Raw genomic sequence first — 72,089 nt, 5'->3', positions numbered from 1 at the left:
GTTCGCCGGAGCACTCAAGGATCCAGCAGGGAGCGCCACATCCCCAGCGTCCGTTGACTCCTGGTTCGGACAGGATCAAATTGGCGCCGTCTGTGGGAACGCGCCTGTATCCTAGCGGAATAGATGGACGAAGTTGGACGACCTCACCGTGACGCTATCCCAGGAGAAACTCGACGCTCTAATTGAGGCAAGAGCAGCTAAGCTCGTGGAGCAACAGAAACAGAAGGATCAAGCTGAGCAGATATCTGAGCGGCCCAGGAGGAACGACCGGAGAAGCATTAGAAATGGGGGCAAAATAAGGGTCCGACCAGCACTCAAGTGGGAGTAACTCCTGCCCCGATATCGGTCCGACGAGGAAGCCTTGATGAGTTTTGACAAGTATATATATTCTTCATCACTCCACGGGTATTCGGGAATCGAGAAATTGGGTCAGAACCCTCGCTGGTCGGCAGGTCAGTTCTTCAGTTATCCTTTTTCCGTTGTAAGATTTATTATAGTTCCTCGAGTATCGAAGGCCCCGGACCGTTCGGCCGGAGGTAAATTATCCGAACCAAACGCTCGAGTATCGAAGGCCCCGGACCATTCGGACGGAGGTAAATTATCTGAGCCAAACGCTCGAGGATCGAAGGCCCCGGACCGTTCGGCCGGAGGTAAATTATCCGAGCCAAACGCTCGAGTATCGAAGGCCCCGGACCATTCGGACGGAGGTATATTAGCCGAGCCAAACGCTCGAGTATCGAGGAGTATGTTAGCCGAGCCCCGAGCTCGAAAGCGAAGACCCCGAGCCGTTCGGCCGGAGGTAAATTATTCGAGCAAAATGCTCAAGGACGAAGGCCCAAGCCGTTCGGCCGGGCGTGCGATATCCTTACATCGGCATAAAAAACCGAAGGCCCCGTATCGTTCGGACAGAGGAAGAAAAAATGAGAGTACAAATTAGCCTCAAAGGCCGACGAGCCCCGTCGTTAAAGATCGAGAGCCGCGCCGACCGGCTATAAATAACCACGCGGTCGAGCACCGACGTTAAATATCGAGAGACGAGCCGGCGTCTATAAACGTCCGAGCGGAAAGCCGACGAGCCCCGTCGTTAAAGATTGAGAGCCGCGCCGACCGGCTATAAATAACCGCGCCGTCGAGCACCGACGTTAAATATCGAGAGACGAGCCGGTGTCTATAAACGTCCGAGCGGAAAGCCGACGAGCCCCGTCGTTAAAGATCGAGAGCCGCGCCGACCGGCTATAAATAACCGCGCCGACGAGCCCCGTCGTTAAAGATCGAGAGCCGCGCCGACCGGCTATAAATAACCGCGCCGTCGAGCACCGACGTTAAATATCGAGAGACGAGTCGGCGTCTATAAACGTCCGCGCGGAAGGATAAGGCAATGTACGGCCGTTCAACTCGCTTATCAAAAATACTTCGACAGAAATCCCCTTTCGAGCACAAGAAAGGAGGGACGATGGCGTTGACGGAGGCCGTAATTACCGCCTCATCGGTCGAGCGGATAATGATTTCCTGGAAGAGCCGTTCGGCGAAACAATAGTCCAGTCAGTCGGACTAATCGCCTCCTTCAACTAGACTTGAAGGGGAGGCAAGTGATCCGGCAGTAAGAATGGGAGTCCCCATTTAGCAGAGTCAACACCACGTGGAGGTCGAAAGGTAAAAGGCCAACCAGAAGCTTGGCCGAGCTGATAATGATGGTAACGACCGGCTGAAGCTTCCGAGCGGAAGCAATACACCCCGGCGGGAAGTCGGGGTTCCGACGCTCATGATGAACAGTATAGTAGTGCCGAGCGGATGGCCCGCTCGGCCGAAGGAATAAAGTATTAACACTGCGAACAGTCTAGAGCACATGACCAGAAATACCCTGAACGGACGTATACCTTAGTCCGGTCGGACGTGAGGGGACTGCCGAGCGGCATGCCGCTCGGTGCGGAAACAAAAGAGCTAGAATGACAAGACAGAAGATTATGCTGTCTCATCAGAAACGTGCGCGGACTGTAACAGTAAGGGGTCAGGCAAGCTCCTCTGACAAGCCCATACTGGGTATGGGCTGAGGACACGTGTGTGCCTCGGTGTATGTGCATCAGCCTCCTCAGAGCTCTATATAAGAGCCCGCAGACTTCGCCAGAGGTATAAAAAAAACTCTGATCTTCGGAGCTATTTCATCGTCTTCTTCTTGCCTGACTTGAGCGTCGGAGGGTCGTCGCCGGGGACCCCTCCCCGGCCCGACTTCTGTGCAGGTTCGCCGGAGCACTCAAGGATCCAGCAGGGAGCGCCACATCCCCAGCGTCCGTTGACTCCTGGTTCGGACAGGATCAAATTGGCGCCGTCTGTGGGAACGCGCCTGTATCCGAGCGGAATAGATGGACGAAGCTGGACGACCTCACCGTGACGCTCTCCCAGGAGAAACTCGACGCTCTAATTGAGGCAAGAGCAGCTAAGCTCGTGGAGCAACAGAAACAGAAGGATCAAGCTGAGCGGATATCTGAGCGGCCCAGGAGGAACGACCAGAGAAGCATTAGAAATGGGGGCAAAATAAGGGTCCGACCAGCACTCAAGTGGGAGTAACTCCTGCCCCGATATCGGTCCGACGAGGAAGCCTTGATGAGTTTCGACAAGTATATATATTCTTCATCACTCCACGGGTATTCGGGAGTCGAGAAATTGGGTCAGAACCCTCGCTGGTCGGCAGGTCAGTTCTTCAGTTATCCTCTTTCCGTTGTAAGATTTATTATAGTACCTCGAGTATCGAAGGCCCCGGACCGTTCGGCCGGAGGTAAATTATCCGAACCAAACGCTCGAGTATCGAAGGCCCTGGACCATTCGGACGGAGGTAAATTATCCGAGCCAAACGCTCGAGGATCGAAGGCCTCGGACCGTTCGGCCGGAGGTAAATTATCCGAGCCAAACGCTCGAGTATCGAAGGCCCCGGACCATTCGGACGGAGGTATATTAGCCGAGCCAAACGCTCGAGTATCGAGGAGTATGTTAGCCGAGCCCCGAGCTCGAAAGCGAAGGCCCCGAGCCGTTCAGCCGGAGGTAAATTATTCGAGCAAAATGCTCAAGGACGAAGGTCCAAGCCGTTCGGCCGGGCGTGTGATATCCTTGCATCGGCATAAAAAACCGAAGGCCCCGTACCGTTCGGACGGAGGAAGCAAAAATGAGAGTACAAATTAGCCTCAAAGGCCGACGAGCCTCGTCGTTAAAGATCGAGAGCCGCGCTGACCGTCTATAAATAACCGCGCGGTCGAGCACCGACGTTAAATATCGAGAGATGAGCCGGCGTCTATAAACGTCCGAGCGGAAAGCCGACGAGCCCCGTCGTTAAAGATCGAGAGCCGCGCCGACCGGCTATAAATAACCGCGCCGTCGAGCACCGACGTTAAATATCGAGAGACGAGCCAGTGTCTATAAACGTCCGAGCGGAAAGCTGATGAGCCCCGTTGTTAAAGATCGAGAGCCGCGCCGACCGGCTATAAATAACCGCGCCGACGAGCCCCGTCGTTAAAGATCGAGAGCCGCGCCGACCGGCTATAAATAACCACGCCGTCGAGCACCGACGTTAAATATCGAGAGACGAGCCGGCATCTATAAACGTCCGAGTGGAAGGATAAGGCAACGTACGGCCGTTCGACTCGCTTATCAAAAATACTTCGACAGAAATCCCCTTTCGAGCACAAGAAAGGAGGGACGATGGCGTTGACGGAGGCCGTAATTACCGCCTCATCGGCCGAGCGGATAATGATTTCCTGGAAGAGCCGTTCGGCGAAACAATAGTCCAGTCAGTCGGACTAATCGCCTCCTTCGACTAGACTTGAAGGGAGTCCCCATTTAGCAGAGTCAACGCCACGTGGAGGTCGAAAGGTAAAAGGCCAACCAGAAGCTTGGCCGAGCGGATAATGATGGTAACGACCGGCTGAAGCTTCCGAGCGGAAGCAATACACCCCGGCGGGAAGTCGGGGTTCCGACACTCATGATGAACAGTATAGTAGTGCCGAGCGGATGGCCCGCTCGGCCGAAGGAATAAACTATCAACATTGCAAACAGTCCAGAGCACATGACCAGAAATACCCCGAACGGACGTATACCTTAGTCCGGTCGGACGTGAGGGGACTGCCGAGCGGCATGCCGCTCGGTGCGGAAACAAAAGAGCTAGAATGACAAGACAGCAGATTATGCTGTCTCATCAGAAACGTGCGCGGACTGTAGCAGTAAGGGGTCAGGCAAGCTCCTCTGACAAGCCCATACTGGGTATGGGCTGAGGACACGTGTGTGCCTCGGTGTATGTGCATCAGCCTCCTCAGAGCTCTATATAAGAGCCCGCAGACTTCGCCAGAGGTATAAAAAAAACTCTGATCTTCGGAGCTATTTCATCGTCTTCTTCTTTCCTGACTTGAGCGTCGGAGGGTCGTCGCCGGGGACCCCTCCCCGGCCCGACTTCTGTGCAGGTTCGCCGGAGCACTCAAGGATCCAGCAGGGAGCGCCACATCCCCAGCGTCCGTTGACTCCTGGTTCGGACAGGATCACTTAGGTATATTGTCAAATATCAAAACTCTAGAGGTCGATTGCACCAACAGATCGGACCAGAAAAGCCAACAAGGATAGTGGGATCGGTCGATTGAACGATGATATCGATCGACCGAACGATGGGAAGCTGGGCAGATGTAGAAAGTTCTGTCGACCGATCTACGTCAAGTCAAATCTAATCCTGAAATCAATGGATCTGGATCAGGCTCAACTCGGCTATAAAAGAAGGCCTCAACCAAGCACTTTGACACACATTCAAACATTCATTTAGAACAATTTTCTCAAGTGCGTGCTGCTTAAAAGATGAATCTACAACACCGTAACTCTACTCCGACAACGACTGGGCAAAAGATCCAACTTTCCAAGTCATCGGTAAACTTTGTTTTATTACAATACTTTGTACTTGTAATCTTCTGATTTATTAGTGATTGCCCATTGAAAGCACTCTCACATATGAGCCTTGGAGTAGAAATTGTCATAGATTCCGAATTAAGTAAAATCCTTGGTGTCCTTGTTCCGTGTTCTTTACTTTTCATTGTGTTTTACTCGGATTGATTTTAAATGAACGTGAAAGCTACGAGTGATATTCATCCGACCCCCTCTAGCAAGTCTCGATCCTATAGAAATGACCAAATTTATAGTTTATAAATAAACATCACATCACAACTATTCCTTATATCCTTAAATCCGAAGGATCTACTCCATAACAAAGGAAATGCACTCAAGAGATAAAGAAAATAATAATTTATAACTCAATATAAGAAATAGAGATAAGAGAATGCTTATCGATGTGATGCCTGTGTCTTTGGATGGATTCCTCGCTCTGACGATGGATGTATCATTGCGATAGTTCTTTGAATGGTGACTCTAGGGTTTTTCCTAGAATGGGAAAACCCTCTCCCAAGGCATGGAGGGAAGTCCTCAGTTCAAGATGATTCAAGCAAGGGTTTTCTTGACCCTTTTATACCTCTCCAAACATTTCAGCTCTGCTCCATTCGTGGGGCTCTGTTAAAATAGATTTTTCACTCCTTAGACTTGATTTTATCGGATTGGCCCTTGAAGTAAAGTTGTATATCTTAAAATTATCTAACTTTTTATAGGTCGTATGACCTATACTCCAATCGAGCAAAAAGTTATAGCCACTTTACTTTTAATCCTCAGTGCAGTCTAGAATTCAATATGACTGTGTCTTGTAGGCACGATAGTGTCTTTTAGACTTACCTTTAACATTGTCATGCCTAAAAGACACAGCCGTGCCTAAAAGGCACGACCAAGCCATGATTCTCTCAGGAAAAACTACAGTTTTGACATGGTCGTGCCTAAAAGCACCATTGAGATGTTTTGGAGGCTCTAAACTATTTTAGCTCCGTTTTTCATCAAATTTTATTTATAGGAACATCCACGTGTTAAGGAACACAACTAGAGCGTCTTCCTTGATTTAAACTCCAATTTGATAGTCTTTTGAAAGCCTTTTTCTTCATGTATGATTCGTATGTTCAACTCAATAATGAGGCATGTCTAACTCGTATTGAGTCTTTTTCCGCTCCATTATTCGTCTTTCTTAGCCGTAGGAGTACACCCTTGTCATGGGGCATGGCTAGAGCGTGCTCCTTATTGCAACTTCATGTTCCATGAGCTTTATGACCCATTTTAACTCCAAATTTCTGTTGGATATTGGGGCCTTAAATGGACCAAAACGATTTAGAGGAAGAAAGACATCAATTGTTGAAAGTCGTAATTGACTTCAAAATTGAAATCTACGATTCGCGTAGATAGATTTAGACTATTAATTTGCTCAAAACCGATTAAGGGTGAATGAGAAATTAATGTTTAAAGTCAGCCCAAAATAACATTTATTATTCATTAATAAAGTGAATGGGAGAATAGTCCCACATCGGAAATTCTCGATGTGTATTCTCTACTTATTAATGAAGATGTGTTAATGGAGTTAACACAAAAATAAAAGGACAGGTTACCCCTTAGCCCAGGGCGAGCAGGTGCTCGCACCTGTGAGCCCGCCACCCGCCACGTGCGCAATGGGCGCAATGGGCGCTTTGTAGGCGCATTTTGCATTGAGGAGCTTAAATTTATTCTCCAGGTGACATTGCAGTGCCTACGTGGCACTCGGGTGACGTGTCAGGCTCGTACCTGACGTGGCAACACCTATGCGGCATCCTCGTGGGCAAAGGGAGATGACTGGACAGTTGACTTAGGGAATGGATGGCTACCGTTGATCAACGTTGATCAAATAGGTATGATGGATCGCTTGTGATGCGATCTAGAGCGTTGGATCGCAAAGAGTAACGATCTGATGGCTTGGGATGAGACTTGATCTGAAGCATCGAATCAATGGATCCAGATCCAATGGCCGATGACAATAAGCGGGATATGAGGGTCACAACTCCTCAGATCTGATGGATGAGATTGAAGTGGGCTTGGTGAAGGGTTACAACCCTTCAGAATGGATGATCTAGATCGATCCAGCCCAAGGAACACATCCACTCACCCAAAGGACAATCAACCTCTTCATTCAGTATAAATAGAACCCTCCAGATGATGGAAAATTCACTCAATTCACTCAATCCTTTCTTCTCTTCCTCAAGCATTCATCTCATCTTGTGCATTCAAGAGTCCAAGAAGTCTACTAGAAGGTTCGCTGGTCTCGGAAGTCGGAGTGCTACGATTCCGAGACGTTCGTCGTCGTTGTATCTTGGGAACGAATTGCAACAATCCGTTAAGCACCGTAGCGGAGCAATATCGTTTACGGAGATAGTGTCGAACACTAGCCTCGACGATCAGTTTGCATACTCCAGAAGCTACCCGGGACTCAATAGTCGTAAACGATATTTCCTGCAAACTGATATGGCTACCAACGACATTCCGACGGTCGTTTCGACCGCCATTCCGACAACCATTCCGCACGGAGAAAAGCCAGAGAAATTCACCGGAACCGACTTCAAAAGATGGCAGCAGAAGATGCTATTTTATCTAACAACGCTAAACCTTGTACGATTTTTGCACGAAGACACGCCAGCCGCTACGGAAGGTAGTAAGGCTGCTAGCGATGCGTGGTCTCATGGAGATTTTCTGTGCCGCAATTATATACTCAACGCCTTGGACAACACGTTATATAACGTATATTATTCTCTGGAGACGGCGAAATCTTTGTGGGAATCCCTTGAGAAGAAATACAAGACCGAAAATGCTGGATTGAAGAAATTCATCGTTGGTCGGTTTTTGGATTTCAAGATGGTGGACTCAAAAAACGTCTCATCTCAAGTCCAAGATATGCAATTAATACTGCATGATCTGGACGCCGAAGGCATGAAGCTGAACGAGACATTCGCAGTTGCTGCGGTAATTGAGAAGCTCCCTCCGTCATGGAAGGATTTCAAGAATTACCTAAAGCACAAGCAAAAGGAGATAGGGCTGCAAGACCTGATCCTGAGGCTACGAATAGAGGAGGATAATCGAAAGTTATCCGACTCCAGAGGAACCAAACGGACTATAGATGAAATGTCCAACCTGGTCGAGCCGAACGCCAAAAAGCCGAAGCAGTTCAAAAAGAAGGCTCAAGCAAAGAAGTTCAAAGGCTCCTGCTATAACTGTGGAAAGGCAGGACACCTATCCAAGGACTACAGACGCCCAAAGAAGCCAACCAAGGGGCCAAAGGATGTTGCGAATCATGTCGCAACCTCTCTTGAGGACTTGGATCTCACTACGGTTGTATTTGAAGCTAACTTGGTGGATACTAACCCGAAGTAGTGGTTCATTGATACTGGAGCAACTCGTCATATCTGTTCCGATAAAGCGATGTTCTCCAAGTATACTCCAATAAATGGCAGGAAGCTCTATATGGGTAATTCCACGACGTCGCCAATTGTTGGACTCGGAAAGGTTGTTCTGAAGATGACGTCCGGAAAGGAGCTAACACTCATTGATGTACTCCATGTTCCCGACATCAGTAAGAACCTAGTTTCTGGAGCGGCATTGGTCAAGGCCGGATTTAGGCTAGTGTTCCAGTCAGACAACTTTGTACTTACGAAGAATGGTGTCTTCGTAGGAAAGGGGTACCTAGAAAAGGGTCTATTCAAAATGGTTGTAATGCCTGTACTCCGAAATTTTGATGGTAATAAAATAAATGCTTCCAGCTATATTGTTGAGTGTTTTAATTTATGGCATGATCGACTCGGACATGTGAATAATAATACTCTCAAACGTCTCGTCAAATTAAATTTATTACCAAACGTCAATGTTGACGGAACACACAAATGTGAAGTGTGCGTGGAAGCGAAAATGACGAAACTACCTTTTTATTCGGTGGAAAGGACAACAACTCCTCTAGAGTTAATACATAGTGATCTATGTGACTTGAAATTTGTGCAAACTAGAGGAGGTAAAAAATATTTTATTACTTTTATCGATGACTGCACTAAGTTCTGTTATGTCTTTCTTTTAAGAAGTAAAGACGAAGCCCTAGAGGCGTTCAGAACCTATAAAACAGAAGTTGAAAACCAACTTGACAAACGAATTAAAAAATTCGAAGCGATAGAGGTGGAGAATATGGTGCACCGTTTGATGAATTTTGTACAGAATATGGCATTATCCATCAAACAACTTTGCCTTACTCACCTCAATCAAACGGTGTTGCCGAACGTAAAAATCGGACACTAAAAGAAATGATGAATGCCTTGTTGATAAATTCAGGCTTACCTCAAAACTTGTGGGGGGAAGCAATATTATCGGCAAATCACATTCTCAACAGAATCCCTCATAAGAAAAATGATTAAACTCCATATGAACTATGGAAAGGCCGTGAGCCATCGTACAAATACCTGAAAGTGTGGGGGTGCTTGGCAAAGGTCGAAGTACCTAAACCAAAGCAAGTAAAGATCGGACCTAAAACGTTCGATGCGATATTTGTCGGATATGCCCATAATAGTAGTGCATATCGTTTCCTAGTTCACAAATCAGACATTCCTGATATACATGTGGGAACAACCATAGAATCTCAGAATGCGATATTCTTTGAAAACGTATTCCCAAATAAAAAGGGAAACGTTGAAAGTGATAACAACGGAAGTTCAAACAAAAATGACGTTACCGAACTTAGCTGTTATAAAAGGACTATTGACGATCAAAGTGAAGAGTCACGTCGTAGCAAACGGGCTAGAATTGAGAAATCGTTTGGGCCAGAATTCATGACTTTCATGTCAGAAATGGAACCAAGAACATTAAGTAAAGCTCTCTCTAGACCCGATGCTCCAATGTGGAAAGAAGCTGTCAATAGTGAAATTGAGTCTATCATGAATAATCATACTTGGGAATTAGTAGACCTTCCTTCTGGTAATAAATCATTAGGTTGTAAGTGGATACTAAAACGTAAGTATAAAGCTGATGGATCAATTGACAAGTATAAGACCAGACTTGTAGCCAAGGGGTATAAGCAAGAGGAAGACCTTAATTACTTCGATACATACTCACCGGTGACAAGGATTACGTCCATACGAGTGCTAATAGCCATTGCAGCACTGTATGACCTTGAAATACATCAAATGGATGTTAAGACTGCGTTCTTAAATGGTGAGTTGGAAGAAGAAATTTATATGGAGCAACCCGAAGGGTTCATGGCTCCTGGAAATGAGAAAAAGGTGTGTCGACTTGTTAAGTCGTTGTACGGACTTAAGCAAGCGCCTAAACAATGGCACGAAAAATTTGACAAAGTAATGCTGTCAAATTCAGAATAAATGAATGTGACAAATGCATTTATGTCAAAAACACACATGAAGGCTATGTAATTGTCTGTCTATACGTAGACGACATGCTAATAATGGGCAGTAATCATGATGTAATCATGACTACAAAGAAAATGTTGACCAGAAATTTTGATATGAAAGATATGGGTCAAGCAGATGTTATATTGGGAATTAAAATTCTCAGGACATCAGAAGGGATAGTTTTAACACAATCCCATTATGTAGAATCTGTATTGAAAAAATTCAATGCGTACGATCTCTCTTCAGTGAAAACACCTATGGATCTAAGTCAACACTTAGCGAAAAACCATGGTGAGACCATATCGCAGTTGGAATATTCTCGGATAATAGGCAGTTTGATGTATCTCACAAACTGCACACGTCCGGATATTGCCTGTACGGTCAACAAACTGAGTCGTTTTACGAGTAATCCAAACGACACCCATTGGAAAGCATTGATGCGAGTTCTCAGATATTTGAAATATACTATGAACTATGGATTACATTATGGAAAATATCCCGCTGTGTTGGAAGGATATTGTGATGCTAATTGGATATCAGATACAAAAGACTCCAAATCCACTAGTGGATATGTATTCACGATCGGTGGGGGAGCAGTATCTTGGAAATCCACTAAGCAGACTTGCATTGCTCGGTCAACTATGGAATCCGAGTTTATAGCACTAGACAAAGCAGCTGAAGTTGAATGATTGCGGAATTTCTTGGAAGATATTCCTAGCTGGGTGAAACCTGTGTCTGCCGTACTAATCCACTGTGATAGTCAATCGGCGATTGGAAGGGCACAGAGTAATATGTATAATGGGAAGTCACGACATATACGTCGTAGACATAATACCATTAGGCAGTTGATCTCGAATGGAGTGATTGCAATCGACTATGTTAAGTCCAAAGATAATTTGGCAGATCCTCTAACGAAGGGGTTGAGTCGAGATCAAGTATACTGCTCATCAAGAGGAATGAGATTAAAAATCTACAACTAAAAACGACTGTAGCGGTAACCCAACCTTGTTGACTAGAGATCCCAAGATCTTGGTTCAATGGGACAACGAAGTTACAGAAGTTGTGGTCCAGCACATTAGATAGTTTATCTCTATCCCAATCCTAGGATGAATTTGTGCTGTCCTACCTCATGTAGTGAGGTTAAGCTTATGCTTTTAGTGATTTCTATACCTGATAAGGTGGAGTATGGTAGGATACTCTTGATAGAAGTGTCACCTATGTGAGTGTGAAGACATGCCGCTTCAATGAAACACTCATGAATCCAAGATGGTATCCATGGTCGAAACGGAACCAACCATGAGAACCTAAAGTAGGTGAGATAGATCTCTATGTGGGTGTTATTGTCTCAGTATACACCAACAGCTGAGCAGTTCAAGACATCACGTTCACTGCGCAGCCTAGTATACTCGATAGCATTTCACTACCGAAGGTTCAAAGTCATATGCTACCTCTCCCGATGCAGTGACTTATCGATTGGACTCTTGTAAAATGTCAGCATGCATACACGCATTGTATTAATTTCCATTCATGTGGGGGATTGTTGGATATTGGGGCCTTAAATGGACCAAAACGATTTAGAGGAAGGAAGCCATCAATTGTTGAAAGTCGTAATTGACTTTAAAATTGAAATCTACGATTCGCGTAGATAGATTTAGACTATTAATTTGCTCAAAACCGATTAAAGGTGAATGAGAAATTAATGTTTAAAGTCAGCCCAAAATAACATTTATTATTCATTAATAAAGTGCATGGGAGAATAGTCCCACATCGGAAATTCTTGATGTGTATTCTCTACTTATTAATGAAGATGTGTTAATGGAGTTAACACAAAAATAAAAGGACAGGTTACCCCTTAGCCCAGGGCGAGCAGGTGCTCGCACCTGTGAGCCCGCCACCCACCACGTGCGCAATGGGCGCTTTGTAGGCGCACTTTGGAGCATTGATGAGCTTAAATTTATGCTCCAGGTGACATTCCAGTGCCTACGTGGCACTCGGGTGACGTGTCAAGCTCGTACCTGACGTGGCAACACCTATGCGGCATCCTCGTGGGCAAAGGGAGATGACTGGACAGTTGACTTAGGGAATGGATGGCTATATGATGGAAAATTCACTCAATTCACTCAATCCTTTCTTCTCTTCCTCAAGCATTTATCTCATCTTGTGCATTCAAGAGTCCAAGAAGTCTACTAGAAGGTACGCTGGTCTCGGAAGTTGGAGTGCTACGATTCCGAGACGTTCGTCGTCGTTGTATCTTGGGAACGAATTGCAACAATCCGTTAAGTACCGTAGCGGAGCAATATCGTTTACGGAGATAGTGTCGAACACTAGCCTCGACGATCAATTTGCATACTTCAGAAGCTACCCGGGACTCAACAATTTCCGTGCTATGAATAAAAATAAGTAAAAAAATAATTCTTTGAATCAAAAAGTAAAAATAATAAAATACAGTCTATTTTTAAAATTAATGGGATGAAATTGAATAATAATAATAATAATAATAATAATAATAATAATAAAAAGATGAATTTGTCACTCAGCGGCCCCTGGCCTACGGGTATGGAGGTAGAAGTTAAACTAAACCTTAATTATGTCTTAGCATGAAAATGATGAGGAATTTTAAGGAAATTGTGACACTTCATAGAAAGGACAATTTGAAACGTTCCTCAGATAAAAATTTTGAACCGTATCTATATAATTCCTTACAAGCAACAAATTTGTGTTGCCAGGTTGAAGAACAACCAGATTGTCCCAAGCACACGTTTACGTACAACCTCTGTCAAAGCCGTGCAAATCAAACTACCAAATTATTATTTCGCTACGGACACCCATTCAGATGATAGCAGATTAAAACACCTAAGCATAAATAAGAAATCAGTCAGCTGGCCTCATGTTATTAGGGGTGTAACCAAGTTGAGTTAAGTCGAATTTTTAAATATTTAAATTTAACTCATTTATAATCGAACTGAACTCAAATTTTATTTAACAAATATATTCATAACTTACTAGCTTATTTGAATTTATATTGAACCTAAATAAGTTTAATAAATATAATTTATATATTTAAATATTTATTAAAAATTAAATGATATATTTATAATTTTTTTATTAAAATTTATAATTTTATTATAATAAATAAATTTAATATATTTACCTATATTTTTCATAATTAGAATGTAAAATCTATAAATTTAATAACAAAATTATTTTTTTTTTCATTTAAAAGTTGATCCATAAGTTTACTGACGAACATATTCACGAGCTAACAGAGTCGAGTATTGTTAAACTTGAGCTTGGTTTGTTTATCTTAACAAGTCTCATTAAACGAGCTCAAATGAATTTTTATCAAATAGAGTTTCGAATAGTTCACGAAAGGTTTGGTTCATTTACCCTCTTACATATCATTATAAATTATTATTTTTTAGTTAATTTAAATATTTAATTTTTTGAATAGATTAATTAGTTACGAGTCACTACTATATATGAAATAAATTTAATATAGTATTTACTTTACTAAAGTTAGTTGTGAGTCACTGCTAAGTTATGGATCGTGGTGAGGACAAAACGGAGTGAATACCAAATTGAATTCCTTAATACCAAGTTAATGTATTAAAATATAGAATCTTTTTTCCTTTTTAAAAAAAAATTGACGGTGAAGAAACTTTCTTAAGCAAGCTCCTTTATAAAATGAAGCATCAGAATACCTTACAATTACAAAGGGAAAAAAGATGGAAGCTTTCAGTACTTAGGAATATAGAGATTCACTAATAAATCATTTTTATGTATCTTTTTGAGTTGTTTTAATCCTCCTTTTTTATAGTCAAACTATCAGTTTTCTTCTCTCTTTCATAAATCAATTTTTTCTAAATGAATAGTCTATTGTTCAAATACCGTTAGTCGACTATTGACACGATTTAACATTGCTTGATTGGTTGATTTGGTTTCCAACAACAATAGTAAATTGAGTAGGCACTATTGAAATCTTCAATTTATTTTTAAATTGTCCAATGGTGTGATAAAAAATTACGAGTTTTGGAGTACAAATTGTCATAGACTCCGAACCAAGTAACCATCTGACTCATTTGTATTGTTTTTTTCTTTTTCCATTGCTTATTCTTATTCTCTTTTATGATTAAAAGAAATTTTTTTAAATGAACGATATTCAACCCCTATTTTATCACATTTTTTTATCCTTCAAAAACAACTCTCAATAGCACAATTGACATCTTATTCTACATCAAGAATTATAAAATCATTTGTTAAAAATCATATCTGATTGACACTGAGTCAATCTTAAGTTCAGCACATCGACTGTAAAAATTAATACAGTACCCTAAATCAAGAAGATATGTAATAAAAATAAGATTTCGTTAAATTTTAGGGGCATACAGGATATCATGTAGAAATTAAATACTACCACCACGGAGATTGAATTTGCAAGTGTCAATTCCTTTGACTTCAACTCTTGCATTGGTTCCCACATAGATCCACTTGTTATCAGCTAGTACCCGACGATACTCGACAAATGTAACTCGCTCCAAAGTTACATGGTTTATTACTCCCGAATGTATAATCCACAAAGAATTAGAATCAGCTAACAACATTGAACTAACAACAAAATGCTCAGGAAAAGAAGACATAATTAGATTTACCTTTTTTGGCTTATTGCACTCCCGAGCAAAGTAACCCTTCTTGTTGCAACTAAAGCAAATCAACTTGCTTTTAGATTTCACTTCAGTCTTCTTTTCTTTTCTTCTTGATTGGAGCCTGTTCTACAGTAGCAACTTCTTTCTTCTCTCCCTTCCCTTTCTTGGACTATTTCTTTTTTATAGATTTAGATGATCCAATAGAACCTGTAGCTACAAAGGCTAGTTGAGAAATCCTTACGGATTCAACTTCTCCGTGTCTAATTCTATATGACGCGGGACGTCAATGAAAGTATTGATACTCTCATTATGAGTAAGAGTCTGTTTCATGATCTCTTAAGAATCTAGAAGGGAACAAATAACTGCTTGAAACTGTTGTTCATTGGTCAACTTATGACCAGCAGTTTTACGCTCTCGAATCACGTTCAATATCTCCTTAAGGTGTTGAACCATTGAAACATTCAGACGCTTCTTGTAGCTATCAAACTTGATTGTCAGCTATCGAAGCTTGCTCAGACTTATTCCACTGTATTTCTCCTTAAGGGCTACCCAAACTACATGAGCCGAAAGATATGACTCATACTCAAAAGCTAGGTCATCTACCATTGAACTAATCAATATGCCCTTTACAGTAGAGTCCTTTTTCTTCCATGCCTTATAGACATCAAGATTTCGTCTGTTGTTTGTAGTGGGACCATCTACATGTTCTACCATAACTTAATTTACAGTTTCCAGAATTTCTTGTTCCTTAAGTACATACTGTATCCTGAGATGTCAAATCTTATAATTATCACCGTTAAGGTTCTCTCTTTTATTGAGTTCAACTATGATATTTTTAGTTGTCATAATCTAACATAAATAAACACATTGTTTAGTATTTAGTGTAATTCATATGCATGCAATTTATGATTGACTCAATATCAATTTGAGTTAGTTTACAAATCAAGTGATAACTATATTTTCACTTATTATTTGTATGACCAATTAAATCAACATTAATCAATACTATTATATACATTCAAACTAATGAACTAATCATCAATTATTATACTCATAATAAACTAATGAAAGAGTATATTTTATTGATCATATTATCATAAGTGAAGTAATCAACATAAACAAATATATAAATGAACATATCATTAACATAAACATGCTAATATTGTTAACATATAACAAATTGACATGAACAAAGTAGAGTAATACTGTTCATACATAATGACAATTACAATAAAAAAACTCTAATAGACTAGATAGGCTAACACCACTTTCATCAGGACAAACACTAGTACAGTGATCAACATAATTCCTTTCAACGTATACTCATTTGAGACAATCTCAGGTAAGACAATTTCAGGATTCTCCATTGGATCCACAATCGAATCCTCTTTTGGATCTTTATCAAACTCATCAGGATCCTCTTAAGACTTTTTAAGATTCTCTTCATCCATATGATAAAGCAGTTTCTCACATAACTATGAATATGTGACTCGTCCTTCATGGCGCTCCCATACATAATTTGCTACCACCTTGGGATACACCGGCAATGAATGCATCAAAGCCTAGATCCTGTAATTGTCCATGACTGAAAACTCTTCCCGCTTGAGTTTCCAAATAATCTATCGAGCTGTTCAATGTGTCCGTCGGCTCTATAAACAGAGTTATACTCTATCTCCTGAATCTGCTCTCATATCTCATTCATGCCATTTGTAAATTGAAATTAAATAAGTCAATACACAACCAACTAATCAGTACAAAACTAGCTTAATTCAATTTATATAGTTATAGAACCAACATTATTAATTAAGAAAAATAAATTTTCTCGATTTTTAGGAGTCTAAGTCGACTGGCCCATTAGACATGCCAATTGGGAAATCGAACTTTGAGCTTGATCCTTTGTCCTCGTTAGAACTAATCCAATTGGACATGAATTTTCTATATTTATATTTTGTTATTGTTTAATTGAAGCTCATTTAAGACAATCTCAGACTTATTGATCAAACTCAAATCCGTTCGATCAAACCAATTCTCATTAGTTTAATTTGACTTATTAGAATAAATCTAATCCATTTGATCAAATTTGACTCAATAGAATAAATCTTATCATTTAACCATATTAGGAAAGATCCAATTATTCAAATTAATCCAAATTGATTCCAATTTAGATTAAAACTGGTTCGTTCAAATCGACTAATAGTTCAAATAAGATCAGATCGTTTAATTTAACTAAAATAATTTGATTAAATTAACCTATGATTTAAATCATATTTGAGTCTGATTAAACTAATCTAATTTAATTAAATCAACTAATAATTTAAACTTTAAATTAAATCAGTTCAAAGCAATTTAGTTTGATATGAAACCGGTACTAGAGAAGTAAGATTTAAACTTACTGTTTCGTTTTTTTTCACGCTCACGGTTTTTTTAGTTTTGATTTTCTAAAATCAAACCACTTATCCAAAAAAAAAAAAAAAAAAAAAAAAAAAAAAACTAAAACGTTATTTATTTTTTTATTTTTATTTGATTTATAAAAAATAAACTTTTTTCTCAAATCACTATGCTTCGTCATATTCATGCAGCATGTGTGTTTTGTTCTTTGCCGCTTTCTTCACCGCAGGTCACTCACGCTGCCTCAACCACGTAACCACAATAGACATGGTCACCGGCCATGCCAGCCTATTACCGACCTATTGGGATAATCGCTAGTCCTTTCCGGCACCAAACTCCGGTCACCCTTGGCCTAATGAGGTGGTCAACGCCTGCTCACACAATTTGCAAGAGGCTACCAAAGACACGTCGCCGGCCACAGGAGCGTCTCCAACCACCCGGGAACTTTGCTGTGTCAGGAATACCATCGCCGGCATACCCCTGCGACGTAAGCGTAACTCCTATGTAAATCGCGACATTGTCACGATTGTGTAGACTAACGAGCACGCTAGCTGCTCTCCAGTGTCGTTGTTCTATGACCATATCACCGGTATTTCTGCAACCCTACCACGGCCTCCTTCTGCTGTGATGCGGTTGGCGACGCTCGTCTGCTGCGACACATCAATCGTGCACAAGGTGATGAGAAAAAGCAACTCGGTATAACTACTAATGCTCTGATATCATTATAAGAATTATATTGGAATTGTATAAAATCATTAAATCATACCTCGTTACGGCGGAATTATGAGAGGAGAGAATATTGGGTGGAGGAAACCGTCTCTTGTTGTCGAAAGAGCAATCACAAATATGAAATCGGAAAGTCCTTGCAAGTTCACAAACTAAATCCTGTAACCAGGGATGGATCCAGGATTTTAGATTTGGGGAGCCGCATACCAAGTGACGAAAATAATTATTATACGTTATATTTGAATGCCGCATGGTTAAGACTATCGGAGAGGAGGCAGAAGGTGCCTACAAGCAAGCAGATTGAGCCGATGACAGAGTTGGGGTCTTGGGGAAGTTTCGGTCGTCAAAGGAGTAGAACTCGATGGACACGACTAAGTGCAAAAGGAGTAGAATTCACATAAACATAGAGTGAACAACCAGTGAACGACCCACGATCCACCTAATGAGGAAAAATCATCTCAATTTGGCCGAAATATATGAACATATGAAAACCTCCAAAAGTCTTCTTTATGCACAAAAGCAAATGCTATGAATTTATATAAACTTATTTTGATTACTCATCTAACATAAAGAATTTTTTCTAGAACCAAAGTTCTATGAAATAAAATTAAGTGGCGCTCGTTTCTTCATTAATTTACTTAAGAAGTTTCATAATTCTTACCAGTATTATGTCGAAACTCTTTCTTTTATTATTCAATTTTAGATAAATTATTTCAACAAAATTATTCTCATAATTTACTCTCTTAAAATTCTTATAAGGATCTGTATTCTCTTTTAAGGAAACTATCATAAGTTCTCCGATAGTATCTTTTAATTATTTTCTAACATCATATGCTAAAAATAATTTATGACCGCAATCATTAATATAATATAGTATAACGTTAAATCCAGTTCCTAATGTGCAATATAATTCCATTTTTTATATTTGCTAATTCATTTTGAACCAGCTATATCCACATATACATGTATTTATACAAATATTATATATCCGCATAAAAGTTCTTTCACTTGTGTGTTTGGCAAAAGCCACATATCATACCATATTACACGAAATAAATATCCGTATTATCATACAGTGTTGAAATCACTTGATAAGATTTATTACCATTGGGTCTAGACAATCTTATTTTTTTGGACATGAAGAAATAAAGAAACCATTGCAATAGCAGATACATGTAGTTGAAAAAAATATCATATGATAAGTAAAAAGTTATGTAAGAGAACAAATTATGTGGTAAAAAAGGTAATTCACTCACCCTAGTGTACTTGTGAATCTGTCCTTAGGTCAACACGGAAGAAGTAAATAACGGATGATTACTAACCATTAGTGCAGATGGCCAAGGCATGAGAAAGACATGCTCACGGATATGGACGAACATGGATGGGAGCAAACATGGACGGAGCCCGGGGGTGGCGTGGGCCCCTCGGTTCCTAGTGTGCATCCGCCCTTGCCTGTAACCTCAGATGCTCTTCTTCCTTGATGAAAAATAAATCTCATATTCTTAATCCTTTGAATCATCCTTAGACGCTCTTTTTATAATTAGAATTATCCCAAACGATTTTATAATTAGAATTATCCCAAACGTAAAAGAGACATTTTCTCTTAAACAACGTGGGCTCCCATTTCCTTCATTTATAACATGTTCGAGTATTATTATTGTTGGTGTTTGTCATGAAAATATACAATCTATTTATTTATATTCATGGTTATATATTTATTCACGGGCAAGAAAAAACAGTTTCTTTTTTTACATTAATCAATGTGAATGTCATTGTGATGATTTTCAATAAAAGATAAATCTATTATCTTAGCGGTCCTCAAGTACTGATTGTTGATGAGTTTTAATGAAACAACAAATCCTAACACTAGAATTTTGAATTTGCTACGGTACTTTTTTTATAATAAAAATTTATTGTTGATGTTGCGACAATGAATGTTTTTCTGGAATAATTTCCCCTTAACAAAATTTTCTGCTATAAGATATTTTTTTTTTGTTAAATATTGGATATATTTTTTTTATCATTTGCAAATGGAGTTTTTCTACGATAGATAGAGCATTTATGATAATTTTAACCATCTTAGAAGATCTTTATTTTTTAATGATTTTGATGTAATGGGAGAAAAAAAAATATTTTTCTTTTATTTATTTGTCTTCACGATTCATGATGTCAAAAATGTGAATACATTCGTCTCAATGCTCCTGTTAATCCGTTTCAGGATCAACACGTAGGAGGTAAATCATAGACGACTACTAATTTTTGGAATAGTCACTAATATTTAAAGGAGATATTTATCTCGATTATACTGAGATTCGAATCTCAGACCTCATAATGATAATATTTTATGCGCTAATCATATATTAAATCATCCCTAGAGGACTGTCTTTAAGATTCATGCACTATAAGATATTTTCTTGAATAAAAAATCTGGACATTAACTCTTGGACAAGAAGTTGTTTATGCTTCCAAATTTATTTGATGATCGATTTGTAGGAGGTTAGATCCTCTGGACCACACTTTATACTGCCAAATTTATTTGATGATCGATTTGTAAGACGTCGGATCCCCTGGATCGTAAAATGCGATTCAGAAGATGGACCACTTCATTCATAGATGGGATTTCATGGACCCTATATGTTATATAGGTAGAATCTCATCTATTAATAATCCTTGGTCCAGAAATGACCCAAAGATTACGATCCAAACGATCCCGACTGCGATTTGTAGAGCTGGGTTATCCACTTCAACCAAAGGGTTAGATAATTGAAAGCGTGCACACTATTGCTGATATTATTTCAATAGAAGTGTGTTTCCCCACGAGCAAATCATGTCAAATAAACAAATAATTTTCCGTTAATTGCAAAAATTTTATACGTAACTTACTCGAACTGCTCGAGTCCATTTAATATATATCTATCTATCAATCTGGAGTCTCTCACCTCTCATATCCTCCTCCCTCTCTCCTTCTTCATCTATCAATGCGGGGAGGTGCTATGCTTCATACTTGCACTATGCTGTTCCAGTTCTTTCACCCTTCTCATCTTCTCCTCCTCCTGCCCTTCCTCCTCCTCCTCGTCCACTTCCTCCGCCGGACACAATCCAGTAAGTCACCCACCCATCTCCTACCCCCATCTCCACCCACCCTACCGCTCATTGGCAACCTCCACCAGCTCACAGGCTCCCTCCCCCACCGCATCCTCCAAGAACTCTCCGCCAAGTACGGTCCCGTCATGCTTCTCCACCTCGGCAGTGTCCCCACCGTCATCGTCTCCTCGCCGCCCGCCGCTGAAGAGGTGTTGAAGTCCCGCGACGTCGCCTTCGCCAGCCGCCCTATTGAAGAATTTTGGTAGAACTCTTGAGGAGAAAGAGATATTTTGTTTTATATATCATAAACTTTTGATTACAAAGCCTTTATATAGACTTGAAAGAACCTTAGAGGGTAAGTAAGCTTAAATGCTAAGTAACCGTTTAGCTTATCAAGGTGACTCTTTAGCTTATCAAGGTGACTCTTTGATTCATACAACAATTGCATGCACGATGGAAGAGTGATGGTCCAACTTCCTCATAATGATGGTCAACACATTAACTTTAACACTCCCCCTTAATGTGTTGTCGGATTCCAAGTTTGGCTCGGAGTTGTTCAAATCTTTCTCTCGGAAGTGCTTTTGTGAAGATGTCAGACAATTGCTCCTCAGATCGACAGAACTCAAGTTGAATTTCTTTATCTTCAATTGTCTGTCGAATGAAATGATGCTTGAGTGCTATATGTCGAGTTCAGCTGTGGTGAACTGGGTTCTTAGCCATAGCGATTGCAGATTTGTTATCGCAGTATAGCACGGTTCCTTCAATCTGATGATGACCGAGATCAGCTAAGATTCTTCGAAGCCAAATTGCTTGTGAAGTGGCTACTGATGCTGAGATGTACTCGGCTTCCGCAGACGATTGTGCAACACTTTGTTGTTTCTTGGACAACCATGAGAATATTGCTGAACCAAAAGAGAAACAGTACCCCGAGGTGCTTTTCATGTCGTCTAAGGATCCACCAAGATCACTGTCACAATAACCGACAAGGTTAAGTGCGTGATTCTTTTGAAAGCTTAGACCGAGGTCGGTTGTCCCTTGAACATATCGTAAGACGCGCTTTGCTGCACCGAGATGAAAATGGCTCGGACTCTGCATAAATCTTGAGAGTAGACTTGCAGCATACATGAGATCAGGTCTAGTTGCTGTGAGGTATAACAAATTACCAATGAGGCTACGGTAATGAGTGACATCCGCTGCTTCTCCTCCATCTTCCTTTTTCAATTTCTCCCCCATAATAAGTGGTGTAGAGACAGGATTGCATCCCAGCATGTTGAATTTCTTCAGAATCTTTTCTGCATATATCTTTTGGCAAATAAATACTATCTCTTCTTCTTGGTAGATCTCCATGCCCAAGAAATGTCGAAGTAGACCCATATCGCTCATTTCATACTTTTGAGTCATGTCATTTTTGAACTCTTCGATCATCTTCTTGTTGCTTCTAGTGAAAATTAGATCATCAACATAAAGAGTGACTATAAGAACATCATTACCTTGATGCTTGACATACAAAGTTGGTTCACTCTTGCTCTTCTCGAATTTTGTTTGGTTGAAATAGTTGTCGATCTCACTGTACCAAGCGCGAGGAGATTGTTTAAGTCCATATAGCGCTTTCTTAAGTTTGTAGACTTTTCCTTCTTTTCCTTTTAGGATGAAACCCTAAGGTTGATCTACATACACTTCTTCCTTCAATTCACCATTGAGAAACGCTGACTTGACATCAAGCTGATAAAGTTTCCACCCTTTGCTGGCGGCGAATGCAATTATAGCTCGGATTGTGTCAAGCCGAGCTACTGGGGCAAATGTCTCCCCATAGTCAATTCCAGGCTGTTGAGAATAACCTTTGGCAACTAGTCTTGCTTTGTGTTTTTGAATGGACCCGTTTGGGTTGTGCTTGACTTTGTAGATCCATTTAACACCTATGACTTCTTTATTTGTCGGTTTATCAACAAGCTCCCATGTCTGATTTTTTTCAATCACACGGACTTCCTCCTCCATTGCTTTTTTCCACAATTCTTCTTTGATTGCTTCATCAAAGTTCTCAGGCTCAATGAAGCAATAATTGCATGTAGCATATATATCATCTAATGATCTGTACCTTTTTGGAGTTGTGCTTGGGGATGAGGAGTTTGATGAAGTTGGATCAGTTGAGCTTTCGTCATTGGGTTGAGATGAGCTTGAATCTGGTGTGCTTGGCTCAATTTCATCTTCTTTGTCAGTACTGATCAAAATGTCTTTCTTCTCAACTTTGTTTTCTTCCCAATTCCATAAAGCATTTTCATCAACTTGAACATCTCGGCTAATAATAACTTGACCCAACTGTAGGTTAAATAGTCTATAACCTTTGCTCATGGTACTGTAGCCGACAAAAATACATCTTTCGCTAGATTCGTCAAGTTTGCTTCGTTTCTCTTTTGGAATTTGAGAATAGCAAATGCTTCCGAATACCTTGAGATGGTTCACCGATGGTCTTCTACCACTCCATGCTTCAAACGGAGTCTTGTTTGGTATGGCCGTGGTTGGGCATCGATTGGATAAGTAAACGGCTGTGTAGACTGCTTCAGCCCAGAAGATTTTGGGTAAACCTTTCTCGTGCATCATTGATTTTGCCATTTCAACGATTGTCTGGTTTTTCCTCTCGGTAACACCATTTTGTTGAGGGGTGTACCTTACCGTTAGTTGCCTTTCTACTCCTTCATCTTCACAAAAATTATGAAATTCTTTAGAAGTGTATTCTTTGCCTCTGTCACTTCTTAAGGTTTTGATGAAGCATCCACTCTATTTTTCGACGAGACTCTTAAACTTCTTGAATATCATAAATACTTCCGACTTCTGTCTCATGAAATAGACCCAAGTCATGCGAGTGTGATCATCGATGAAAAGAATGAAATACCTATTCTGAGCATGAGAAAGGGTGTCCATCGGTCCGCAGACGTCGGTGTGGATAAGTTCCAACTTTTCTTTAGCTCTCCATGATACTCCTTTCGGGAAAGGAAGTCGATGTTGCTTTCCAAACGCGCATCCTTCGCATATATGTTGCTTTCCTTCTATGTGAGGAAGTCCTTGCACCATACTCTTGCCAGATAATTCTTTGAGGCTTTGAAAATTAAGATGACCAAGTCGTCGATGCCATAAGGTTGATATCAGGTAGTCCGAGGTAGAAGCTCGATGAGCTTTTAGATCGGCATAATTGATGTTGAGAGCGAAGCTTCGATTGACCATTTTGATCTTTGTGAACACCTTTGACTTATCTCTCCTGTCAAATATAACACATTCATTGTTATCGAAGCAGAGCTTGTACCCATTTTCCACCAATTGTCCAAGGCTGAGTAAATTTTGACTCAAGCTCGGCACACACAAGACATTGTTGATGCAGCTCGGACCTTCCTTCGTCTCGATGGCGATTCTCCCAAGTCCTTTTGACTTTGTTTGCTCTCCGTTTCCAAACTGAACAGGAGCATTGATGTTATTGTCGATCTCAGAGAAAATTTCTGAGATCGGCGTCATATGGTTGCTACATCCGCTGTCTAGTAACCATTTTCCTTGCTCCTTGTTGGTGGCTGTGTGACATACATAGAATGTTCCATGTGTCTCCTCAGCTGTTTGATTTTCTCCAACCTGATTTGCCTGATAAGAGTTCCTACTTCGGCAATCTTTGGTGAGGTGACCAAATCGATTGCATATTTTGCATCTCGATTGGCCTTTGAACCAACAGTCCTTCTCGGAGTGATTTGGCTTATTGCAGTTGCTGCAATTCGATGAGTTATCTTTTCCTCTTCCTTTTGAGTTACGTCCACCTCGTCCTCTTGATTTCCATCCACCTCGTGATTGGCCCTCTCGTTCGTTGTTACCAATTTTGAGCTTTGATTGGAATGCACCCTCTATTGGCTTTTCAGAATGTCTGGACAATCTTTGCTCGAACGATTTTAGGGACGCCATCACTTCTTGAACTGTGAGTGTTGTTAGGTCCTTTGTTTCTTCAATGACGGCAACAATGGGATCATATTTCTCAGGAAGACAGATGAGAATCTTTCGTACCAATCTCTGATCTGTAATATCTTCACCATGAGATTTCATTATGTTGACCAAATCAAATATTCTGGTTGAGAATTCCATGAGTGTTTCTTTCTCTTGCATCTTGGCATTTTCGAATTCCTTGAGTAGTGATTGGAGCTTAATCGCTCTCACTTTCACATCTCCTTGAAATTCGCTCTGCAAGATCTCCCATGCTTCTTTAGCAGTGTCGGCACGCATGATTCTGGGAAATATAGCCTTAGTGACTGCTCTTTGAAGGATTGAGAGAGCACTTGCGTCGGCTTGTCGAGACTTCTCTAATTTCTTCAGACCGGCTTCGTTGAGGGCAGTGGTTTCCTCGGGCTCTTGCACTCCATTCTCCACAATCTCCTATTGGTTAAGAGATCGAAAGATGGTCTTCATCTTTACATACCAGAAATCATAGTCTTCGCCATTAAACTCTGGAATGAGATGGTTGATGTTTGTTAAGCTCGAGCTGGCCATAGATTTTGATTGGTAGAACCTGGAGGCTCTGATACCAAATATTGAAGAATTTTGGTAGAACTCTTGAGGAGAAAGAGATATTTTGTTTTCTATATCATAAACTTTTGATTACAAAGCCTTTATATAGACTTGAAAGAACCTTAGAGGGTAAGTAAGCTTAAATGCTAAGTAACCGTTTAGCTTATCAAGGTGACTCTTTAGCTTATCAAGGTGACTCTTTGATTCATACAACAATTGCATGCACGATGGAAGAGTGATGGTCCAACTTCCTCATAATGATGGTCAACACATTAACTTTAACACGCCCCCACACCACCGTGACCCACCGCCTTTTCTACGGCAACCAGGACCTGGTCTTCAGCAAGTACGGCGAGCAGTGGCGCCAACTGCGCCGCATCGCCACCGTCCACCTACTCAGCCACACACGGGTTCTCTCCTTTAGCCCGGCTAGGCAAGCAGAGGTCGCCCTTCTTGTCGCTGACATTCGCTCCGCCGCCGCCGCCTCCCGCCCGGTCAACGTCAGCGACGTCATCATCGGGTTCACCAGCAACTTTATCTGCAGAGTGGCGTTGGGGCGGACGTACAGCCCGAATCTTCAGCCAAGAGAACATTAAAGGCCTCATCTTCGTATGCTCTTTAATTCCCCCCCTAATCTTTCATCTTAATTTAAAAACATACATGTCAATTAATATTTGGAAGCAGGACATGTTTGGTGCAGGCACAGATACAACATTCGCGACCATAGAATGGGTCATGACGGAGCTCATGCGCCATCCAAATGCGATGCGCAGAGTGCAAGAGGAGATTCGAGAAGTCGTCGGAGCTGAAGCCAAAGAAGAGATAATTGGGGAGGAGAAATTGGAAGAGATGAAGTATCTGAGGGCAGTGATCATGGAGGCTCTGAGGCTGCACCCTATTGTACCATTACTGATTCCGCGAGAGGCGTCGGTGGATACGCAACTGCAGGGGTATCACATTCCCAAGGGCACCAGGGTGTTGGTCAATGCATGGGCCTTAGGTAGGGATCCCAAGCTGTGGGATAAGGCTGACGAGTTTTGTCCAGAGAGGTTCTTGAACACTAGTGCTTTTGATTTCAAGGGAAAAGACTTCCGGTACTTGCCGTTCGGCGTTGGCCGGAGAGGGTGCGCTGGCATTGGAATGGCTGAGGTCACCCTGGAGCTTGTCTTGGCCACCTTACTGCTTCATTTCGACTGGGAGTTGCCCGATGGGATGAGAGCAGAGGAGCTGGATGCGGATGAAGGGCATGGAATTGTGATTCACAGGAAATCCAAACTTGTCCTTGTGGCAAAGCCCCGTCGACACTAGCTACATCGACATCTTACCATGAATATATAAGTACACCAATAACTACTCATGGTTGAGAAGTGACTTAGTACTGGGTGTAAAGAAAGAAAGGTAATTGGGAAATAAATGGGTTTCAGTAATAAACTAGTTGATAATCTAGTTCGTCCATAAATAGTACAATTATTATAATATTCTATCAATTAATTATAGTTGATAGATTAATAAAGGAAATATTTATTATAATAATTAGAGTGTTCTGATACTCATTTGATTTGGAATGGTTGTCCGATGCTAAGTTTACTCGTTAGTCTATTGAAATATTATTTGACTTAGTAAAGATGTTAATAATTTGATCATTTGTATAAACGTAAGAGAACTAATTATTGAGTTGTCATATGTTCTCGGATAAAATAAAAATTAATTTTCACAAATTTTATACGAGCATAAAAGATTAGATTTAGTATAAGGTATGTTGCTCTATTATTTTCACACTAATTTTTTTGTGCAACATTTAATATAAGATAAAGTTTAAAAAGTAGTGATCAAAGCCAAATAATTTCAGGCGTTGTATTGCTTATATCTTTATATTAATTTTGATGATTGAATGAGATACTATAAGTTGTTTTTTTTGGAATTCCATAAGATAATGTTTTGCCCAAAAAATATTGTATATCCACTAATAGAGTGTACTATCTTTAGAAGAGTTTGCTCAATTTGTATCATTATAGACATGCAAGTATTGAGATGATTAACAATATAAAAGAAGACTATGTAGAATAACACCTTTGAGATATCGAACTATTATTTTCACATATTCCCAAATTTTGTTTAGTGGGAGCACTAGTGAACTAACAAATATGATTTACTATAAAGGTAATATCAAGTTATGTGATAGTGACACATTATACGGATCTAAGAATTCATTGATAAATTTGACGATCAAATATAGCATAAATGGATGAAGTTGCAGATAAGTTGTTTATAACAATTGGTGTGAGAGATCAGACGTGCTCCATCAGCTCTTTCGAGAAGCTCAGTATTATATTTGCTCTGAGAGAGAAGACAACCTTCGTCATATATGATAAGTTCAATAGCAAGAAAAAAAGAGCACTATATACACAAATCTCGAATAGAAAATTTTTGATTGAGAAAATTTAATAGAGTTATGATTCTCTTTTGATTATTGCCGATTATTAATATATCAAACACATAAAAAAGAAAAAAATTGATATATCTATCATTATATTTATAGAATAGAAAAGAGACCATCTTTGATCCATAAAATTCTTGATCTTGTAACCTGTTAGATAATCGATGAAATCATGCACGAGAAGTTTATCGAAGATTATAATGAATTTCTTGAATTGATAAATATGTGATATATAGAAATTGTGGATGAATGAACCGTGGTTGTTCTATAAATACAATTTTCTAATCATGAAGAAATGTATTAGAAATGTCTAGTTGTCATACATACTAAATGTACCAATTAGAACTAAATGCTACCAATATTATATACACACAGGAGGGTGATAAGAATTAAAACTAATTAAAATTATTAAAATTTGACCAAATTAAATTTATTTAATAAAATAATAATATAATTAATAAGGAAATAAACTTATAAAAATATTTAAAATTTTAATGAATTTTTTCATAATTTAAAATATTTTTTTTTATGTATTTTAAGGGGATAATCCGATTTGGGTTTTAGAAAGTCTATTTGGCTTATCCTATTTAAGTTGATAGTTGCCCTAATTTTTTCCCCTCTTTGTCGTGTCCTCTCCCTTTGCCAGTGAGGTTGCATTGTTGTTTCGGTCGCTCTCGTTTACATTGCCGCAGCGCCATGTCCTTTCCTCACTGCCCTCGGACAACCTTGGCCGATGAGCACCCTTTTCGGTAGCCACGCTCAAGCACCACCCTCCTCGTAGGGATGACATTTTCCCCATGGGTTGGGGTCCCATGGGAAAAACATGAAACGGGGGTGGGTTCGGGGAGTTGTTTCGGGTATGAGTTTGGGTTCAGGGATTTTTAAAATCCCCAAAGTTAAACTAGGACGGGTATGAGGATGCTATCACCATCCTCGAACCTGCCCTAGTTTAGATTTTAATAATAATAATAATAATAATAATAATAAAAGTCAGATAAAAATCCTGAATTCCTAAACCCTTATTTTGTGGTTTTGCTCTTCGCTTGCGTTGATCTTCGTCGACGTTGCTCCCTTTGACGCCTCTCTAGTCTCCCATCATCGCTCCCTTCTAAGTTTGGTCTTTGCCCTGCACCTCTCTAGTCTCCCATCGCCGGCGTTGGCCTACACATTCTCGTATGCCATCGATCTCTAGACTCTACAATTTGCATCTCCCATCATCTCATGTCCCCATTGGCAATCTACATCTCCCATCGGCTCTTGCCTGTCGTATCCATCGCCGTTCATCTCATCCCCACTCAACTTCCACTGTCGTTTAACATTTCAATGGTTGCTCCCGTCGGTCAGGTGAGCCATATTTCAAGTTTTTATTTGTGCCAATTTCTCTCTTCTCATTCTTTTCCTAGATTCATGAATTCTACTTCGCTTCCTCTGCTGGGGAGATGGTGGAGCTTGCTCTTTGATTGCTTGAGCTTGGTTGGGTGGCTAGCTAGCTCTAATGGACTACTAAAGTATCCTCATTCAAGGTTTCACTCGTTTGCTTTGGTGGAGGTCCTAGTTGAAGTTGAATGGATGACCTAGCTCCTAGATCGGCCTTTCCTTTAGTATAGGAGGGCAACTCTCTTCTAGTGGAGAACATGCCTGATGGGGACTCATGAACCCCTCTCTTCTCTTTAAGCTTGGTCGATCGAGGGTAGCTATTGATGATGCGATCTCATTCTAGTAGTGGATGTCGTAGGAATGATTTTGCTTCAGACATATCTTCTATCATTATTTGCCTATTCTTTTGTCTTGCCATAATTTCTTAAATTAATACTTCTATTTCTATCTGAGTGCATTCCCTTAACACAAGCTTACCTTAAAATAATTCAATTTTTTTCTTTACAAGTTCTTGTTAATGTAGAGATTATTTGGATGAGTAAATATGATTTTTTGATATTATGATATATCTTTTGAGATGGAAATTAATGATAAAGAGGTTGAGGGTTCTATGTAAATTACTCCAACTGTGGGAAGTCAAGTTCTTGCATCGATAACATCACGTTCACAAAATGAGAGTGTTCCAATCGAGGCAAACGAAGCAACTCTAAATAAAACTTTAGATGTTGAAATTGTGGGCATAGATTGTTAGAGTGTATATTGAAAGCCTAGCCTTTGTAAACATTTATTGAAATAAAAGAATCACATTGGTCAATATCTGCATTTATTTGTTAAATGTAATTGTTCAATTAATTTATATAGTAGACAACATGGAGTGTGGTGTCACACTCAGAAGATCATGTTGTCGGTTCTCTATAAATTATAAACAAGTTACTCACGACTAAAATGGAAAGGAACAAACCATCAGAATAGTCGTAGTGTAATTAAGTATTAGTTTATCTTGACTAATAAATTACACTGATACACTTTAAGTGTATTGAGTAGGATCATTTAAGTAAGTACATGTACTGACTTAGTAAAAGAACTAGACCTTAGTTATTATGGAAGTGTGTGCTCTTAATCCTAATATAATAACAAGCATATATATTTAATATTTATTTCTTTGACTTATCAATGGGTGAGGTTTAGCTCGATAAATCAATATGCCCGATAAGTTGGGAAATGATATTACTTATAGTGTGTGTTGTTGATTATAGAAGGAATCTGTGTCCTAGTTATCTAGGTTGAGAATGTCCCTAAGAGGAGCTCATCAGGATTGCCATGTTAAACTCTGCAGGTGGATCTAGTCCGACATGACAATGAAGTTGAGTGGTACTACTCTTGGAGCTAGATATTAATTAAGTGAGTTGCCAGTAATTTACTTAATTAGTGGACATTCGTAATCTTAAACATAGGGAGACTAACACACTCATGATAAGAAGGAACCCATAATGTAATTTGGGATTGGTACGGTAGTGCGATAATAACTCTCTAGTGGAATGAGTTATTATCGATGAACTTGAGTTGTGTGTTCGGGGCGAGCACGGGATACTCAAGCTCATCGGAAGGCCAAAACCAATTTCTCCTCTAGGTTCCTGTCGTAGCCTCATTATAGCCTTAAGTCCATCCAAATGTAAGGCTCTTCTTGGTGTCTAAGAAGGGGGCCGGACCATTGCTTGGTGACCAAGCAATGGCCGACCACATCCTCTTATAGGGGCCGACCCTATTGCTTGGTGACCATGCTTGTAGGGGCCGGCCAATATTAATTCAAATAGGAGGGTTATTTTGAATTTTTAAAATCTTCTCTTTGTAGAAAACTATAAGTTTTAAAAGAGAGATTTTAATTTTTAAAACTTTCCTTATTTGAATTTGACCACATGTTTTAATAGAGAGTTTTAAAAGTTTTAAAACTTTCCTTTTTTAACCATCCTCATGGTTTAAGAAAAAAAGGAGATAAGTTTTAAAATTAAAATTTTCTATCATCATGTTAAAAAAGGAAATTTTATAAGAGAGTTTTTAAATTTTAAAACATGATTTTAATTTTTAGAAACTTTCCTTTTTTAACTCCTACTTTAGGAAAGAGAGCTTGTAAAATTTTATAAGAGTTTTTCTTATAAAATTTTATGAAAAATAATTCCTTTTTCCTCTTGATAAGGTGGCCGGCCACCTTGCTTGGTGCCCAAGCAAGGGGCCGGCCATAATAAAAATATAAAATCATCACAAAAATTAATTTTGGTGATTGATTCAATCAAGAGGAAAGAAAAGGAAAAATTAAAAGGGAAAAGAAAAAACTCTTGGATGATTTTATTTTTGTAAAAAGTTTTTCCTTATTTGCCTTGGGCAAGTAATATAAAAGAAGGGGTGAGGGGGCTTCATGAGACACAATTCTTATTCTCTTACTTGGAGATCATCAAGTGATCGACCCTCCCTCTCTTCTCCTTGGTGGTGTTGGTGGCCGGATTTTAGAAAAGAGGAGAAGCTCTTTTGGGTGGTGTTCATCTTGGAGGATCGTCGCCCACACGACATCCAAGGCGAGGCGATGAATACGACAGAAGATCTCGAGGTCATTAGCTTACAAAGAGAAGGTATAACTAGTAGTTTTCTTCCGCATCATACTAGTTATTTTCTTTGTAAGAATTCTAAATACAAGAGGCAATTAGATCTAGTTTATCGAATTTATTTTTTGATTTTGTGTTTTCTTGTTTTTCGAATTTGTGATTCGATTGTTCTTTTTGGTTAACCTAGAGTTATTTAAGGAAATAAATATTAGCTTTCCTTAAAAGGCTTTGCCTAGGCGATGGTGGTTGCTCCCATATCCAAGAAGGTCATGTGCCTTGCCATGCAGTCCTGGAAGCCAATTTTAGAAATTAATATTTATGGAATTAATAACTTAGGTAGATTTGAATCAATAGTGTTAAGTTCCGCTTGCGATTCAAATCTAAACCATTAAGAACAGATAAGTTAAATTTGAAATCAATGATGTTAAGTTCTGTCTGCGATTCCTAATTTAACTTCTAAAGAACACAATAAGTTATTTAAGGAAATGTTTGACACTTGTACAAAATTTTTTTTGTACAGTAGAACCGGTACGTTTTCCTAGGATTAACCAACAATTGGTATCAGAGCTAGGGTTTGCCTCTGTGTATTTTTAGAATTCAAATAGGTTATGCACATGTCATTCATAATTTAGGCAGGATAATAGTAGGATGTGTTAACTCTTTGGTTGCAGGCTCCAATTATTATGACATTTAGATATTGTGTGTGATTGGACCCTTGAACATGTCAAGGGCATTATTTGTGTGCATGATTGTATGTATAAAATACAGCAGGAGCTGTATTATTTTTAGAATTTTATTTTTTCGATCTAGAATACATGTACATTCCCTCGTGGAATATAGGATCGATATATGTAAAATTCTATTTTTGTTGCGGATCGGATTCTTGCGAGGCGTTGTACTTTTGGAGCACCAGAGGCGCAGCGAAATAAGAAGCAAGATGGATGCGATAACTCGACCCGATGACGGTGGCTAAAGATGGCAGCAGCTAGGGTTGGAGCATACTGAAGACAGTGATGGAAAAGACCATAATAGTTGGAAAATTAATTTCCAAATTTATTACTTTTATTTACTGTGATGTTTATATGCATGTGATGTATGCTAGGATAGTTTAAAATTCCTCATTTTAAATAACTAAGTGGGAAAGGGATTTATTTTAATAAATTTCACGGTCTCCATTACTGGTTTGTAAGTGATGCAAGCAAACTTGCACGTTGGCTCTGAGTGTCTTCCTCCATATCGGATGAGTTTGTTTACGGATCAATAGATCAAACTTCCATTTAGGATGACTATAGGAAATTAATTAAGAGCGTGTGATCTTCCCCATCGGAAGGGGCATAATCTTATTAATGGACTTAGTGTCAAGTAATGGTATACACTTAGGCACGTCTAATAGTAGCCTCCCCATCGGAGTCACTGCTATTATTTGTATGACCGAAGGAAACCAACTATTAATTTTATTTGTCAAAAAGTTAGGTTGACAAGATAATAAAATTAATAGGTTACACCCTCCTTTTACAAATGATGAATTTGTATACGTCCATACTATCGTGGCATACAAAATTCACGGTGTTTTGAGGTGTTGGTTAATTTAAAATAGTATTGTTTGAGGAATCAATATTATTCTAAATTTAGAGTCCTGACCAAAGTTATTTTTGTGATTCTTAGGATGACTTTCAACCCACTGACCATTATACTGAAAGAAAACAAACTTACTGGACCCAACTACATAGATTGGAAAAGAAACCTGGACATTGTCCTTACTGCTGAAAGCTATAAGTTTGTACTGACTGAGGTTTGTCCTGATGTGTAACGACCCAAATTTTCTCATTTTGAGCCCCAAAAATAATTTAAAAATATTTTTAAATGCTATAGAAAAATTCTAGAGATTTTTAGAAATTTTTAGAGTATTTTTATGTAATTTTTGGAGTTTGTTTGGTATTTTTACCAAGAGGAAGAAGTTTAAAAAAAAAGAAAAAAAATGTTGAAGCCAGGTTTTGAACCCAAGACCTCGGACTTGGCCCGAATCTTAACCGAATCCAACCAGCCAACTGGTCTGCGACCTGTTTGTGAGCATGTATGGGATGGAATATATATAAGCAGTATTTAGGAACGTTTAAATAGATTGGAAAAAAAAGTGTGCGGCTGAGGAATCGAAGCTGCGCTCTGAGATTTGGTTAAAGCCGGGCTAACCAAGTGTGCTATCGATCGTTTGTTATTATAGAAGGAGAAAAGTTCTATTTATGCAGTAGTTAGGAAACAGAGAATAAATAGGAAATAAAATGGTTGCAGCCGAGACTCGAACCCACGAACCGAGTTTTAAGCGGAACGTAGCCAACCAAGTGTTCCACGGGAGTTTTATTCATCAAGTATGGAATAAATGTATATAAGCTATAGTTGGAAACGAAAATAACCTTAAGTATAAGATTTAAATCCTTTTCCTAAAACCTAAAAATTTCTCTCAAAATTCCTCCTCTTGCACGCGGCGACGGCATCGGCTCCTGCTTGGGTGAAATCGCAGCCGAAGCTAGGGCTTCGATTCGGCGATCGGCCAAGGGGAACTTCCGTGAGTTCTTTAGAGATCCAAGCTCCTCTCGTCGAGGAGAACTCGAAGGTGCGAAGAAGACCGAGAGTTTGAGTTTCTCCGAAACCCTAAGTTGTCACCTTCTCGGTTGTAAGTCCCGAAAGCAAAGTAAGACGCTTACTCACCTGCGGTAAGAGTAGCTCTCGGATTCTTGTTTTCCATGATTTTGTTGCATGTTGTAAGGAAGGTTGGTTTTGTGTTGCTGCTGTAAGTCCCAAGGGAAGAAAGGGGAAGAATGGTAGAGGTTAAGTATGTGGAAAGATTCCTTTCAAGCTTTGAAATTGGCATTTGTAGCTTTTGATTTGGGTTTATCTGTGTGACCGTGATAAGCATGGTTGGATCAATGTGGAGTTTAAAGTTTTTGAATTTTTGTTGCTCTATTAAGACATCAGCTGTGAATAAGTTTACCATAGGTTCTGATTTAAAAAAAAGAAGGGTTCCAGGAAGCCTAATAAGGTTTAGCAGTTCACCTGTGTGGGAAATTATATACATGCTATTTTAGATTTAGTGTTTCTACCGTAGACTCCTGTTAAACCCGAATAAGACAACCATGAATATCATATCAGTTTAAGATTTTGTTGTTTAGAGTTTCCCATTAGCTGTTAGTTGAGTACATGTTATTTATTTTAGCAAGTCTGAACATTATGCCTTTCTTTTCCTCTTAATATGCAGTCCTAAACTTGTTTCGTTTCCAGGAACCGGGCATGAATAGCATACAAGTCTATAGATCAAGCAAAATCTGATAGTACATGTATGTACTATAACAAAAAAAAAAAAAAAACATGATATGCAGGTTTTCTAGCTTTCCTTTGAGGTTTAGACTTTCCTTTGCTGTATAGAGTTTCCTTGGGCTGTGCAGTATTGATTTCTTTGTCTTGGATTGCCTTTGCTGTTTGTGGGCAAGTTAATTTGAGACAATTATAGTGCTTGCACTAATAATTAATTAAAGACAATGAGTTAGGAATCATTACTATCATTAGAAGTTGTACATGCCAAATTGGTGTTAATTCCAATCATACCTTCAACTATGTTCGTATGTTTCATCCTCCAAACCTTTGAGAGGAACCTGCTGGCTGAATATTATGGTGTAAATGTCACGAACAACCCCTTTAGAGTTTAAGTGCAGAATTTTCCATCTTGTTCTTTAGTGGTGCAGTTTGGTTCTTCATTAAGTGTAGATTTAGTTTAGTTCTTTAGCAAATGCAGATTTTCAATAAGAGTATATTTTCTAGTTATGTTTGCTATGAGTTGAGCATGACCAGTTTTCTTTGTTATTAGATATGCACGAGTATATGGTTTAGTTTCTTTAGAGTGCAGATTTGAAGTTTACTACTTCCTTAACGAGCAAGAATAGCTCTTTAATTTAAAGCATGTGTTTCATTAAATCTTTTTAGAAGATTATAAGTAGTTATAAGTAAAGAAAGGACCAAGGTCTTGATAGGATCTCTAAATTTCAGAATTTGGGATCAGCAGCACGCCAAGTGCTCGAAAAAATGCCGAGGCATTCTATAATAAAAGAATTAGAAGATAAGAAACATTTTAGTTCTTTCCTTGCTTGTGGAAATTTCCGGTGTAGATTAAGAGGTTTCAAGTATATTCCTTTGTAGATTTGTGAGGTTCTGTTGGGTTAAATGTTGGTGCAGTATCCCTCAGGTCAAGGTTGACCTGTTTGACCAAGCTGAGTCTTGGTTTGGGTTTAGATGTTTGACAATAAGATGTTAATTGAAGAAGAGTCAAGTAGGTCAAGGTTGACCGGATACTTGACTGGGAAGTCCTAACTGGGATGTTAGGCAGAAGGAAGTCCTAGTGAGTGAAGCTAGGCAGAATGAAAGTCCTGGTGAGTGAAGTCAGGCAGAAGGAAAATCCTGGTGAGTGAAGCCAGGTGAAAGTCCTAGTGAGTGAAGCTAGGCAGTATGAAAGTCCTGGTGAGTGAAGCCAGGCAGATGGAAAACCCTAGTGAGTGAAGCTAGGTGGAAGCCCTGGTGAGTAAAGCCAGGCAAGGGAAAATCCAGATGGATCAGGGATTGACCAGACATCTGGTGGAAGTCCAAGTAGGTCAAGGAAGTGACCGGATACTTGGCACGACGAGAAAAGTCCAAGTGGGTCAAAGGGATTGACCGGACACTTGGTGGGAAGTCCTGGCAGGTCAAGGGAGTGATCAGATGCTAGGCATGATGTACCAACAGGTCAAGGTTGACCGGATGTTGGTTTGGGAGTCTTGGAACTTGGTTTTGGGCAAAAACCAAGTGCTGGATCGATCAGGGGATCGATCCAGGAGCTGGATCGATCAGGGGATCGATCCAGGAGCTGGATCGATCAGGGGATCGATCCAGGAGCTGGATCGATCAGTGGATCGATCCAGGCTTCTCCCAGCGAACAGAAAGCCTCTGGATCGATCCGTGGATCGATCCAGATGTCCCAATCGATCAGTGGATCGATTGGGACGCGGCTGCTTCGCGCGATAAGCGCTGGATCGATCCGTGGATCGATCCAGGCGTTTTTTCCAGAGCACAGAGGCGCTCTGGATCGATCCATGGATCGATCCATGGATCGATCCAAAGCCTCCCCGATCGATTGGGAACATTTGAATCGATCGGGATCCGACCGTTGGCGTCGTTTATAGCTGCAGGCGTGCAATGGCTGCAGCATCTCTTCACCGATTCAACTCAGATCTTCGCCAGCTCCTCCACAGCACTCTCAAAGCTCGTGATCGCCAGTTCTTGAAGGTTCTTGGAAGCTCTCCGAGTCAAGAGGCGGATCAAAGGCAAGAAGAGAAGCTAGGGTTAGAGTTTTCTGCATTCATTGTAAGCCTTGTGCTTGTATTTTGTTTCCCTTTCCTTCTTCTTGTACCGAGAGTCTTGTAGGGTTTCTCCGCCCTCGGTAGTTACCGAAAAGGAGTGTTTCATAGTGGAGGGTGCGTGCGTGGTGTGGATCCTTGGATTAGTCACCTCTTGTGAGGTGGATACCAAGTAAACCAACCGTGTTAGCGTTGTGTGATTGTTTCTTTGTATTTCCGCTGCATATTCTTGAAGAAACAAGCAACGCCGAGCAACGCCAAGCACCGAGCGAACGCGACGAGCTATTCACCCCCCCCCCTCTAGCTACTTTTGGTCCTAACATTAAAGATGTTCTTTACATGATATGATAAGTTTTGAGGAAGTCTTTAGGCACGCTTTTTGATTGTGTTTGTACAGAATTGAGGAAGTCTTGCAGTTTAGAATGAGTTTGATTAATTTGTAGCATGTTAGTTTCAGATTTCATGAAAACATTTCAGTTGTAGATTTTCAGTTTTAGTTTATATATATATCTATGCAACGAACTACCTTTTATTTCAAGTATATATAAAGTTAGATTTATCTTTAAGCTTTTAGTTTCCCTTTGTTCTGCTAATAGACAATGAACATAGAATGACTTGGATTAAGTATTGGTTTATTAGGCTAATTGGAGGTTGATCCGGCAGTGATTTTAGTTTATTTTATGATGAAGAAGGTAGTGTAATTTCTTTAGTGCAGAAGTGTGGATGAAAGAGTGAAGATGAGCATATGTAATATGTTATTTTGGTGAGTATCATGTATTAAGACTAAAAGATGATTTGAAGTGATGTAATGAATTTAACAGGTGAGAAGTATGTGAGTGTTTTAGATATGCAAGTAGTAACTTCAGAGTAGAAGTTTAGTTTAGAAGATGAGAAAAGAGAGTTAAATGTTAGATCAATTCTGAGCATGATTTCTACTCTTTCTAGATGACCCTAAATGTTGGTACAATATTTGTCTAATGACAAACCTTTCTTCTAGATAGGGTAATGGTTAGTTCAGATAACTCTTTATCATGACTAAAGGAGCAAGATTGTAGAATGAGTAGAGTTGAAGTTTACCTCATGTTAGCTAAATTTATGTAGTTGTGATCTATCGATTTTATGAAATTTGAATGTTACTGCACTATTGAGGTTTAATGTAGTTGCTTCACCTAACTGCTTAGGAGGTTTGGAATTATGGAACAACTAAAGCTGTAGTCTTTATTTTTAAAATACAGATAGTTTATAGAAAACATTGTAAAACAAGGCTTTAGATTTCTTTTAAATATGCATGATTGTGTGTTACCTAGTTGATTTCACTTATAGATGCATATTTAAAAAAAATATCCTAACGGTATTTTGAGTTTAAGAAAAGTATAAGAAAGATAAAGAAAAGAAAGTAAAAGGCCAAGGCTTAAGTAGATCCCAAAGTCAAGACTTTAGGGATTTTGGCACACAAGGTATTTATTAAAATGTCAAGGCATTATATATTAGAAGTATTAAAAGATAACAAGTATTTTACTTTTATCAGTGGCACTGTGTTGGACTCTCAGTTGTCCTTGGGTTGGGCTCCCATAGTCGTCCCTAGGTTCAGATAACCTAGTATACCCTACTAGATTCGGGACTAGCTACCTCGGGTCAAGTTAGGGATGTGCGCAAAATAAGTACAGTTGCCAAGGCCCAAGAAGAAGTTGATTATTATTTTGAAGTATTATAAGTATAAGTTTTTTTGAGCAAGTAAAATAAGTTTCACATAAGTATTAAAGAATAAGTCTTTAAGCAAGTGAAATAAGATTCAGAAGGTGTTTAGAATTCAGTAAGTTTAGTTCTTTATGCTAGCATGATTGTATAGATTTACTTTACATGTTTAGCCTTTCAGTATGTTTCTTTCACTAGTAGATGAGCATGAATAGATTTTCTTTTGAGCATTCAGTTTTAGATTTCAGTATATTCTCATGCATATCGAGATTTTGTGAGTTAGATAGCGCTTACTAAGCATTTTGCTTATAGATTGCATTTCCTCTTACTGCAAATACAGGAAAGGAAATGATATAGAAAGGAAGGCGACAAGGAGGTGGTCGAAGGATGTGTGATGCCAGGACTATGGAAGCCTTGGGATTAGGAAGGAGTTTCCTTTAGTTTTCTTTTTCTTTTGCTATGTTAGAAGTATTTGAGACAGTATATGTTATTTTGATGTGATTAGGACATAGTAGATGAATTGTGTTATTGTGTGATGATTTGTGGTATTGTTTTCTTTTGGTTTTGACACTTATATAACTGCGTGAGAGTTTGTTATCTGTTCCAGCCGCCTGTGGCTGTATATATAGTGTTTGTATATCAGTTTAAGGTCACCGGTACAGGGGAGATTCTGTCGAAATTTTTCAGTAGGGTTTCCTTGTGGTTTTTAATCATACCGGTTAAGTAGAGTTAGTAGCTAAGTAACGGTCACTCTTAGAGAGTAGTAGTAGTAAGAAAAGTGGTCGTTACATGATGCACCTGACGGTGACTCTACCCCAGAGGAGATTGAGTATCATAAGAAATGGGTAAAAGCTGATGAGATGGCGTGGTGTTACATTTTGGCATTAATGTTAAATGTATTGCAACATCAGCATCAAGATTTACCAACAGCTTATGATATAATGAACAATCTCAAAGAACTCTTTGGGCACCAGAGTCGGATTGCTAGGCAAAGAGGCAATGAGAAAGCTAATGACAGCCACCATGTCTGAGGGGACACCCGTAAGGGATCATATCCTCAAAATGATGGTTTATCTAAATGAAATATAAGTCCTTGGAGGAGAAATCGATGGGGAAACCCAGGTCGATATAATTCTCCAAACGCTACCCAGAAGTTTTGAGCAGTTCCGCTTGAACTATAACATGAACAAAAGAGAGTATACGTTGGCGGAACTTCTGACAGAACTACAGGTAGCAGAAGGAATATTTCATCACAGTTCTCAGATTCACTATGCTGAAAATGGTTCTACTTCTAAGTCGAAAGGCAAGAAGAAGGAGAAACAAGTCTTTTCAGCAAAGAGAGTGAATAAACCTCAGGGACAAAAAGCTGGAATGAAGAAGCCGAAAGGCAAGTGCTTCATCTGCAAGCAGACAGGGCATTGGAAGGCAGACTATTCTCGTAGGAATTAGAACAATAAAGGTATATCTCATGCTCTAGTAGTTGAAACATATTTAGCGGTGTTATCTACCAGCACCTGGTGTGTAGATACGGGAGCCACTAATCATGTCTGCAATTCCTTGCAGGGGTTATAGGAAACCCGATGACTATCTGAAGGAGAGATTACCGTCTACATGGGCAATGCTACTAAGGTGGTGGCTATTGTAGTGGGAGATGTCTACTTATCATTTGATAGGAATAGAAAATTGGTTTTAAGAAATTGTCTTTATGTACCCAGTTTTAGAAAGAATTTAATTTCAGTTTCTAAACTGTTTTTGGATGGATATTCAGTTTCCTTTAGTAACAATGTAGTTTTAAAGAGAAATAAGGTGATTATTTGTTCTGGTGCATTGGTTGACAATTTATATATACTTTAAATCTAATTTCTCCCACAAAGAAAAATATGGAAATTAATAACACATCTTCTAACTCTAATAAGAGAAAAGAACCTTCAGAAATGAACCAAACGCATCTTTGGCATCTAAGGCTTGGTCATATTAACTTAAGTAGGATTCAAAGGCTTGTAGCCGATGGACTCTTGGGTTCATTAGAGTTGGAAAACTTTCCAACATGTGAATCCTGCTTGGAAGGTAAAATGACCAAGAGACCTTTTAAGGCCAAGGGGTATAGAGCCAAAGAAGCGTTAGAATTGGTTCATTCTGATTTGTGTGGTCCTATGTCTATCCAGGCTAGAGGTGGTTTTGAATATTTTATCTCTTTTATAGACGATTATTCAAGATATGGATACATTTACCTAATGCGCCGCAAGTCTGAGTGCTTTGATAAGTTCAAAGAGTACAAGGCTGATGTGGAGAAACGTTTAAGTAAAAGTATCAAAACACTACGGTCTGATCGTGGTGGCGAATACCTCTTAGGAGAGTTTAGGAATTACTTATCAGAGGCCGGGATTCAATCCCAGTTGTTTGCACCTGGTACACCCCAACAGAATGGTGTGGCAGAACGAAGGAATAGGACTCTTATGGAGATGGTTAGATCGATGATGAGTTATTCAAAATTACCAAATTCGTTTTGGGGGTACGCTCTGGAAACGACAGCACACATTCTGAACTTAGTACCTTCTAAATCAGTATCTTCTACTCCCACAGAATTGTGGAATGGGCGAAAGCCTAGTCTAAGACATATTCGGATTTGGAGTAGTCCAACACATGTGCTGAAACCGGATGCTGATAAGTTAGAATCTCGTATAGAAGTTCGTGTGTTTGTAGGTTATCCCAAAGAAACGAAAGGTGGTTTATTTTATAGTCCTAAAGACCAGAAGGTCATTGTTAGCACCAATACCCAGTTTTTAGAAGAAGACTATATAATGGATTACAAGCCCAGTAGCAAAATTGTTCTAGAAGAACTTAGAGAGGACACATCTACTTTAGTACCAACAGTACAAGATGAAGTACCACAAGAGACTGCAACACGTGTCACACATGATACACAACCACAGACGGTGCCTCGTCGTAGTGGGAGGGTTGTAAGGTAACCTGAGAGATTCATATTTTTGGGAGAGTCTTCGGACTTGATCCTGGGTAAACATGAACCTGATCCCCGGACATATGACGAAGCACTCCAAGATATAGATGTAGTATCTTGGCAAAAGGCAATGAATTCCGAAATAGAATCTATGTATTCTAATAAGGTCTGGGAGCTTGTAGAACCACCTGATGGCGTAAAAGCCATTGGATGCAAGTGGATCTATAAAAGGAAAAGAGGGATAGATGGGAAGGTAGAAACCTTCAAAGCAAGGCTTGTTACGAAAGGGTACACTCAGAAAGAGGGAATCGATTATGAGGAGACCTTTTTCGCTGGTAGCTATGCTTAAGTCTATCCAGATACTCTTATCCATTGCCGCTCATATGGATTATGAGATTTGGCAAATGGATGTCAAGACAGTTTTCCTTAACGGAAGTCTTGAAGAAAACATCCATATGAAGCAACCAGAAGGGTTCAATGAAAAGTGCAAAGAGCATCTAGTGTGTAAGCTCAATCGGTCCATTTATGGACTGAAGCAAGCTTCAAGATCTTGGAACATCCAGTTTAATGAAGTAATCCAGTCATATGAATTTATTCAGTGTCCGGATGAGTCTTGTGTATACAAGAAGTGTAACAGAAACGTGGTGATATTGCTTGTACTATACGTAGATGATATTTTGTTAATTTGCAACAATGTCAAGGTATTATGGGACGTAAGGGTATGGTTGTCCAAACAATTTGATATGAAGGACTTAGGAGAATGTGCACACATTCTTGGGATCAAAGTTATAAGGGATCGTAAGAAAAGAATTTTGTGCCTATCCCAAGCCTTATATATAGATACAATCCTTACTCGTTTTAGCATGCAAAACTCCAAAAAAGGTTTCTTACCTTTTAGGCATGGAGTAGCCTTATCTAAAGAGATGTCCCCGAAGACATCAAAGGAGATTGAGGACATGAAGGCAGTTCCTTATGCTTCGGCTGTAGGATGCCTTATATATGCAATGCTGTGTACGAGACATGATATCTGTTTTTCTATGGGCATGGTTAGCAGATATCAGAGTAACCATGGACAAGGACATTGGACTGCGGTAAAGCATATATTAAAGTACCTGAGAAGGACTAGAGACTATATGCTAGTTTACCTGGCAGATGATTTGCTCCTTGTGGGTTACACGGATTCAGACTTCCAATCAGATAGGAACAATAGTAAGTCTACGTCAGTCTATGTGTTTACTCTAGGAGGTGGAGCCATTGCATGGAGGAGTGTTAAGCAGAAATGTGTCTCGGACTCAACCATGGAAGCTGAGTATGTGTCTGCCTCTGAGGCAGCTAAAGAAGCTGTATGACTCAGGAACTTTCTAATGGACTTAGATGTGATTCCTGGTTTGCCCAAAATCATCACAATTTATTGTGATAATAGTGGTGCAGTTGCAAACTCGAAGGAATCACGAGCCCATCAGGCAAGTAAACATATAGAGCGCAAGTACCACCTGATACGAGACATCGTCAAGCGAGGAGAAGTTGTCGTCGCCAAGATAACATCAGCAGATAACCTGGCAGATCCTTTCACTAAGGCCCTTCTGGCGAAAGCTTTTGATCGGCATGTGGAGGGGATGAGAATCAGATGTATGGCAACAGATATGACATCTTAGTCTTTTAGTATAAGTGAGAGATTGTTAGAGTGTATACTGAAAGCTTAGTCTTTGTAAGCATTTATTGAAATAAAAGAATCACATTGGTCAATATCTGCATTTATTTGTTAAATGTAATTGTTCAATTAATTTATATAGTAGACAACATGGAGTGTGGTGTCACACTCAGAAGATCATGTTGTCAGTTCTCTATAAATTATAAACAAGTTGCTTACGACTAAAATGGAAAGGAACAAACCATCAGAATAGTCGTAGTGTAATTAAGTATTAGTTTATCTTGACTAATAAATTACATTGATACACTTTAAGTGTATTGAGTAGGATCATTTAGGTAAGTTCTTTTTGTACTGACTTAGTAAAAGAACTAGACCTTAGTTATTATTGAAGTGTGTGCTCTTAATCCTAATATAATAACAAGCACATATATTTAATATTTATTTCTTTGACGTATCAATGGGTGAGGTTTAGCTCGATAAATCAATATGCCCGATAAGTTGGGAAATGATATTACTTATAGTGTGTGTTGTTGATTATAGAAGGAATCTGTGTCCTAGTTATCTAGGTTGAGAATGCCCCCAAGAGGAGCTCATAAGGATTGTCATGTTAAACCCTGCAGACGGACCTAGTCCGACATGACAATGAAGTTGAGTGGTACTACTCTTGGAGCTAGATATTAATTAAGTAAGTTGTCAGTAACTTACTTAATTAGTGGACATTCGTAATCTTAAACACAGGGAGACTAACACACTCATGATAAGAAGGAGCCCATAATGTAATTTGGGATTGGTGCGGTAGTGCGATAATAACTCTCTAGTGGAATGAGTTATTATCGATGAATTTGAGTTGTGTGTTCGGGGCGAGCACGGGATACTTAAGCTCATCGGAAGGCCAAAACCAATTTCTCCTCTAGGTCCTTGTCGTAGTCTCATTATAGCCTTAAGTCCATCCAAATGTAAGGCTCTTCTTGGTGTCCAAGAAGGGGGGTCGGACCATTGCTTGGTGACCAAGCAATGGCCGGCCACATCCTCTTATAGGGGCCGGCCCTATTGCTTGGTGACCATTCTTGTAGGGGCCGACCAATATTAATTCAAATAGGAGGGTTGTTTTGAATTTTTAAAATCTTCTCTTTGTAGAAAACTATAAGTTTTAAAAGAGATATTTTAATTTTTAAAACTTTCCTTATTTGAATTTGGCCACATGTTTTAATAGAGAGTTTTAAAAATTTTAAAACTTTCCTTTTTTAACCATCCTCATGGTTTAAGAAAAAAAGGGAGATAAGTTTGAAAATTAAAATTTTCTATCATCATGTTAAAAAAGGAAATTTTATAAAAGAGTTTTTAAATTTTAAAACATGGTTTTAATTTTTAGAAACTTTCCTTTTTTAACTCCTACTTTAGGAAAGAGAGCTTGTAAAATTTTATAAGAGTTTTTCTTGTAAAATTTTATGAAAAAATAATTCCTTTTTCCTCTTGATAAGGTGGCCGGCCACCTTGCTTGGTGCCCAAGCAAGGGGCCAACCATAATAAAAAATATAAAATCATCACAACAATTAATTTTGGTGATTGATTCAATCAAGAGGAAATAAAATGAAAAATTAAAAGGGAAAAGGAAAAACTCTTGGATGATTTTATTTTTGTAAAAAGTTTTTCCTTATTTGCCTTGGGCAAATAATATAAAAGAAGGGGTGAGGGTGCTTCATGAGACACAATTCTTATTCTCTTGCTTAGAGATCATCAAGTGGCCGACCCTCCCTCTCTTCTCTCTTCTCTCTTTTCCCTTTTGCTCTCTTCTCCTTGGTGGTGTTGGTGGTCGGATTTTAGAAGAAGAGGAGAAGCTCTTTTGGGTGGTGTTCATCTTGGAGGATCGTCGCCCACACGACGTCCAAGGCGAGGCGAGGAATATGGCAAAAGATCTCGAGGTCATTAGCTTACAAAGAGAAGGTATAACTAGTAGTTTTCTTCCGCATCATACTAGTTATTTTCTTTGTAAGAATTCTAAATACAAGAGGCAATTAGATCTAGTTTATCGAATTTATTTTTTGATTTTGTGTTTTCTTGTTTTTCGAATTTGTGATTCGATTGTTCTTTTTGGTTAACCTAGAGTTATTTAAGGAAATAAATATTAGTTTTCCTTAAAAGGCTTTGCCTAGGCGATGGTGGTTGCTCCCATATCCAAGAAGGTCATGTGCCTTGCCATGCAGTCCTGGAAGCCAATTTTGGAAATTAATATTTATGGAATTAATAACTTAGGTAGATTTGAATCAATAGTGTTAAGTTCCGCTTGCGATTCAAATCTAAACCATTAAGAACAGATAAGTTAAATTTGAAATCAATGATGTTAAGTTCCGTCTGCGATTCCTAATTTAACTTCTAAAGAACACAATAGGTTATTTAAGGAAAGGTTTGACACTTGTACAAAAAAAATTTTGTATAGTGGAATCGGTACGTTTTCCTAGGATTAACCAACATAGATGGTGGAAAGAAAAGCACATTTAGATCTATTGTATGAGATCATTTTGAGAAAAAGCAAATTGGAGGAAAATAGAAGTGGTCTATAATGATTATAAGAAGACCTTAGGTGATGATACTAAGAATGGTACCAAGCATTTACTTGATCATATAAAAACATGCCTGAACAAAAAAATAGAAGACCATAAAACAATCTCTATTGCAGCCAACAAAATCTAATAATGGGACAATGTAGCTTGGGATATACCATTTCAACTAAGATCAAGCAAGGGCAGAGCTTGCAAATATGATTATATTGCATGCGTACCCGTTATCTATGGTGGATCATGTGAGCTTTAGTGTAAGGAACTAGAGCTCTAAACATGCTTATGCACAGTGGAAACCATCTAGTTCCTCCAGGAGATCCATGCGAAAGGAAAGAAAAATATACTAAGTTTTCTAAAAGAGCATGAAAAAGGTTCTACCTTTGGTGCGTGTACACTGACTCCAGACAGCTTGGATCACAGCACGATCACATGTTCGCGCCTCTATAGTATCCACACGAACAATCCTTGCCTTCGTTTGTCTCACAAACTCACAAGTTGGAGAAGGAAACCACCTAAGGTTGTACTAGCAACCAAGAGTAGGTGTTTCGGCCAAGAAGAGAAGAGAGGAAGGAGAGAATGAAGATCTACCCAAAAATGAAGAGAAGAATACTTAAGTATTTTTATCCAATGAAAACACTTAATGAATATTAATTCAATTAATGAGCCTTAATGAGTATTTACACTCTATTAAGGACCACACTTGAAACTTCTCATTTTAAATTCAATTTTGAAAATTGAATGAAATGATTCATTGGATTTCAAAATTCAATGAATATTTCCATTAATCCTCACTTGAGTCTAACTCAAGTCTAATTCACTTGAGTCTAACTCAAGTCTAATTCAATCGAGTCTTACTCAATTAATCTCATGCAATTTCAAATTCAATGAATCACATTTCATTAATTTGATTGACTCCTTGAGTCTAGTTTGAATTGGACTTAATCCAATAATTAGATCCATTTGAGTCTAACTCAATAAGTCCAATTCGGATTACGCTTAATCCAATGATTCATCATATGAACCCATCTCCAAATCTACTTGTTCTTTGTGTGTGACCCAATAGATTCTTGTAACATTGGTAATGTACCTAAATCAACATTTAGATACATAAGCAATGAGTGACATCTAGCAAGGCATCATTGCTACCCAAGTGACGAGAAAGTCGAGATCCGACCTAACTTGTCCGTGGCTATTATCTTGTATGACTTCGTCCCTCTATCCTTGATATCTAGATTGATCAATGAGACATAGACCATGTCATCCTCTTATCAACCTTTGTATTTCTTAATCTCTAAGTAGACACACTCAATCAAATAAGCTTAATATCTCATATTGACTTATTTGAGTATGACTATGCTTTCTTGTGTCCTACTAACCAAGGGGCCCACAGATATCACTTCCATCATATAGAAGGGATAGATCTCATCTATATCACTCATATCCCTCCGCATAATTCCCAGTGATCGACTTTATTGTCCATCTTGTTACAAGTGATGTTTGCCGATACCAAAGTACACAACTCCTTATGTATGGAACTGTAGTGACTTTAAGTCTAAGGACTGTTCATACCAATAGTCACATGAAAATGTTTATGACACTCATATAACGATCCATGAAATATTCTCATGGCGGGTCATTCAGTATATATTCTCTAATATATAACCATGTGTCAACCTGATATCTCATATCCATGACTTATGAGATTAAGTCATTCGTTGACCTACATGTTAGTCTCACCACATTAATATTGTCCTTGTATATTAATGCTTGATTAGGAATAGTTAAGAGTAGTGTTCCATGTATATCTATAATGTCTCACTATCAATTCAACCAATTGATATGTTGTAGATAAGAACCTACTACCCAAGGATATTATTATAATTATTCAATCAGCACTAAATTGAAACAAATATAATAACCAACTTTGCCTTTTATTAATAATGAAATATGATACAAAAATGAGTCCTTTACAATCATCTCATAATTGGTACTAGGGCTAATACTAACATTTAGAAGGTACTCTCATTCCTTGCAACCAATATTTAAAGTTGTTTCCCGGAACACAATCAAGACTGACATCATGAAGATATTCGAGTATGAAAGAAATAAAATAATAAAATTATTAGACTCAAATGCTAGTCAGATTGCATTGACAACTGATATATGGAGGACGTCAAGTAATCAGAAAAGAGGATTCATGCCATCACTTCACACTTCATCGATGTTTCATGGAAATTACAAAGTCGGCTTGTCAGGTAAATTTTTTTCTCTTTAACTTTATACTTGTATTTGTCATTAATAGTATTACTATTATTATTAAAATTTATTATATTTTTTGCTAGATTTATATATGTGTCATGTCCACATACTGCTACTGCTGAGGTCTTCGCAAATGCACTTGTTGATTGCCTCTTGGATTGGAACTTGGATCATAAGTTGTCTACTTTAACTGTTAATAATTGCACAACTAATGATGCTATGATTGAGCTTATTCTGGACAAGTTTCCTCAGAGTTCACTTATCTTAGAAGGAAAATTATTTCACATGCGGTGTTGTGCCCATATTTTGAATTTAGTTATGAGGGATGGATTAGAATTAATTGGTGATAGCATTGAAATAATTTGTTATAGTCTCACATTTTGGACAACAACTCCAAAGAGATGAAAAATTTATTGAAACAACTCGATAATTAAAGGTTCCAATCACAAAAAAATTGGAACTTGATTGCAAAACACGACGAAACTCTACATATTTAATGCTTAACATTGCATTGGAATATGAAGTTGTGTTTGCTCGTTTGATACAATGCGAGACTTTATATAAAAGAGTTCTCACCTAAGAAGTTTGGTCAAAAGTGAGAGAAATTTCTTCTAAATTAGAGATATTTTTTGATGTTACAGAGTTATTTTCGGGGACCAAGTATCCCACTATAAATCTTTTCTTCTCAACTATTTGTCATATTAAGTTGGCAATTAGTGATTGGCTTCTATCGGATGATAATGTGGTGAAAACAATGGCAACAAATATCAAAGTAAAGTTTGAAAAGTATTGGGATGTGATGAATTGTTTATTGGCAATTAGGAGTATTTTAGATCTGAAGTACAAGATGAAGATAGTACAATTATATTATCCTCTTGTTTATGGCGATATGTATTTATATGAGATTGAAAAAATAAAGAAAAAGTTGTGTGATGTGTTGGTGTAAGTTGCACCAGAATCAAACCTAAGTTTTGATGTTGTCAAAGGTTCAAGTTAAGTCTTATTGTGATCTAACAAGTTGACTGAGTGTGCAGGCTGTTTACTCAATCGGGAAATACCTAGTTGGAGGTTAGGCAGGAGAAATCTTAGCAGATCGTGGAACCCAGGTGCAAGTCCAAGTGGGTCGAGGGGACCCGACGCTTGGCGGTGTGATCGAGAGGTCTGAAGGACCGAAGATCAAGAGAAAAGACCTGGCGAGCCGATCAAAGCTAAGTGAAAAGTCCAAACTAGATCTGGAGGATCTAAGTTTGGCAGGTAGGTTGAGGTAAACAATTGGAGGAGCGACAGTGAGGTCGGGTTCCTGAAGGGAACAACCTTAGGTCATTGATCCAATTGAAGAAACCGGGAAGATTTCCAAGTTGAGATCAAGACAGTTCTACTGTCTTTTATATTACTCATGCATTATAATATTATCGTGCTAGCATCTGTTTTGCAGGATGTTTTGTCTAACATTGTTTTGTAGGTCCGACTAGATCGGTCGACCGAACAGGTGAATCGGTCGACCGAACAAGGAGAGATCAAAGCAGTGATCAGATCAGACCCGAACAGACCGAGTCCGATCAAGTCTTGATCGGTCGACCGAACCATGATGACTCAGCACAGGTCAGTTCATCAGTATAGATCAAAAGTAAAAGGAAAAAGAGCTGATCGGTCGACCGAACAACCATTAACGCAGCATTAAATGTGGATCTCAACAAATTTTGACGAACAGGGAAGGAGCCTGTTCGGTCGACCGAAAAGAGGGATCGGTCGACCTAACCCTTAATGACAGTTAATGCAAAAGATTGAGCTAGCGTTAGACTCCAACCAGGAAGGAAGGGAGCTGGTTCGGTCGATCGAACAGAGGGATCGATCGACTGAACCTCAAAGACACTTATAAAAGGGGGGCTCGAGGTCTGAGGTTGAAACAATACTTTTCTGATCATCTCAAAGCTCTTCTCTGCAAGCGGACCGTGCTATAAGTTCTCTACGACTCTTCAAGCTACTCCGTCCGGAAGAACCGACCGAGCTTCAACCTTCACTTACTATTGTCGGTATACTTTATTTGTATTGCACTTAAATTCATATAAGATAGTAGGATTGTTATTATCTTATATCAATGCATACTGTACGCATTACTTCTTTCCGAGGTTTTCGGGAAGAAGAATCTTAGTAGATTGCCTATCGGTGAGGTCAAGGATCGCGGGCCTTGGGGTAGGAGTCGACCTAGGTTCCGAACCAAGTAACCGAATTTGTTTTCTACTTTTCGCTGCACGACTCTGTTTTCTAAAGTTAAAGAAAAGTTTTAAAAGCGCAATATTCCCCCCCCTCTATCGCACTCATCCGATCCAACATGATGTGGTTGAAGAGTATGAGAAGAAATCCAAACAATCACATGAAGTGAAAAATTCACAATCTTCTTCTTCTTTAAGGCCTCCACTTCCTAAGTGTGGACCGCATGGTAGTTATGCTGATAAATTTAAGATGTTCATGGATTCTAATACTAGTACTGAACATGAGACTTCAAACTTGGATTATTATTTAGAAGAGTCTCTTTTGTCAAGAACAAGTGAGTTTGATATCTTATGTTGGTGGAAGACAAATGAGATCAAATTTCCCATTTTGCATTATATTTCTAAGGATGTGTTGGCTATTCCCATGATGATCGTTGCTTTCAAAACAATATTCAGAACTAGTGGGAGAGTTTTAAGTGCTCACCGAAGTAGACTTCATTATAAAACTGTCGAGGCGTTGATGTGTGCACAAGATTGGTTGTGCAATGAAATTCAAGGTATTAAATAGTTTTCAAATGAAATTATTTCTAATATTTTCTATATTATTTTTCATTATAATATTTACTATTTATTTTGTCTTATTAGATTCTACAATTTGAAAGGATCAAAAGTTTAATTTGACAATGATTTTGATAAAGAGGTAAATTATTGTTATTATTGTATTAAAGTATTTTACATTAATTAATCTTGTTTTCTATATGTCTTATTATTTTGAAGCTGGAGCCACACTCATGCACAGTTACCGACAATAACTCCATAGAATGTTAGAAGTAACTCCGATGTCATTTGGTTTCTATATAGAACTCAATTCTCAATTGGTTTCTGATTAGAATTCAAATTTGTCATTTTCTTGAAATAACTTGCATTTTTGTGACCTTTTGATTGGAAGAATTGGGGGAAAAAATGATGAGCTGACTTTGTGTCATGAGAAAAATATATATCCCTATGGGTTTTAGCATATTCGGAAAGTTGGCATTAGAGTTAGTTCTATACTCTGAAAATGATGGGCGCAAGACAAGAGGTAGAGTTAGGTTGAGTTGATTAATTGCTAGTTTGTGTCATATGAATGTTAAGGATGCTAAAAACTTTATACTCTTGTTTATTCTACTACACTTATGGTTAAAGGTTTTGCAAATGTGACATTCTTCAAGTTTCTTATGGCTAGAATAAGTTGGTTGTTTTTTCAATTAAATTGCAGAATTATGTACTATAAAAATAGCGTCTGATTCTTGTCTCACACTTTCTATTTATATTATTCACATTTTGTGTTCAAATTTGCTCTAATTTCTACATTATTAGTCAAACATATTTCAGTTTTATGAGATAATATTTAATTTCTTTAAATTTATGCATGGTTATCTCACCTGATCTTGTCCGAAAGTAGGAAGGTGGAAAACTAAGGATGTGACAGCTCCGTTGACTGATTGTAGACCTCGCTCCACTCTGCAAAACAAGTAACGTCAATGTCGAGTCAGGAAAGGGATCCTCAGTGTTGGCCCGCCAATGCTCAAGTCAGTCACCGGAAGTGGAGCAACTGTAGAACTATGTATAAATAGTAGATCACGCATACCTCTGCAGGTGTTGGACCCCCTTTATATAGAGTCTTGGTGGGTTACATGCACGCTTCTCTAGGCATGGGCACACTCTCCAATATGTCCTATGAAAGAACCTGTCAGGAAAGTACCTCTGACACCATACCTTAACAGGTCATGCATATTCCTGATAAGACAATAGAAGTTTCCGCAGTACGATTTACCTGTCGACCATACCTCGTGTCAACAGCATTATCTCCCAAAAGGATGTCGAGAGATACCACAGTGGTCTCATTGCTTGGCCAAGCGGGATAGCCGCTCGGCCGAGACTCTGCTTAGTCGATGGCCAGGTCCCGTTGCTTGGCCGAGCGAGGTAGCGGCTCGGTCAAGAGCCCTCAACTGTGTCGACCTCAGTTGCTCTTCCGTGCGGTGACTGTGTAGTAACATACCTCCCCCGTTCGACCAAGCTATCCGGTCTCCTTTAGCATCCTACTGCTTCGTATTGAACGTCGGCTGCCATACGTATTATCCCGAGTTGGACGGGTGGTCCGCTCGGACATGTCCTCCGCCAGTCGGGCTATGACTGTCCCGATCGGCCTGCTGTAATTGTCTTCCGTTCGACCCTTTAACACCCGGGCATTAACCACCTTGACTTTGACCTTCACCTTGACAGTTGACCTTGTGCCAGGTGGGCCTTCCTAGATCGCCGCATCATAAGCCTCCCCCTCAAGTCTAGTCGAAGGAGGCTACAAGTTCGACTGACTGGACCAGTAAAGTCTTCGGGGCTTTCACATCTTGGCCGTTCGGCTTTGCATCGCCAACCTGGGTTTGTAACTACCGCTTGGCCTAAGCCTTTCAAAGCAAACAGTACCTCGGTCGTTCGACTGTGTGATAATCTCTTATCTATGTCCGGTCGAGATGATGAGCGACAACACTTGGCGAATTTTCTTCTTTCCTTGCGCTCCTCGATCGAGCGCCCTGACGTTATCTAGATTTCTTGAGGACCGTGCAAATCTCTAATCATTATGGTTGAGCACACGACCATACCTTTTAATTAAATCTCATTAATGACGTCTGATGGCTGAACGCCATGTGTCCCACTTTTTGCCGCTACACGTTTGACCTGACAGATGGATATTCGCTGGTGATGTGATAGACGCCTTTTCAAATTTGACGGCTGGATTTTCTCGTAGTTTTTCGCAACCTTGGATTAGACGACTCAGGTCGATTGATCGCGAGGTTTATAAACCTCGCGTGTGTTGACATCTTCTTCATTTCGCATGCCTTCATCTTCGAGCTCCTCCGGGACGCTTCACCTTCACTTCTTCTCCGGTGATCTTTTCTGTAAGCTCCCTCTCTTTTTCGTGTTCCAATCTGTTCGTTGTTCTTCGTCGAGTTTGTTTTAGATGGCTAGTTCCTGGTAACCCCCTCCCTGTCCCTAGACTCTGGTATACTTCCACCGAGTCCAGGTTCAACGGGGACAATGCTGAGAGTTTGAAATCCGCCTATGAATTCCCCCTTGGCTATCAAATTGCTCTTCCTTCTGCTTTTAACTGGTCCCATGAACCGCCACCAGGATTTTTTGTTTCTTTAGGGATCAGTTCACCACCGATCTACGGTTCCCTGTCCACTCTCACTTCTCCATAGTATGTAAATATTTTCGTATTTCCCTTAATCAACTAGTGCCAAACTCCTTTCGACTATTGTATGAGGTAGTAGTTTTGTTCCGCCTGCACAGCATTCCTTTGACTCCTCGGCTCTTCCATTACTTTTATTATCCATAACTTTCCGAGCCGGGGACCTTTCTGTTCCAAGTTCGAGTGAGCTTAGTCTTCTTCGATAAAATATCATCCTCCAATAAGCATTAGAGAGACCACTACTTTTTTGTTCACTTTCCCGAGCGGCCATATTTTTCGACCAGCTGGCATCTAGAAGTGGCGAACCCTCTGGAGTTTAGGAAGTACAAAAGCCGATTAGACTATCTCCAGGTAGCTTTAAGTTTGGTCGGTCAGAAGTATCACATCCATAAGTTGCTGTTGGAGGGCGTCCTCTATGTGTTCGGCTTGAGTCCGATCCACACAAAGCTTCCATTCAACCTAGGTATGTTTTGTCTTCTCTCAATCTTTGAATCTAACTGATTTTTCCTCCTTTTGTGCAGCTCGAATCATGTTGCAAACATGTCTGGCTGGCAAGTGCAAGCTCACGGGCGTAGATATTAATGCTACGGTCATGGCCAAGCTGGAAGACTGTGGCCTGCAGCCGGTCGACTCCCATGAGGATCCACTCGGCGACGAGGGAAAGCAAGCTCTGGGGAGAGGAGGGGGAGCCAGCCAGATGGTTGCTAGTGGAGCGGTGGTCACAGTGGACCTTCCTCCTGAACGATAGTTGATGATTCTGATCGCGGTTGCTTCGGAGAGATGCAGAGCGGAAGGGTCCTCCCAATCTGCAACTTTTGCCTTGTAGCCCCCAAAATTGGTCGTCTCTCGACCATTCTCCGAGCAGGGAGAGACCCCCATTCCTCCTCTTGCGCAGGGAGTCGTAAAGATCCTTGGTCCCATATTATCCGACCAAACACCGTCCTTGTCCGGGCTACCGTAAGGAACTATTTGCGCACTACCGGTCACCTTCATACTGCCTCCATCCTTGCTAGTGGCCCAAGTGCCCTGTATCCGACCAGCTCCCACATCTCGGTTAACGGGAAGGGCGACCTCAGACCCCTCTGGCTCGAGTAGTCGGCAACACGGACGACGACGAGTATCGCAACACGGACGACATGACGTCCCTCACGCCCGAGCACTAGATAAGGATCCAAGAGCTGTTCGCACAAATATGGAACGATGCCTGGGCCCGTGTGGCGATCATCTCTCCTAGGGAACTCACCAACATTCACACCCAGATGTCCACTGGGGTGTGTACGTTGCTTTGGCATTTACTTTTTATCAGTTCAACGCTTACAATTTTCCTGTTGCTGCAATTCTAGATAGAGAGCCTGACCATGTACCACAGGCTCGCTTATTTAGAGCACGAAGTCTAGCAGCTGCGTGCTCCAAGCGGCCAATCGTCTGCTTCATAGGTGCGCTTGGAGCAGATGAGCACCAAAGTGGCCCAATTAAAGGTCGATTTATAGAGAAGCTCCGAGCTGCTAGAGGCAGAAAAGGGCGAAAGTGCCGAGCAGGCTAGTCAATTGTCTCGGCTTAATAAACAGGCCAGCACCTTGAGTCCAAGATCCATTCGGCCAATACCAGAAAGCTCTGGGCCATTGAATTCTTGGAAATCAAGAACAAAGAGTTTCGAGTGTTGGCTCAGAATTTGAAGGAGGCAAAGGCCTCCCTGAATGTTGAGTGAGAAGGTCGGTTAGCTGAGCGTTCTTCCGCGAAGACCCAGCTTGCCACAAAAGATGATGAGCTGGCCAAGTTGAAGGCGAACCTGGAAGCATCCCGAGCGGCCCTTGAGGTTTATCAGGGTGTTGAGTCTATCCGGTTCCAGCTCATGAAGCAGGACTACCTCTGCTCGGACTCCTTCAATGACCAGCTCACTGACCGGACACTTCGTCTCTTCAATCTTGCCATTGATGGGATGCTCGACCAGTTGAAAGGCAACGGTTATATCTTGACCGATCTGACAAACAAGGTCATCAGCCAAGATAAAATGACTGAGTCATTGCCCGATGATGTGCTGAATTACCATGAGTGGGACCTCCTGCGAAGCTTGTTTCATTTTCTATTCAAGATCAGAGGAGTATCATGAATAATATCTCTGTATACTTTTAGAGATGCTGCAGAGAGAGCACATATACACGAAGTTTAGCAAATTCACATTTTGGTTAACCTTCGTGAGATTTCTCGGACATGCGGTTTCCAACAAAGGATTTCCATGGATCCCCAAAAGATAGAAGTTATTACTAGTTGGAAATAATCAAAAATAGTGTAGGAAATGTTGGTGCATTTAGTACTAATAATCAAATTTAGATTTTGATATATGACAAAAGGTTAAAGTTAGATCATATATGATCTAATATATTTACTAAGTGTGCAGGCTAAAGGACTTGACTAGTCTAGAGGACCTAACACCATGCTAAAGTCCAGTTAGGTCAAGAGGATCTGATAAATGGAAGTAAGCCCAGATAGGTTAAGAGAGGACCTGGTATTTGGCAAGAAGTCCAATTGGGTCTGCAGGACCTGACAACTGGCTGAAATCTAGATGAGACATCTAACAAGAAAACCTAGTAGGTCAAGAGATCAAACATCAAGTAAGTTTACATATGTTAAGTTGAGGTAAGCAACTAAGGAGAGATCTAGTGAGGACAAGTCCAAGTGGGACTGTAGGCGTTGGTCCAGCTTAGAGTTATTTTAAAAATCTAAGTTGAGACCAAAACTAGATTCTAGTCGTGTTAGATAAGATCTAATTCATAATTTTATTCGTGCTAACTTTGTCTTTTAGGCATTTTTCATTTAGTTTGGACTAACATTTTTTGTAGAAGGTTAGAGCAAAATTGAAGTTCAGATGAGTAGTGATCGAGGTGCATTAGCTGATTGAAGACTCCCTGAGTAAGGGACTAGAGGCTCCTCGGATGGCTGGAGGCACCCCAGAGTGGATAAGTTGCGAGGATAAAGTTTCAGCGTTAGAGGCACCTCGAGTTACTGGAGGCACCTTTGGTTGAAGCGCTGAAGGCGCCTTTAGATGATTGGAGGTGCCTCCAAATGGATAAATGATGAAACTTAAAGATTAGATCAGATTTAATGGAACCGCCTTGGTAGACATTGGAGGTGCCTCCAATGACCTATATCAGGAGGATTCAGTCAACCTTTAACTACAACTTTCTAACAAGCTTCTAGGCTCTTTTTGCTGCGCCATCTTCGTGTTTTTGCTCTACTGCAACATTGCTATGCCCAATTGTTGCGGTTAGAGCAACACAAACATCAAGCTACACTCTTAACACTTTGCAAGTGTTGGTAATGCTTTTTTTTGGTTAAATACTATTATTTTTGCATAAGAAAGTGTAGCTTATTACACTTTCTTCTTTTTGTAACCAAGACTCGATTGTTTAGTGGATTGCCCATCGATATGTCTCAAAGAGGCATGTGCCTTAGAGTATGAGTCATGAAAATCTCCAAACCAAGTAAAACCAACTGTGTTCTGATTTTTATTTTTCATTTTCTTATTTTATTTTTCTACTACATTAATTTTCAAACTGAAAAAAAGTTATTTAAAAAATGTGATCCCCCTCTCACATTCTATATGATCCTATAAGAAGTTCATAGTTTTCTCAAATTGTTCAATTACTATCGAAGATTTATTGAGATTTTTTTATAGTATAACAACACCTTTGACCTGACTGACCAAGAAAAGAGTAAAGTTTACATGGGCACAGGCTTGTGAATCAAGCTTTTAGGAGATTAAACAAAAAATAATATGTGCACTGATCTTAGTTACCTCTTCTGGTGAAGATGGGGCTTCCCTTTACAGAGATGCCTCTTTATAGGTAGTGGGTGTTGTCCTGATGTATTTTAACTGAGTAGTATCATATGCCTCATGCCAGTTGAAGGACCACGAGAAAAATTACTATGTCCATGACTTAGAATTAATAGTCATCATTTTCTCTAAACATATGGAGACATAATCTATATAAGATCACTTTTGAGATCTTTTTGGACCATAAGAGCTTGAAATATTTGTTCACACAGAAAGAGTTAAACCTTAAACAGAGGAGATTGTTGAAATTTCTAAAGAACTATGACTACACCATCAATTATCATCCAGGGAAGGCTAAAGTGGTAGCAAATGCATTAAATAAGAAATCTCGAGGAGTTCTGTCTAGTTAGCATGTAATGGTTATAGAGTTAATACAACAATTTTTTAATATGGACTTGATAGAAAAGGGACAAACACAACTAGGGTTATTGGTGTCCATAGTGGTTTAGTTGCCCTTAGTCGAACAAATCAAGGAAGCATAAGTTAATAATTGACACCTCAAATTCTTAAGTAGTGAATTAGATTCAGGACAACAACTAGAGTTCTCTTCCTAACCTGATTTTTTAAATTAGAGTTCTCTTCCTCAAGCTTTGATACTTGAGTTGAGGTTTTAACTTGACTAACCTAAGTTGATTAGTCTAGGTTAGTCCTTTCCTTAAGGTCTTTAATCTCCTTAAGTAAAGTCTTAACCTTAGACTTGTATTTAGCTCTCTTCTTGCACTCGAAGCATCCAATGTTCGTCAAATCCTTCTTAGATATTTTCTTTTTCATGAATCTCTAGGTGAATTACGTTTGTCGGATCATCTGTTTGACTAAATGTACGACTTCTGAAGATAGATCATCTTCATTGGTTGTTGATTTGGACTCAGATTCTAACTCGATCTCTTCTTTAGGTATGAATTTTACCTTAGATTTTCCTGCAATCAAAGCTATACCCTTCTCTTTTTAATTATGATTAGTCTATTCATAGAGTTCAAAATCACAAAAGAATTCATCTAACTTTATAATAGATAGATCTTTGGATACTTTAAAGTATCAACATTGATGTCCATAAGGTGGTCCTTGGTAATGTCTGAATTGCATACTTGATCAAGTCGTTATTTTCGACTTGTTCGATGATTGTGTGGATGTCGTTTATGATTTCTTTGAAGCAGTTGTGCAACTAATTTATCAATTCATTTTTCTTCTTTTGGATGCTTTGGATCTGACTAAATAACAAGTCTTTCTTAGTGGTTCGTGAGTCAGCTGAAAATTTGTACAATTCGATTAACTTATCCTAGAGTTGCTTAGCATTGCTGAATGATTTTACTTTACTCAGTTATTCCTGAATTAGCCCGCATTTCAATGTAGTTGTGGCTTTAGCATTGACTTAAGCCTTTCTTTCATTTTCACTTGTCTAATTGTAGAAGTTGACTGGGTTGCCCAATTAATTTGTAGGCATTTCAAAATCCATATTTATTATGAGATAGTTCTCAATATTATTCATATGATAATATCCCATTCTCCCATTCCAATAGGTGAAATTATCACCATTGAAGAGAGGAGGGTGGCTTGTGCAATCCTTTTTGTGAAGACATGCCTCAAAAGCAAATTTATCCAAGTTGTATTAAGGTCTATGACAAGATATGAGTTTGGTTTGAGTTTGATATGGTTGTAATTAGGATTTAGATTGAGTTTGGACTAGGATTGAATTATTAATCAATTTAATTGTTTGTTCAGTCTCAAAGCACAAAGTTTGTCCTATGTTAAATTTAGGTTTTGCTTTGAGCTAATTGAGCAAGAATTTCCTAATTTAGCTTGTAGGTAGTGGTGAGACATATGGGCTCCTTGATCGGAACAATAATCCTAAGACATTGCTAACTTAAGAATCTAGTACTAAATTAACTTTAATACAATATCATGGTCTAATTGTTTTAGAGTGAGGTGAATTAGCTTTAATTAGTTCCACTTGACTAGATACACTACGTAGGGTACTCCTTACCCAACCTAGACATGCATCTAACTAGGCTTTCCTAGCCTACTATCATCTTAACCTGTTCTTATATCAAATTGTAAGATTAAACTCGACGCTAGAGGAGGAGGAGGAGGAGGAGGAGGAGGCGGGATGAATTGCGTTATGAATTTTATGAGTATATAATAACTTAAAAAGTAATTGAATTAGAGTAGCATAGTGGAAACTGATTCAATCAAGTAAGACAAAGTAATATAACTATGCAAGTAGCTGATCAATCAAATTAGAAATGTAGACATATGCAACAATTATAAAAATATGATTCTTTTTTTATAATTTCCAAAAAGCCTCTGGAGATGGAAAAACCTTACAAAAAAAATCTAAAAAAATTAAGCACAAATACAATCAATATGACAACGCAAAAAATAAATGAAAATGTTACTTAAGTATTACCGATCTAAAATAAAGCGCAAGTTGCAGCATGTCGTAACACAGAAGACAAGAGAGCACTAGAGCACGGGTACAAGAGACTTAGATAATGAGTAATTGAGTGCTTTTCAAGCTTTGCATTGAAGCCTTTTTATAGTACTCTTTCGATCGCTGGAGACTCGGTTGCCTGGGGAGGTGCTGATATGGTTCAACTATTATCCATTAGATAACATTAACTAAGCTTCCCAGTTGACTAGACTCCCTCTGGTCGCCTGGAGAGGAGTCAACCCTGATATTGACCTGACTCGCTCGGGTTGCTGAAAACATCATCTCTTGATCGACTAGAAGTTGCTTTGGTCGTCTGTATCCTCTAGTAGCCTTGAACTGATACGGTTGCCTGAACCCTCCAAAATACTTCGTCGACAGTTATGACCAGCCAGTTGCTCTAGACTCCCTCTAGTAGTCTAAAACTGTCGAACATTACTTCCCTGCAGTGGTTGCACATAATGAGTAGGATAGAAAATATAAAGTTACTTGCACTTACATTGAGTCTAGATATTTAATCCTAAGCTGACTCATTTAGATTGAGTTGCCAAGCTACAACTCCTAACTAATTCCACTTAGGCTTATTTGCCAAGCTTCAGCTCCAAGTTTACTTCACTTGGTCTTATCCGCTAAGCTTCATCTCCCATCTTACTTCACTTGAAATTGTCCGCCAAGCTTTAACTCCCAGCTTACTCCACTTGGACTTGTCCACTAAGCTTTAGCTCCCAGCTTACTTCACTTGGACATGATTACCAAGCCTTCAGCTCTCAGTTAACTCCACTTGGACTTGATTCACCTAACGTCCAACTAGAACTTTCTTGCTTGATTCTAACCCAGACTTGGCTCATGCTTGACTCCCAATCAAGTCTTCAGTTGTCTAGTTCTAGTAGGACTTAGTAACTGCTTAGTTACCAATTAGGACATCACAACATGTCAAATAATCTGTACTTGCACACTTGACTCAAATTGTAAGATCACAACTAATCTAACTTTAACCTTTGTCATACATTAAAACTTTAGATTAACTATTGTGCTTCCAACACCAACACTTACCTATCTAGATTTTACTACTTGGTATCCGGTCCATTTAACCTACAAGTGGTTTCTTTATTAAGCTATCATCACCTGCAAACTTAACAATCAAGTAGATTACATAATATTTAATTTTAAATTATTTATCATATATTAAAATTTAGATTTGATCATTTGATACCAACACTATTTGAGCAGGATTCATATGGTTTTGGTTGATTGATTTGTCGATTGTATTTTTATTTAATTTTGTTAGGTGACTGAGTTTAGGTGCAATGGTATGAGCAATTAAGTTTAGATGACAACTTAGGGAAGGTAAAAATAGTTAGACATCCTTTTCCATATTGATTCAAAAGGGGCATCCCTTTGATAATTCAATTATAAATAAATACCAAAAGAATTTTATGAAAAAAAATACATTATACAAAGTGTTTTTTTTTCCTTCCTCGTATTCAAACATATCCCTATATCATCAAATAAATTCATGACAAAAGAAATGCAACTTGAGTTGAAATAAGCTAATAACAGGTCACTTGGTAGCTTTAAGGGTGTAAATGAATAAAGTCACTCGCGAGTTATTCGAAACTCGATTCGATAAAAGTTCATTTGAGCATGTTTAATGAGGTTCGTTAAGATAAATAAACCAAGCTCAAGTTTCGCAATATTCGACTCGTTAATTCGTGAACACGTTCGTTAAGCTCATTAAGCAACTTTTATATAAAAAAAAATAGTTTTGATATTGAATTTATAGATTTTACACTCTACTTATGAAAAATATAAACAAATATATTAAATTTATTATTAAAATAAAAATATAAATTTTAATAATAATATTATAATTTTCTCTAAATATATAATTAAGTTTTTAATGAATATTTAAATTTATGATTTATATTTATTAAACTCGTTTATCCTCGATAAAAGCTCGAATAAGCTCATGAGCCATGAATATATTCGTTAAATAAAACTCGAGCTCGGCTCGATTATAAACGAGCCAAGCTCAAACATTCAAGAGTTCGGCTCGGCTCGATTACATCCCTAGGTAGCTTTGCTCTCACTTTCAATTCTAACAAAAAGAGTTAGCTAACAATGTCATATTAGGGATATGATTAGTCAAATAAAATTCGTTGTTATTCAATCTTAGTGTTGGGTTGTGGCTAAGGGTGAGTATTCAGTTACAATCTAATTGAATCGAATTAATCAAACTAAACTAAATTAATTTTTCATCAAACTAACTAAACCGATTAAATTTTTAATAAAAAATGAACAAACCCAACCGATAAATATCATTTAATTCTGTCAAAATAAAATTTTCTAATTAGAATCTAAAAATTCAGTTCAATTTAATAAAAATTAAGTGTTGATCTAAAAATTAAAATCTAAAAATTCAAATGATCTAGAAATTTAATTTATTCTATGCATTCGATTTGATTGAATAAAGATTTTTAAAATTGAACCTTTAACCATCTATTTTAAAAAAAAACTATTTTTTTTTTAAAATAGAACCAAAATTTTAAATTTAATTGATTCGGTTATTCTATTTAATTGTTTTTTGTTTTTTATTTTTTTATTTTTTTTTGGATATGCAGTTTGACCAAGTGAAAAAGAATTGGGCTTAATGACATCTCCAATCCATCACCAAAATACTAAATTTGATATAAATTTAATATCAAATTGCTCCAATCCATACATCAAATCCCACCCCAAATATGATGATGTGAATAGTGCAATACTAAATATGATGTTGTACTATTCACATCACCATATTTGGTGAAGGAGAGAATTTGTTTTTAATTTTATTATATTATTATAAAATCAAATGTAATTAATTAATAATTATTATTTTCTTTATCTTTATTTATAGTATAATTAAATGTAATTATTATTTATTATAAATTTAAATTAAGTGTATTTAATAGCATATTTAAATTTTATTAGGTATATTTGTAAATATTTAATTTATTAAAATTATTATTTTAATTTTATTTAATATATTTTAATTATAATTACATTTATAAATTTATAATATTATATTTTCAATTAAGTATCCTTGTTTGTTTTAAATATAAAATAGTAAAATATTTTATCCTAATTGCGTGTGATTTTATAATATTTTTAAAATATATTTATGCCTGAATAATTATATAATAAAATTAAAAATAAAAATTATATATATATATATATAGAAATGATATCCTGCGGGACTTAAAATGCGCGACTGTGCGCGACGCATGTCCTAAACCGATCAGGATATGTCCTGATTGGTCCACAGACCGATCAGGATATGTACTGATCGGTCTGTGATCAGCTTTTTTTTTTTTTTTTTTTTTTTTTTAATGTTTTAAATTTAAAAAATCAATTAAAAAATTAAACATTTCCTTATATAAATTTTTAATACCTTAATATATCCCCTTAACATATTACAATATTCAATAAATGCTTAAATTAATTTTATTTTAATTTTTTTTTAAAACCAAACACTATAACCTAATTGGGAAGCCTAAACGCCAGAGGTAAAATCTAAAAAAAAAATAACTTTAATACTACAACCAAAGCCTGAACCCTAAAAATAAACTCTTAAAAAAATATTTTATTTTATATTTTTTTTTCAATTATTTTTTTAATTCATAAATTAAAAAAAAATTTAAAAAAAAATAAAAACAATTGTTATCCTGTGCGGCGCGCACAATCGCGCAATGTGGCGTCGCGCATGATAACAAATTTATATATATATATATATATATATATATATATATATATATATATATATATATATTAGTTGTATATTGAATTTTAAAATTTTAAAATATCAAATATTAAGCAATATTAATTTTAAATATAATAATTATCATATAAAAAAATTAATAAGAATAATAGAATATTTTAAATAATATTTCTTTTTAGTGTAATATGATGTTGATGGATTGAAATTGAAATAGTATTTATTGTTAAAATTATATCATTTTAATGTAAAAATTATATCAAATTTAATGATGTGGGTCGGAGATGGTCTAATATTCATCTGAGGTGAATGCTTTGCCGAGGGGAAAGTAGTTTAATGAGAAAGGATAGTTGGACTCCTCCTGTCTTTCCGTGTCCTTATTTGGAATCGATGGGCAATAAGAATGACTATTTCGGTACCAGTGACCGCTACAAAGCGTAGACTTTGTTTTTATCGAGTCAAATCGCATGGTATTAGTAAACGTGCAAAGCACATTGTGATCTTTCCAATTTATGAAATAATCTTCTTCGCTCTCAAAATCCAAATGTGATCTTTCCATTTTAGGAAATTATCTTCCTCGCTCTCTAGCGCGTTGGAACCCTAAAAGCCCCATCGATAGGAACAAGATGCGGGTTTTGACGAGTCTCACATGGCGTCTTTTACTCCGCCTCCTCCTATCGAGAAGAATGACGTGAAGCCCTAGCGGCAGCAAGTCTCCCTCTGGATCACATGGGGGACCTGTTCCTGCCTCTTCGGCCCAGATAAAGAGGCACGCTGCTTCTGTCAATCTTCTCGTAATCTCTTTCATCTTTATTTGAAATTTTCACTATCTATTTCATCATTTATCTTTTTTTTTAATTGGTATCTAGCTATTTCGTCATTTTTCCTTTAAAAATGTGAAAGAGATCAATCCGTATATCAGATTGGTGTTGTATATAGTTGCCACACCATGCTAAAAAAAAAAAAAAAAAAAAAAGCTTCCCAGGGGATGCTAACCTCTTTTATATATAGTTAATTATCCCAGATTACGACTCTGAGTTGATATCGACTTCTTCTAAAGAACATTAGGCGAGATATCTTTCTTTGCTCAAAGTATCCAACTTTCACTTGCGACTTCTCATCTCGATGTAAGTCTCTATCAATATAATTTAACCAAAAACTGCTTAAATTATTATCGTAAGAGCAGTAGAGATTGGGCCATCTGATTCTATAGAATTTTTCTTCCAGTCTATTTATGGACTCACACTTCTTATGAGCGATAGTTCTAAGAAACTGCTTGACATTCATATTCTTGGTGAACAAGGAAGGCTTTTTGGTTAACTTCACTGGCCAAGAATCGTGAGTTTCTTACTGACCCACAGTAATGAGAGATAGGTGCTTTAACCAAAATCGGGTGAAAACAAGGCTCCAAGGCATGTAAGGGCATCTCCAATACATGATTTATGATTTATGAGAGATTTGTAAAATCAAAAAAGTTAAATAAAAATCCTTGAACTATTATAGAGGTAAGGTTTGAGCTTAATTTGTAGTTTATGAGTAGTAGTGAAAATTCTAAATTTGCTCTTTTTCTCAAAATTGATATGATATGCAAGAAGGTATGCAATTCATGCATGAATTGGATTAAAAAAAAGCTCATTTAGAGCTCTAAGAGCATCCACATCAGTTTCTATATAATATCTCTAAAACTTAGAGTAAATTGTCCACTTTATTAAATTTAGACAATCATTTTTTATTACATATTACATCAGCTATCTTAAAATTTCTATTATTTTTATTATTTTATTGTTTTCTTCTCCCTCTTCTATTTTTTAAATTTTTTCTTTCTTCCTATATAATATCTACTTTTTATTATCCAATCTATTTCCTTTATTTTTTTTTCTCTCTCCCAAATTAAATGATATTTTAATATTTAGAGAATGAATTTCATTCCCTAAATATAGAGACATATTATTTATGAAATCTAAATCTAGGGAATGGATAGGGTAGCTGATGCAAAACTTTTTTTTACGTAAAATATAAGGTAAATTATGTGTTTAGGGAAGTTGATGTGGATGCTCTAACCGTTGAAGATATTTCAATAAGTTTTAAGTTTTCATATTGTTGATATGACATATTGAGATCATAAAAAAAAGCTCATCTAGAGCTCTAAGGGTATCTTCAATGCAAGCTTTGTGAGAGGTTTATAAAATTAAAAAACCTCAATAAAAAAGCTTGAACCATTATAGAGATGAGGTTTCAGGTTTGTAGTTCAAGAACGGTATTGAAAACTCAAACCTGTTTTTTTTCTTAAAGATGGAGCTTGTAATTAATGATAAAGTAGTGTTGTATTTTGATTTGTGATTTATAATGTAGAGAGTTATATGATTTGTAACATAGGGTCCATAAAAAAGTTGTAGGGAGGTTTTTTCATTGTAGAAAGAATAGTAGACTTTTCATTTTTGATATGACATATTGAGGGCTACAAATTTAACTATTGGAGATGTCCTCACTATTGGAGATGCCCTAAGTCTCTGTCTAGGGATTTGGACCATAAATTATTCTCATAACACCAGTAGGGATTAGCCATCTAATTATGTAGAATATTCCATCCAGTCTATTTATACAACCACCCAAAGCCATCCGTGATTTACTTTTGTGTCCAACTTCACTGGCCAAGAATCTTCACGAGTTTCTTTCTGTTTGATTGGACCAAAGTCATGGGAGTAAGGACAAGAAAGCTTGTTTATTAGCTTAGGTTTTATAGCAGGAATCTTGGTTTAAATATTGTTTCTTGCATATAGATCTTCAGATGGGTACAAATTAAGTTCAATGGGAGGCAGGAGAGGAAGAGATTTGATGCAGGAATGAGTTTACTGGATTGTAAGTGATGCCTAGTACTGAGGATAAAATGTGCTACTTAATTTGTGTCCATTACTTTTCTGTTATTCATTCTTTTCTTTTTATTTTTATTTTCTTTAAAACATAGAAATGCATGTGCCCCTATGCTATGCAGATGCTCGATGTTTGTTTGAACTTAAAGAGCTTTCTATCTTCAAAGATGTGTTTTCCCTATCCAACTGCACCAGTTGTGGGTAAATGCACCAATTTCAAATATATTGGAATGTCTTTATGAAGATTGCTAAGGATCAAAATTGATTATTGCTTATGATAAAAATTCAAGATGTTAGGAAATGGCTAAATTTAATATTTATGATGTAACAGTCCCTCGTGTTTAAGAGAGTTATGCATGCATTATCCGTGGAGTAAAATTTCAAGATAGTACAAGACAACCAGTAGCTACGTTTTATGAGTCAACTGATAGATCCAACAATGCACTGTTGTAGAATGACAACTTTAGCATAAACAAGAAGACAGATTTATGGCTCGTACGAAATTGATACAGTGTTAAAGATTTGATTAAGTTATTTTCAAAACTTAAACTCTTGAAAACTGTCCAACTGATGTCTCTTTCTTTAAATGTTTTCCTGAGGAAATCACTTTGGGAAATGTAATCGAGCATCACTGCTCCATCATTTAGTCTTGTTGATGAAAACTTGTCTCTACTTATTTATCTTCAGATAATTCCATATCTGACAAGCTGAAACAAGAACCCAACGACTGGCCACAAGCATTGTTGGCAATCGGCACATTTGGAAATAATAAATTGAAGGAAGAAACTCAGAAGGATGACCATCCTCAAAACCTCCATTGCTCTGATGATTTAACTGATTTCACAGTTGAAGAGGTTAATAAACTACAACAAGAACTAAAAAAGTTACTCATACGCAAGTCAAAGTCCAGGTCTAGTACGGGAGCAGGGATAGTTGAAGAAGGTAGAGTAAACCCGCCATTGAACAGGTTCCGAAATTGGCCATCAAGCTTGGAAGTTGACAGAACTGCTAGTGCCAAATTTGAATCATTGGAGGATGAAAGCAATGGGGACCTCTCACCTAACACTACGATCGTACTACCCAAATTGAAAAATATGTTGTTGGACGACCACAACGTGAAGAAGAAAAAACCCATTTCATTCCTTCTCAAGAAGATTTTTGTGCGTGGCAATGACTTCACACCAGCTCCAAGCTTAAGAGATCTCATACCTGAGTCAAGGATGGACAAGGTATATTTCCATGCATTGAACATCTTTTTTGGATTGCTCTGGTCGATGAAACTGACCAAAACTTTCTAAACAAATTGATAGATTTTAAGATCAATTCTCACAAAGACGGCACACCAGCAAAATTCTGCACCAATTTCATCAAAAAATTACTTGGAGAATAAACCAAAAGAGCAAGCACATGAAGAGCAAGACGAGGGTAGGAAGAAAACCAAGTGGGTGAAAACAGATTCAGAATGTGAGTTCAATCATGGCTTCCATTTTGAGTTTTTAGCTGTGGTGAATGATTTTTTTTTTTTTTGAATTTCCTCCAGTTATTGTTCTGGAGATCTAGTGACCAACTGATCAAGATGGAGATGGTAGGTACACAGAAGGTCTTATTATAAATTCGATGTTCTTGAAAAATTTGTAAACATAATCATAAACTGAGTGCTTACTTGATTTGTCCTCATCTGCAGGTTTGCCAAGTCTACGTTCTATGCAAAGGTATGTGCAATCTCTCTAACATAATACTGAAGAGAAACAAAATTCAAATGTTGTATGGAAATAAGTAACAAATGCGGACGTGCATTGGTGGTTCTTTGCTAAAAGATTATTTTAGCATTACATACGGTTCAAAAGCAATTGTACATTTTGTATCATTATTTTTTAGAAAAATGATATGCTCAAGGAAAGAATCTCAAAAAAATACTCAAAGACACAAAATGATAGGGTCCACAAAAAATAAAATGATGGATTATGAATTTATGTGTATCCTTGAACATTTCCTTGAAAATTTTCCTTGTGCATATCATTGCTCATAATGCTTGATTCCTTTAAGAAAAACTATTGCGTTCTACAATTGTAAATAGATTCAAAAATTAACCGATCTTTTGTTTGTGCAGTTTACAATGCGTGCCAAGCCTGGACCTTCAAATGCAATAGACATTAATTATAAAAGAATACAAGGGGTGGAAGTGAGGGGTTGTGGACAAATGCCGATCAGATGATCTTCAAACATTGTAGCGCCTCTTATACACTAGAAAAAGTTGGATGATAGGAACGATTTGATCTGATGACTTCGTCTAGATGTAAATATAAATTAAATCGATTTGAGCATATCTAGTATCATTAATAACATATTCATATGAAAAGCGGAAATGAAATTGCCAGCCATTGCGACTCACACTAAATTGTGTTTGGTTTCGGAATTTTTGGTGCTTTAAACCTTGTCTCACTAAATATAATGATGTATATTTCAGTGGAGAGAGTAGGCTTAGGGACCTCCAAAAATGAATATGAATATATATAAACTCATACCATCACACTGAGTTGGTTGAAAAGAAATTACCATGTCCTATGATTTGTGGAAATCATGGTCCCCAACATGGATCACAAAGCGGAGATCATGGACCACTTAACTATTAATGTAGTTGATATTAATAATTGAACTTTAATTTTGAGGAACCATAAATAGTTAAAGTTAGATTATGTGTGATATGATATTTTTACTGAATGTGTAGGAATTGACAGATCTAGAGGACCTGATATCAGGTTGAAGCCCAGTTAAATCTAAGGACCTGATAATAGAGCAAAATATGACTTGATATATGACTAGAAGTCCAGCTGGGTCTGCGGGACCTAACAACTGGCCAAAGTTCAATTGGGTCTACGGACCTAACAACTGGCAGGAAAACCTAGTGGGTTAAGAGACAAGTCAAATGATTGCAATTGGTAAGTGAATGTAAGTCATTGAGGAAGAGAAATCCGGTGAGGACGAGTCCTGGTGGGACTATAAGTGTTGGTCCAACTTAGATCCGTGTTAGAAGTCTAAATTGAGACCATGACTAGATCCTGATCTTGGTAAAATATAATCTAATTAATGATTTTATATATTATTGCTTGTTATACTAACTCTATGGTGCAGGAGAGCAAAAGCTGGAAAAAGGGATTCTATGCACCTGAATAGGGTCCAAGTGCCTGGACCGAGTCTAGGCTCCTAGATTCGCCCGAACCTAGACGCCCGTGCAGATAGAGTGACACACTCTGATTGCCCGCACACATCATCTAGGCACTTGGGATTCGTCCAAGCGCCCGAGAGTGGATAGAGGCTACCGGATAGAGCTTTGCCGAGGTGCGACTACATCAACGGTCCAGGTGTCCGAACTAGGTCCAGGCGCTCGGACCTGGTTTAGGTGCCTGGAGGTGGATAATTCAGTGACGAAGCAAGATCGAATAGGTCTCGATCCAGGCACCCAAGGGCGGTCTAGGAGCCTGGAAATACCTATAAAAGGAGCCTCAATCAACAGCATCAGTACAGAACTTCTATGCAATTCTTTCATCATTCGTCTGCTCCGACTTCTTGCATATTGTTGTGCTGCTGCCGCACAACTACTCTTCTACATCCGATCGCTGCCGGTAGATAGACACGAACACACTAGCGCTTCAACTTCTACATCATCGTGTTGGGTAACATTAATTTCAGTGATTTACTTTATTACTTAAAGAAAGTGTAGGTTGTTACATATACCTTATATTCTCTTTGTATTCAATTACTCTATCGGGAGTTTATCGATAGAGAATTTAGTGGATTGCTTAATGATAGGTCTAAGGGACCTGTGTCTTAGGAACGATTCGATTTGATGACTTCGTCTAGATGTAAATATAAATTAAATCAATTTGAACATATTTAGTATCATTAATAACATATTCATATGAAAAGCGGAAATGAAATTGCCAGCCATTCCGACTCACACTAAATTGTGTTTAGTTTCGGAATTTTTGGTGCTTTAAACCTTGTCTCACTAAATATGATGATGTATATTTCAGTGGAGAGAGTAGGCTTAGGGACCTCCAAAAATGAATATGAATATATATAAACTCATACCATCACTGACTTGGTTGAAAAGAAATTACCATGCCTATGATTTGTGGAAATCATGGTCCACAACATGGATCACAAAGTAGAGATCATGGACCATTTAACTGTTAATGTAGTTGATATTAATAATTGAATTTTAATTTTGATGAACAATAAATAATTAAAGTTAGATTATGTGTGATATGATATTTTTACTGAATGGGTAGGAATTGACAGGTCTAAGGACCTGACACCAGGTTGAAGCTCAGTTAGATCTGAGGACCTGATAACTAACACTAAGTCCAGATAGAGCAAAATATGACTTGATATATGACAAGAAGTCCAGCTGGGTCTACGGGATCTAACAACTGGCCAAAATTCAATTGGGTCTGCGGACCTAACAAGTGGTAGGAAAACCTAGTGGGTTAAGAGACAAGTCAAATGATTGCAATTGGTAAGTGAATGTAAGTCACTGAGGAAGAGAAATCCGGTGAGGATGAGCCCTAGTGGGACTATAAGTGTTGGTCCAACTTAGATCTGTGTTGGAAGTCTAAGTTGAGATCATGACTAAATCCGGTCTTGGTAAGATATAATCTAATTAATGATTTTATATATTATTGTTTGTTGTGCTAACTCTGTGGTGCAGGAGAGCAAAAGCTAGAAAAATGGATTCTATGCACCTGAATAGGATCCAAGTGTCTGGACCGGGTCTAGGCTCCTAGATTCGCCTGAACCTAGATGCCCGTGCAGATAGAGTGGCACACTCTGATTGGTCTGCACACATCGTTTAGGCACCTAGGACTGGTCCAAGCGCCCAAGAGTGGATAGAGGCTACAGGATAGAACTTCGCCGAGGTGCGACTACATCAACGGTCCAGGTGTCCGAACCAGGTCCAAGTGCCCGGACCTGGTCTAGGTGCCCGGAGGTGGATAATTCAGTGACGAAGCAAGATCGAATAGGTCTCAATCCAGGCACCCAAGGGCGGTCCAGGAGCCTGGAAATACCTATAAAAGGAGCCTCAATCAACAGCATCAGTACAGAACTTCTACACAATTCTTTCATCATTCGTCTGCTCCGACTACTTGCATATTGTTGTGCTGCTGCCGCACAAC

General features: G+C 38.4%; 3 protein-coding genes across 3 annotated transcripts; all 3 read left to right on the top strand.

The window, feature by feature from the left end:
• Positions 1-21,036: 21,036 nt before the first annotated feature.
• Positions 21,037-26,256, top strand: LOC122043914 (cytochrome P450 71A6-like; the record flags this gene model as incomplete). The annotated part of the gene is made up of 2 exons (XM_042604478.1): positions 21,037-21,388; positions 25,964-26,256. Coding segments are annotated over exons 1-2 (645 nt in total), but the record flags the coding sequence as incomplete, so codon positions are not given.
• A 2-nt stretch (positions 26,257-26,258) lies between these two features.
• LOC122041969 (cytochrome P450 71A1-like) lies at positions 26,259-27,181 on the top strand. The gene is made up of 2 exons (XM_042601869.1): positions 26,259-26,284; positions 26,360-27,181. The coding sequence occupies exon 2, from the start codon at positions 26,363-26,365 to the stop codon at positions 26,981-26,983; it is 621 nt and encodes a 206-aa protein (XP_042457803.1). The 5' UTR covers positions 26,259-26,284; positions 26,360-26,362; the 3' UTR covers positions 26,984-27,181.
• A 40,408-nt stretch (positions 27,182-67,589) lies between these two features.
• On the top strand, positions 67,590-69,271 carry LOC122043913 (protein LAZY 4-like; the record flags this gene model as incomplete). Its single annotated transcript, XM_042604477.1, has 5 exons — positions 67,590-68,141; positions 68,223-68,376; positions 68,453-68,497; positions 68,597-68,624; positions 69,023-69,271. Coding segments are annotated over 3 exons (726 nt in total), but the record flags the coding sequence as incomplete, so codon positions are not given.
• Positions 69,272-72,089: the final 2,818 nt, after the last annotated feature.

This window comes from Zingiber officinale, chromosome 2A (genome assembly GCF_018446385.1).
Source record: "Zingiber officinale cultivar Zhangliang chromosome 2A, Zo_v1.1, whole genome shotgun sequence".
Taxonomy (NCBI): Eukaryota; Viridiplantae; Streptophyta; class Magnoliopsida; order Zingiberales; family Zingiberaceae; genus Zingiber; species Zingiber officinale.
Note: the sequence above shows the minus strand (reverse complement) of the source record. Positions and strands in the feature narration are given on the sequence as shown.

What these genes read in the sequence shown, in the direction of transcription:
- LOC122041969 (XM_042601869.1), top strand. Translation starts at nt 26,363, where the DNA reads ATGTTTGGTGCAGGCACAGATACAACATTCGCGACCATAGAATGGGTC.